The sequence below is a fragment of the Palaemon carinicauda genome, chromosome 11 (genome assembly GCF_036898095.1).
Source record: "Palaemon carinicauda isolate YSFRI2023 chromosome 11, ASM3689809v2, whole genome shotgun sequence".
NCBI lineage: Eukaryota > Metazoa > Arthropoda > Malacostraca > Decapoda > Palaemonidae > Palaemon > Palaemon carinicauda.
In genome coordinates, this window is record NC_090735.1 from 34,351,649 (window position 1) to 34,423,737 (window position 72,089).

General features: G+C 36.8%; 1 long non-coding RNA gene across 1 annotated transcript; it reads left to right on the plus strand.

Moving 5' to 3' along the window:
• Window positions 1-8,921: 8,921 nt before the first annotated feature.
• On the plus strand, window positions 8,922-39,703 carry LOC137649669 (uncharacterized). Its single transcript, XR_011045816.1, has 5 exons — window positions 8,922-9,042; window positions 34,814-34,928; window positions 36,428-36,730; window positions 38,471-38,553; window positions 38,775-39,703. It is a non-coding gene; the product is annotated as an uncharacterized lncRNA (long non-coding RNA).
• Window positions 39,704-72,089: the final 32,386 nt, after the last annotated feature.

The following is a 72,089-nucleotide window of genomic DNA, read 5'->3' on the forward strand; positions in this document are numbered from 1 at the left end:
CGAAGTTCATTTGGCACGGCATTTCTAAGGATGCTAAGGATTGGGTCCGTGCCTGTACTTCTTGCCAAACTTCCAAAGTACATCGACACACGGATTCAGGAGTGGGCACCTTTCCTCAACCTCAGCGTCGTTTCGCACACATTCACGTCGACGTTGTAGGCCCCCTACCCACATCGCAAGGACATCGTTACCTGTTTACCGTCATCGACCGCTCCACTCGTTGGCCTGAAGCCATTCCCATGAAAACTGCAACGTCCGCCTCATATACATCTGCCTTACTCTCTGGATGGATTTCAAGATTCGGTATCCCTGAGCATGTTACTTCTGACAGGGGAACCACTTTCACCTCTCAATTATGGACGTCATTAGCGAATCTCCTGGGCATCACCCTACATCAGACAACGGCCTACAACCTCGCTGGCAATGGAATGGTTGAACGTTTTCATCGCACCCTCAAAGCAGCTTTGATGTCCCGCTGCAAGGATTGCAACTGGTTTATTCAGCTTCCCTGGGTCCTCCTGGGACTAAGGACCACTCCTAAAGACGCCCTCGACGTCTTGGCAGCCGAAATGGTGTATGGCGACCCGTTGGTCGTTCCTGCCGAATTTTTTCCTTCTACAACCTCCTCCGACGATCTCCAGCGCATACGTCACGTCGTGGGAAAATTTACTCCGTGCCGCCAGACTTAAAAGCCCCCAGCGAACCATCACATACCAACGGACTTGCACTCTGCAACGCACGTCTTCCTGCGCAACGACACCAGCAAGCCACCACTAACGCCCCCTTACACGGGCCCTTTCCTTGTGATCCGACGCAGTCCGAAAGCATTCCTCCTAAACATTCGGGGCAAAGAAGACTGGGTCTCCATTGATCGTCAAACCTGCTTATCTTCTGCCAGATGACCCGCCTACAGTTCGCCTCTCTAGATCAGGGCGCCCTATTTAACATGTACAGTATGTCATTTTTAGGGGGGGAGCCATGTACCAACCGTGTTTCACACAATTGTACATAATTCCTTTTGTATATATTATGCTTGTATCTTCGCTCTTCCCTCGCACTAAAACGAACATGAAAATTCATGTCTGGTTTTTCCTCTGTGATATTGTCTGTCTTGTGAACTTGTCATGTCCTGTTGCCTTGAGGTTTTGTATATAAGGAGAGTGTTCCACAACAATTCAACTCAGTCGTTTCCAATCTGCCTTTGAGTTCACACCCTTACTCGGCGCCGTCACAGTAGCGTCCTCGCCTGGTGATTGCCACTCTTGAGTTCGAGGCCCGCTCAAACTCCTTAGTTCATTTGGTCACTGTAACCTCACCATCCTTGTGAGCTAAGGATGGGGCTTTTTGGAGAGCCTATAGGTGTATCTGCTGAGTCATCAGCAGCCATTGCCTAGCCCTCCTTGGTCCTAGTTTGGGTAGAGAGGGGCTTGGTCGCTGATCATATGTAATATGGTCAGTCGCTAGGGCATTGTCCTGCTTGACAGGGCAATGTCATTGTCACTTACCCCTGTCATTCATGAACAACCTTTAAACCTTTAATCTCCCTTCCCACGATTTAACACCCATGTCGTTTTTGGAGTTCCTTCACTCCAATTTCCGTCCCAAACTGCAATTTATGTAGCAGTTCTGTCTCGTTTTCTCTGTGATCAGCGAATGAAACGTGAATTTCGCCTCTTCCCTTACAATTTTCCGCGAAGTTTAATTTCGTTTTTAGATTGAACCTCTCCGAAATCGTTTTGCAGACTTTGACTCTCGGGATTGGGGGAACTCTGGGAAGTCGTTCACCCTAAGCAATGCCTCGGACTGATATGTCATTTCCCTTGGAATCTACATTAAATGCAATCATATATAGAGCAATTATTCCTTAACAGTTTGGTAAGTTTCTTCCCAAAAAAATAGTTTTCAATTGTTTCACAAGTAAAAACCCTTCTCTTTTCCCATAAATGAGGATAATTTATTTTTTTTTCTGCATCTGTGGTCATGAAATCAGTATGCTCATTAAGTTGGATTCTCTCTCTCTCTCTCTCTCTCTCTCTCTCTCTCTCTCTCTCTCAACAATTGATTTTTCAATTGATATTGTTTCGGATACTTCATTAACACTTCCTCAAAATAAATACTTTGGATCTTATACTGAATGTTAGTGTATATCAGGGACACACAATATAATATATATATATGTATATATATATATATATATATATATGTATATATATATATATGTATGTATATATATATATATATATATATATATTTGAAGAGTATCTTCATTGAGACTGTTTGATATTGTACAATAATCATTTAAACTCTTCTTTAAAAAAATAATGAAATAGACCTACTTGTTTTTTAAATCATTCCAGTTAATGTAATTGTGAAAAGCCTGAAAATTATGTACCATAGTTTTTTCTGTGTGTTACAATCTATTTAAAAAATGCCTTTTGATAAAGCTTAGTTAGACCAAACATATTTGATGGCAAATATTTTTTTCAGTCTAATTTGATACACCATCGATTGCATTGAATTTCATCTTTTAGAACCTTTATTTATACTATTTCTTATTTAAAAGATTTGGAGTTAATTTATGTAGGTATTTGGAGTTCAGAATTCCTTGGAATAGTGATTTTTTTATAATCAAATTTATGTTTAATGAAACAAACACGATCTTCAGAATAAGAAAGAGACTTTTAGCTTTGGTTATTCATACACAAAGTTTAGTATTCTTTCATATGCTACAAGATTATTGTAAACGATAAATAATATTCTTTCTACATGAAAAACCTTACCGATAGGGACACCTTCAATATTTTTCTTCCCCACCAGTATCCTTACATTAAGGGGTCGGTTGCCTGATGCGTGTCCTCTATCAAAGGTCTCCTCTTCCCCCAAACCTCTTCTCTCCACATCATCCTCCCCTCTATCTCCACATGTAATTCTTTGCCTCTCTCTCTCGATCTTCTCCCCCCAACAGGTTCTTCCCAAGCCCTCCTCACTCCCTCCCCACCATTTATCCTCAACACTTCCCCACACCATCTCAGCCGTGATACTCTTTATCACCTCTGTAATCTTCACTACGCCTGCCATTCTTATTTTCTCATTTTCCAATCTTTCAAGCAGATGTATTCCCACAATCCACCTCGGCAGTCTCATCTCTTCTATCAAGCTTTGGGATACCTTGAATACATAGTCTTAATAAAACTTTAGTACTAATCACGAAAGATGATCTGTACCATAATATTGAAAGTAATTAAGTAATTTTAACAAAATGAACTTTGACTTTCGTTTATTCCTTCTCGCTTGTCTCATCCATATATCACTAACTGCCCCTTTCTCTGAATTTGTTGGAGTGTCCTCATGCATCAACGTCCATAAAAGTCAAGGTGAAGCTATGCACTCCTCTGTCCAGCTCTGTCACCCCTGACAGAGCGATCAGCCAATCAAATAAATTCAACAGTGTAGCCCCGCCTTCTTTTCAAAATTTCCAATCGAGGTGAAGTTTATTTTTTTTTTTTTGAATCCCGGTATTCGTGAGGATTTCTATGAATGTTAAAGCCATAAAGTGGAGGAGATTCAGAAATATAAACAGTAAACTGTTTTTTTTTTATAATTTCATTATACTGATCAGTAAAATCCAATGAGGCAAGTTTAATGTCTGAGTATTCATTTGCATTTTCTGACGCAAAAGCCTCTTGTGGTAGAAGCAATAACATTGAGATGAATTCAAGATATATATAATCTTAATTCTAATAAGAATGAAAAGGAGGAAGAACAAATCATGAGGAAATTTCCATTTTTAATAGAAAAAGAAATGGCTTTCATTTTCAATAGAGAAAACGCCTTTGCAATTACAAAAGGCGCATATCCGCTGTGGCGTGATCTGGCAGAAGAGAAAATTGTGTAGGGGTTCTGTTGGCTTTTATAAAATGGCTCGACCAGCTTCCAGCTTCAAGCTTCAATTGTTGGTGCACTGAACGGCTTTGAATTTAGTTTTAAAAAGGAAATCACTTAACGAAGGTGAAAGGGCGCAGGAACTTCAAAAGGGATGTTTATATAAAAAAAAGGGAAAAAACGGGATTCATATCATAAGGGAAAAACTGTGAGATGAAGTAATGTGTAAGGGAAAGATATTTTGTGAATATGTGGAACAAAGGAAATTTACTTTTTTATCAAAGTAGAGTCTGAATATTTTTGTAAGACTAAAATACTTATCGACATACATTACTGTTCTTAATCATATGACTATGGGGTCAATAAACTATTGAAACGTGATTCGCTTGTTTGTGTGTACAACAGAATTTTCTATGAATAGATAGTTGGAGAACCTTTATTTACTAATGAGTCACACTCCGCTAAGGTGAATTATAATTGAAATTTTATTTAAAGTGGTGAAATAAATTAATTGACAGCTTGAAAATACAAATGAAAACAGTAATTAAAATGCTTTTATCACACCCAGTCCTTTCTCTATACTATGATGATGCAATTGGAAAACAATAAACGAAAATATTAATATATATTCTATTTTCAATTGAAGCGTGTACCACAGATTACAATATAACCAAAAGTAATTGGTCAGATAAAATGTACCATCGTCAGCATAAAAAGGAGCTCAGCTTTTAGACCATAGGATTACATCACAATCAAATACTGAAAGAAGAATAACTAGAAGATATTGGAGATCATAATAGAGGCATTCAGCTTTGTTGTTGTAGGACCAATTCAGATAATGGATGGCTCTCAGATGGAACTAATTGGAAGAATAATGGAGAAAGAGGATTAAGTGTCAATCTCTCATCGGGAAGGTTGAGGTCAGGGGAAAAATAGAATCATTGCTTTCTTCCTCCATTCTATGTGAGTATGTAATATATATATATATATATACATGCATATATATATATATATATATGTATGCATATATGTATACTATATATATATATGTGTGTGTATATATATATATATATATGTATATATATATATATATATATGTATATATGTATATATATATATATATATATGTATATATATATATATATATGTATATAAATATATATATATATATATATATAAATATATATATATATATATATATATATTTATATATTTATGTTTTATATATATATATATATATATGAGAGAGAGAGTGTGTGTGTGCGTGTGTGTGTGTGTGTGTGTGTGTGTGTTTGAAATGGTTTGTGAGGGGGAGGACCAACTTTGTAATGATAGAAAAATGTATGTTTCAGGGGATACAAAAGTAAAAAATAATTTCCAATGATTAACGGCATAATTAAGTGATCAGACACTTAACAATACAATCTGACGGGTACTGACTTCCATATGGTGCAATATATGGATTAATAATACTACTAATAACAAACAAAAACCATGCAATACGCAGACTATTACTTAAAACATTTTGTATATTGTTGACAATCAAATTGAAATCTTCCGTTTTTGACATACCTATTCACTTGCGTATATTTATTAGCATAAAGCAAACAAAAGTTTATATTTCTTTTTGAAAGCCTTAAAGCTTATAATCTCTGATATTTATGATAATCTTAATATGCAGTTATCTGTATAAATCAAAAATAGTAAATTTGTTAAGAGAAAATCTCACTAGATATTAATACACTGATTAGGGCTACTCGTGACGCCAATGTTAACATTCAGAAAGGCTTAGGCCATTCATGGTGTGAGGTTTATATGACACAGAAAATTAGTGAAAGTTTCATGGGTTTATGAATCCCTGACACAAAAGAGAAGCTTGACCGACTAGTGACAGAATTTGGAAGGGTGTGTGAGAGAAGGAAGTTGAGAGTTAATGTGGGTAAGAGTAAGGTTATGAGATGTACGAGAAGGGAAGGTGGTGCAAGGTTAAATGTCATGTTGAATGGAGAGTTACTTGAGGAGGTGGATCAGTTTAAGTACTTGGGGTCTGTTGTTGCAGCAAATGGTGGAGTGGAAGCAGATGTACGTCAGAGAGTGAATGAAGGTTGCAAAGTGTTGGGGGCAGTTAAGGGAGTAGTAAAAAATAGAGGGTTGGGCATGAATGTAAAGAGAGTTCTATATGAGAAAGTGATTGTACCAACTGTGATGTATGGATCGGAGTTGTGGGGAATGAAAGTGATGGAGAGACAGAAATTGAATGTGTTTGAGATGAAGTGTCTGAGGAGTATGGCTGGTGTATCTGGAGTAGATAGGGTTAGGAACGAAGTGGTGAGGGTGAGAACGGGTGTAAGAAATGAGTTAGCGGCTAGAGTGGATATGAATGTGTTGAGGTGGGTTGGCCATGTTGAGAGAATGGAAAATGGCTGTCTGCTAAAGAAGGTGATGAATGCAAGAGTTGATGGGAGAAGTACAAGAGGAAGGCCAAGGTTTGGGTGGATAGATGGTGTGAAGAAAGCTCTGGGTGATAGGAGGATAGATGTGAGAGAGGCAAGAGAGCGTGCTAGAAATAGGAATGAATGGCGAGCGATTGTGACGCAGTTCCGGTAGGCCCTGCTGCTTCCTCCGGTGCCTTAGATGACCGCGGAGGTAGCAGCAGTAGGGGACTCAGCAGTATGAAGCTTCATCTGTGGTGGAAATGTGGGAGGTTGGGCTGTGGCACCCTAGCAGTACCAGCTGAACTCGGCTGAGTCCCTGGTTAGGCTGGAGGAACGTAGAGAGTAAAGGTCCCCTTTTTTGTTTTGTTTCTTGTTGATGTCGGCTACCCCCCCAAAATTGGGGGAAGTGCCCTTGGTATATGTATGTATGGATGAATCCATGAGAGTCTTTCTTCTTTTGTTTTTCTTGATACTAGTGAATTGCACATTTTAGCCCTTATAATTATAATTATTTACCGGAGGAATGCATTATCAAAATTATCCATATATTTAAAACCTCATAGAGAGAGAGAGAGAGAGAGAGAGAGAGAGAGAGAGAGAATTTGGCAATGGAGACATCTCGGTGGCAGACAACCCACATCATCGTCCTTTTCATCGTCTACATTAATATTGTTATTATTATTATTATTATTATTATTATTATTATTATTATTATTATTTGGCCATGAAGTAGACATAATGGATTACGCCTCATGTACTGTTTACCTTGTCCGTGTTTTCACTACATAAAGCATGTACTGAGGCGACACGACATCATGTTAGTTTTTACTCCGATTGTTTGTGCAGAGAAGAAGGTTTATGAGACAGCAAAATCCCGTTTCTCTTGCCTGTGAATTAGGAGGGAAAGTTTCACTATCTTGCCCTCCCCCCCCCCTTTGGGGGGGGGGGGTTCAAATGCTTTTTATTTGTCTTGAGTATTATAAAGTAAAGGCATAATTCACTTTTTGTTCGGTCACAATTTTTTTTTTTTTTTTTTTTTTTTTTTTGGTGGTGCGGTTGCCCTTATTCATTATCTGGTTACCAATTACATTATTCTAAGATGTGTATATCTTTTTATCCTACTTGGTTATGAGAATTTCCAAAGAATCTTTGGAGGTATAATTTTAAATCATCATTTTCTTTGTTACATTTTTGTAAATTTTTGTATTTCTGAAAGGATATCCTTGTATATTACCAATCTTGCAGTCTATTGAATTTCGTATTCCTGATCTAGATGTTAATCTCTGGCACCGTCGTTATCTTAGTTCTTTATTCATGTTGCATAAGATTTTTCATAACTCTGGCCATCCTTTGCATTCAGACCTTCCCAGACAGTACCATCTTGCGCGTAATACTAGGTATGTAGTTAATTCCAACAGTCCTGCCTTCTCCATCACAAGAATCAATACTACACAGTAGGTATTTCAGAAGTTTTATTCCATCTTTGACTAAATTGTGGAATGATCTTCCTAATCCTAAAAACTATACCTTCAAATATTCTTTGGAAGTTCTAATAACTAAGTAGGATAAAAATATATACATATCTCTGAATAATTTGATTGATAACCAAGTAATGAATAAGGGCAACTATGCCACAAAAAAAAAAGAAAAAAAAAAGTGACCAACCAAACTTTTGTATGATTGACTTTTGTGTTTTGTATTTTAAAGTGAAGGATTATATCTCTTTTTGTTGGGTCAGGGTCACTATTTTTTTTTTTTTTTTTTTTTTTTTGTGGTATGGTTGCCCTTATTTAATACCTGAATATCAATCACATTATTCTGAGATGTATATATCTTTTATCCTACTTAGTTATGAGAGCTTCCAAATAATCTTTGGAGTTATAATTCTAAATCACTGTTTTCTTTGTGTCATTTGTCAGTAATCATTTACATATCTGGAAGGATTTCTTAGTATATTCTCGATCTGGCGGTCTATTATATCTTCATAGTAGATGATAATCTCTGGCACCGTCGTTCACTTAGTTTTTTATGCATATTGCATAAGATTTTTCATAACTCTGGCCATCCTTTGCATTCAGATCTTCCAGACAGTACCATTTTGCACGTAATAGTATGTATGCAGTTTATTCCAACAGTCCTGCCTTTTCCATCACAAGAATCAATACTACACATTAGGTATTCTAGAAATTTTATACCAGCTATGACTAAATTGTGGAATGGTCTTCCTAATCAGACAGTTGAATCGTTATAACTTCAGAAGTTCAAACTTGCAGCGAATGTTTAACCAAGGTTAAACCATAGTATATTTTAACCAGGGAATATATTAGAAAATTTTTGCCATAATTGAAATTTTCTAATAATTAACATAATGATGCTTTGATAATATACGAATCTTGTAGGTACGAATTACAGTATATCTGTGTAAAAAGTATTTGATGTGAAAACTTTCTGAAGTACCGAGATTCTAGAATTGACCATAGATGGCACCATATGTCTTCCAAGGATAACGAAAGTAGTAAATAAACTATTTTTTTTTTACTATTGTTTTTGTTTTCTTTTGTTACTTTTCAAATGAAATACTCATTCGTTATTTGACGAGCTGCCGTTAAACATGAGGATCGTTGTCCTATTCTTAAAGTGAAGTGTGTCTTGTGGATATTTGACATAGTGGAAACATTTTGTTTCAAGTATTGAAGCACTGAATTGGGCCTTCTAACTTGACTTGGTAAATTAAAGGGTTTGGTAAATATGCTATAATCTACATCGGTTATTATCTGCTACTTATATTTCCTCGCTTATATTGGATATTTAGACAGCGTTATTAATTTCTGATTATTTATAGTTGAATATTTGTTTTACAACATTTTTAAATCCGTTAGGGCAGCTTGAAATTTAACGGTACATTGGTGACTTTCAATTTGATAAATACCTTGAAGTGTTTAATACCGTCGAATTTTTTTTATTGAAGCTTTTTTGTTTTAAAATTAAATTTTCTCGTATACCAGTTATTTTAATGTTTTGAGAAATGTTATGGCCGCTCTTATCCTTACTGTACACCGACATCTTCATTAAAGCATCACAATAAGATTGATAGTTGTGTCATTTAGCCAAACTGAATAATGCCTAGATTAGTTTGAGAAAATTCTACTTGTGGCTGAGTTTTTGTAATTTTTCATGTTCTTATGTATTTGGGAGGTATTTTTCCAGGGCCATATAGATTATGTAAATGTTTTGTTAACATAAATTCTGCTAGGCTGTTGTACAATATTTTCATTCCACATAGTCTATCAATGTTTTTTTTACGATATCCACAAGACTATATATATTAAAACGTAGAATCCTGTATCCTATATGTAATATCAAGATACTTTTTGGGTATTTATTTCATATTTGGAAGCATTGGTTATCTTGGTTCGCATTTGACCAGTGAAATATTATGATGACTAATTAATTAATGAAAATATCTATTTTTATAACTAAATGGTTCTAAAAATGGGCATCGTTAGTATGTTCAGCTGGTCCTTTCTTGGACAGAAGTTGACACTTACAACATTTTCCTTTATTCTAAAAAGATTTCTAATTGCTGATCCCTTTATGTCTTGTGTTAAAAGTTTATAATACCACAAACACAGTCTGCATATGCGACAAAACTCTATTCTTAAATTGAGGTTTTACGTAATATTTTTTTAAATTAAGGTTCTTTATTAGTAGACCTGGGCTACCATCAAAGTCGCTGAATAAGGACCAATCAGCGCCTTTATTATCATGTGACGCCGTTTTTGACAACTCGCGTACTTTATTTATTAACCTTTTTATATAGTTATCTTAAGATCTTGTTTATGTAGGATGTTTGTGAGCCAGGGCTGCCAATATTTCTATTATATAGTCGACTTCCCCCTTTTTCTAACTCAAAGAAGTTACTGATAATATAATCGGAGTTGTCGCAAATTGTGTTAAAGAGCAGTAACTGATTAACCACATACAATGCAATATCTTTTTTTATAATCTAACCCCTAGATTGCAGTGCCCATATTTCAATCTAACCCCCTAGAATGCAATTTTCTTTTTTTCTAATCTAACCACCTAGAATGAAGTGTCCTTATTTTAATCTAACCCCCTAGAATGCATCGTCCATATTTTAAGGAGTTATGGGGACAGTATCGGTTTTTGGGTGCCACAAGATATTTCCCATTTCAGAGACTAAGAAGTGGCTCAGTTCTTATTGTTTTACTATTTTTTTTAGCTATATTAAATAGTACACTTAATTGCTTTTTATGCCACAATTGAGACCATTGAACTTGCAGTGGGTAACTACGGGCTTGTATCTTAACACAATAATGCAAGACACTTTTATTAGAATAAGGACACTGCGTTTTAGGGTTTTAGATTAAAATAAGGTCAATGCATTCTAGGGGGTTAGATTAAAATAAGCACGATGCATTCTGGTGAGTTAGATTAAAATAATTGCACTGCGTTCTAGAGAGTTAGATTAAGTAAGGACACTGCTTTTGAAGCGTGAGATACAATAAGGACACTGCTTTCGAAGGGTGAGATACAATAAGGACACTGCTTTCGAAGGGTGAGATAAAATAAGGACACTGCTTTCGAAGGGTGAGATACAATAAGGACACTGCATTTTAGAAGATTAGATTAAAATAAGGACACAACATTTTAGGTGGTTAGATTAAAGTAAGAGACTGCATTCTAGGGGTTAGATTGAAATACGGACACTGCATTTAAAGGGGTTAGATTAAAATAAGAGACTGCATTCTAGGGATTAGATTAAAATAAGGACACTGCATTTTAGGTGGTTAGATTAAAATAAGAGACTGCATTCTAAGGTGTTAGATTGAAAGGACACTGCATTCTAGGGGTTAGATTAGAATAAGGACACCGCATTTTAGGTGGTTAGATTGAAATAATGACACTGCATTCTAGGGGTTAGATTAAAATAAGGAAACTGCATTTTATGGGTTAGATTAAAATAATGACAATGCATTCTAGGGGTTAGTTAAAAATGACACTACATTCTAGGGGTTAGATTAAAATAAGGACACTTCATTCTAGGTGGTTAGATTGAAATAAGGACACTGCATTCTATGGGTTAGATTAAAATAAGGACACTGCATTCTAGGGGTTAGATAAAACTAAGGACACTGCCTTTTAGGGGTTAGATCAAAATAAGGACACTACATTCTAGGGCTTAGAAATAATTAAGGACACTGCATTTTAGGTGGTTAAATTAAAATAAAGACACTTCTAGGTGGAAAGATTAAAACTAAGACACTACATTCTACGTGGTTACATTAAAATAATGACAGTGCATTCTAGGGGGTTAGAATGAAATATGGACACTGCATTCTAGCTGGTTAGATTAAGATAAGGACACTGCATTCTCAGTGGTTAGATTAAGATAAGGACACTACATTCTCGGTGGTTAGATTGAAATAAGGACAGTGCATTCTAGGGGTATAGATTAAAATATGGACACTGAATTCTAGGTGGTTAGATTAAGATAAGGACACTGCATTCTCGGTGGTTAGATTAAGATAAGGACACTGCATTCTCGGTGATTTGATTAAAATATGGACAGTGCATTCCAGGGGGTTAGATTAAGATAAGGACACTACATTCTAGGTGGTTAGATTAAGATAAGGACATTACATTATCGGTGGTTAGATTGAAATAAGGACAGTACATTTTAGGGAGTTAGATTAAAATAAGAACCTGCAATCTAGGGGTTAGATTAAAAAAGGGACACTGCATTGTAATGGGATATATTAAAAAAGGGCACTGCATTGTAGGGGCTTAGATTAAAATAAGGACACTACATTATAGGGGGTTAGGGGAAAAAAGACAACATTCTAGGGGATTAGATTAAAGTAAAGACACTGAATTCTTGGGCGTCAAATTAAAACTAGCACACTGCATCCCAGGCGGTTAGATTAGAATAAGGACACTGCATTGTGGAGGGTTAGATTATGATGAGGACACTACTTTCTAGGGGGTTAGATTAAAAGGATACTGCATTTCATGGAGTTAGAGAAAAATAGACATCGCATTCTAGGGGGTCAGATTAAGGTAAGGACACCGCATTCTAGGTGGTTTGATTAAAGTAAGACACTGCAATCAAAGGGTTAAATTAAAAAAAAAGATATTCCATTGCAGGGGTTAGATTAAAAAAGGGACACTGCATTGTAGGGTTTTATATCAATAAGGGGCACTGCATTATAAGTGGTTAGATTGAAATAAAGACACTGCATTCTAGGTAGTAAGATTGAAGTAAGGATACTTCATTCTAGGTGATTAGATCTAAATAAGGACACTACATTCTAGGGGGTTAGATTGAAATAAGGACACTACATTCTATGGGGTTAGATTGAAATAAGGCCACTACATTCTAGGGGGTTAGATTGAAATAAGGCCACTGCATTCTAGGGGGTTAGATTGAAATAAGGACACTGCATTCTAGGGGGTTAGATTTAAATAAGGACACTGCCTTTTAGGGAGTTAGAATGAAATAAGGACAATGCCTTCTAGGTGGTTAGGAAAGAAATAATTGACACTGCATTCTAGGTAGTTAGGTTGAAAAAGGACACTGCATTTTAGGGGGTTAGATTGAAATTAAGACACTGGATTTTAGGTGGTGAGATTGAAATAAAGACACTGCATTCTGGGGGGTTAGATCAAAATAAGGACACTGCATTTTATGGATTAGAGTGAAATAAAACTACATTCTAGGAGTTATATTAACAAAGGAGACTGCATTCTAGGGGGTTAGATTGACATAAGGACACCGCATTTTATGGGATTAGATGAAAACAAGGACACTGCATTCTAGGTGTTAGATTAAAATAAAAAAAAACTGTATTTTAAGGGTTATATTACCAAAGGACACTGCATTCTAGGTGGTTAGATTAAAACAAGGACACTGCATTCTAGGGGGTTACTTTAAAATAGGGACACTGCATTCTACGGGTTATATTAAAATAAGGACACTGCATTCTAGGGGGTTACTTTAAAATAAGGACATTGCATTCTAGTGGGTTACTTTAAAATAAGGACACTGCATTCTATTGGTTATATTAAAATAAGGACACTGCATTCTACTGGTTATATTAAAATAAGGACACTGCATTCTAGGGGGTTACTTTAAAATAAGGACATTGCATTCTAGTGGGTTACTTTAAAATAAGGACACTGCATTCTAGGCGGTTAAATTAAAAGGACATTGCATTTTAGGGGGTTAGAATAAAAGGACACTGCATTCTTAGGGGTTAGATCAAAATGACCCTGCATTTTAGGGGGTTAGACTAGAATAAGGAAACACTATTTTAAGGGTGTTAGAATAAAAGGACACTGCATTCTCGGGGGTTGGATAAAAAAAAACTACACGGCATTCTTGGGGTTTAGATTACAATAAGGACACTACATTCTAGGTGGTTAGACTTGAATAAGGACACTACATTCTTGGGGGTTAGATCAAAAGGACACTGCATTCTAGGCAGTTAGATCAAAATAAGGACACTGCATTCTAAGGGCTTAGATTAAAATAAGGACACTGCATTCTAAGGGCTTGGATTAAAATAAGGACACCGCATTCTAATGGATTATTATAATAAGGACAATACATTCTAGGGGGTTAGATTAAAACAAGGTCACTGCATTTTAAGGGGATTAAGATTAAAATAAGGGCACTGCATTCTAAGGGGGTTGAAATAAAAGAAGGCCACTGTATTTTATGGGGTTAGATTAAAAGAAGGGCACTCTATTCCAGGAGGTTAGATTAAAAAGACACTGCATTCTAGGGGTGTTAGATGAAAAACAAGGGCACTCCATTCTACGGATAGATTTAAAGGATACTACATTCTAGGGGGGTTAGATTAAAATGAGGGCACTGCATTCTAGGGGATCGATTAAAAGGATACTGCATTTTATGGTTATAGATTAAAAGGACACTGCATTCTAGGGGGTTTGATTAAAATATGGACACTGCATTTTAGGGGGTTTGATTAGAAGGACACTGAATTTTAGGGAGTTGGATTAAAATAAGAACACAGCATTCTAGGGGGTTTAGATTAAAATGACACTGCAATCTACGGGGTTAGATTAAAAGAAGGGCGCTGTATTCTAGGAGGTTAGATTAAAAAAAAGACTGCATTAGAAGGGTGGGGGTAGATTAAAATAAGGGCACTGTATTCTAGGGAGATAGATTAAAAGAAGGATATTGAATTCTAGGGGGATAAATCAAGATGTGGACACTGCATTCTAGGGGGTTAGATTAAGATGTGGACACTGCATTCTAGGAGGTTAGATTAAAAGGACACTGCATTCTAGGGGTTTTGATTGAAAGGATAATGCATTATACTGGGTTAGATTACAATAATGACACAGCATTTCAGGGCGTTAGATTGAAAGAAGGGCACTTTATTCCAGGAGGTTAGATTAAAATAAGGACATTGTATTCTAGGGGATTAGATTAAAATAAGGATACGGGATTCTGGGGGTCAATTAAGGACGCTGCATTCTAGGGGGGTTAGATTAAAAGAAGGACACTGCATTCCAGTGGATTAGATTAAAATAAGGACACTGCATTCTAGGGGGCTAGATTAAAATGAGGACACTGCATTCCAAGGGGGTTAGATTAAAAGAAGGCCACTCTATTTTAAGGATTAGATTAAAATAAGGACACTGCATTCTAGGGGGATAGATTAAAATAAGGACACTGCTTTCTAGGGGGCTAGATTAAAATAAGGACACTGCATTCTAGGTGGTAGATTAAAATAAGGACACTGCATTCTAGGGGGCTATATTAAAATAAGAACACTGCGTTCTAGGGGGCTAGATTGAGATGACACTGCATTCTAGGAGGTTACATTAAAATAAGTGCACTACATTCTAGGGGGATAGATTAAAAAGGGACACTACATTCTAGGGGGTTAGATTTGGAAATAATATTAAAATAAAGACATTGCATTCTAAGGGGATAGATTAAAATATCGACGGTGGATTCTAGGGGGGTTATATTAAAGAGGACACTGCATTGTAGGAGGTTGGATTAGAGTAAGGAAACTGCATTTTAGGCGGGTTATATTAAAAGGACACTGTATTTTAGAGGGTGTGATTGAAATAAGGAGTGCATTTTATGTGTTAGATTAAAATGATACTGCATTTTAGGGGGGCTAGATTAAAATAAGGACACTGCATTCTAGGGAGAGAGATTAGAATAAGGATAGTGTATTCTAGGGGGTTAGATTAAAATAGGGACACTGCATTCTAGGGAGAGAGATTAAAATAAGGATAGTGCATTCTAGGGGTTCGATTAAAAGGTCACTGCATTATAGGGAGAGATATTGAAATAAGGATAGTGCATTCTAGGGGGTTAGATTAAAATAAGGACACTGCATTCTAGGGAGAGATTAAAATAAGGATAGTGCATTCAAGGGGGTTAGATTAAAATAAGGACACTGCATTCTAAGGGGTTAAGTTAAAATAAAAACAAAGCCTTCTAGAGGGGTTAGATTAAAATAAGGACACTGCAATCTACGGGGGTTAGATTAAAATAAGGACACTGCAATCCAAGGGGGTTATATTAAAATAAGGTCACTGTATTCTAAGGGCTAGATTAAAAGAAGGTAGCTGTATCCTAGGAGGTTAGATTAAAAGGAGACTGCATTCTAAGGAAGATAGATTGAAAGAGATACTGCATTCTAGAGGGCTAGATGAAAATAAGGACAGACACTGCATTCTAGGGGGCTAGATTATAATAAGGACACTTCATTTTAGGGGGCTATATTAAAATAAGGACACTGCGTTCTATGGGGTTAGATTAGAAAAAGGGCACTGCATTCCAGTGGATTAGACTAAAATAAGGAGACTACATTCTAGGGGGCTAGATTAAAATAAAGATACTGCATTCTCAGGGATTATACTAAAATAAGGGCACTGCATTTTAAGGGGATATATTAAAATAAGGAACTGCATTCTAGGGGGTTACATTAAAATAAGGGCACTGCCTTTGAAGGGGATAGATTAAAATAAAGACACTGCATTCTAGGGGGTCAAGTTAAAATAAGGATACTGCATTCTAAGGGGTTTAGATTAAAAATAAGGGCACTGCATTCTAGGGAGAGAGATTTTAGCGGGGTTAGATTAGAATAAGGACTGCATTTTAGGGGTTAAGATAAAATAAGAACACAGCATTCTAGGGGGTTTAGATTAAAATAAGGACACTGCTTTCTAAGTGGGGTAGATTGAACGAATGTCACTCTTTTTTTAGGGGGTTAGATTAAAATAAGGACACTGCGATCTATGTGGGTTAGATTAAAATAAGGCCACTGTATTTTAGGGGCTAGATTAAAAGAAGGTGCTGTATTCAAGGAGGTTAGATTAAAAAGAGACTGCATTCTAGGGGGGTAGATTGAAATAAGGGCACTGCATTCTAGGGAGATAGATTAAAAAAAGGATATTGCATTATTGGGGTCAAGTTAAAATAAGGACGCTGCATTCTAGGGGGTTTATATTAAAATAAGGACACTGCATTTTAGGGGGAGGGGTTAGATTAAAAGAAGGCCACTCTATTTTAAGGGGTTAGATAAAAAAAGGCACTGCATTCTAGTGGATTAGATTAAAATAAGGACTCTGCATTCTAGTGGGCTAGATTAAAATACACTGCATTCTAGGGGGCTAGATTGAAATAAGGGCACTGCATTGTAGGGGGATAGATTAAAATAGGGACACTGCATTTTAGGGGGATAGATTAAAATAAGGACACTGCTTTCTAGGGGGCTAGATTAAAATAAGGACACTGCATTCTAGGTGGTAGATTAAAATAAGGACACTGCATTCTAGGGGGCTATATTAAAATAAGAACACTGCGTTCTAGGGGGCTAGATTGAGATGACACTGCATTCTAGGGGGTTACATCAAAATAAGTGCACTACATTCTAGGGGGATAGATTAAAAAGGGACACTACATTCTAGGGGGTTAGATTTGGAAATAATATTAAAATAAAGACATTGCATTCTAAGGGGATAGATTAAAATATCGACGGTGGATTCTAGGGGGGTTATATTAAAGAGGACACTGCATTGTAGGAGGTTAGATTAGAGTAAGGAAACTGCATTTTAGGCGGGTTATATTAAAAGGACACTGTATTTTAGAGGGTGTGATTGAAATAAGGAGTGCATTTTATGTGTTAGATTAAAATGATACTGCATTTTAGGGGGGCTAGATTAAAATAAGGACACTGCATTCTAGGGAGAGAGATTAGAATAAGGATAGTGTATTCTAGGGGGTTAGATTAAAATAGGGACACTGCATTCTAGGGAGAGAGATTAAAATAAGGATAGTGCATTCTAGGGGTTCGATTAAAAGGTCACTGCATTATAGGGAGAGATATTGAAATAAGGATAGTGCATTCTAGGGGGTTAGATTAAAATAAGGACACTGCATTCTAGGGACAGATTAAAATAAGGATAGTGCATTCAAGGGGGTTAGATTAAAATAAGGACACTGCATTCTAAGGGGTTAAGTTAAAATAAAAACAAAGCCTTCTAGAGGGGTTAGATTAAAATAAGGACACTGCAATCTACGGGGGTTAGATTAAAATAAGGACACTGCAATCCAAGGGGGTTATATTAAAATAAGGTCACTGTATTCTAAGGGCTAGATTAAAAGAAGGTAGCTGTATCCTAGGAGGTTAGATTAAAAGGAGACTGCATTCTAAGGAAGATAGATTGAAAGAGATACTGCATTCTAGAGGGCTAGATAAAAATAAGGACAGACACTGCATTCTAGGGGGCTAGATTATAATAAGGACACTTCATTTTAGGGGGCTATATTAAAATAAGGACACTGCGTTCTATGGGGTTAGATTAGAAAAAGGGCACTGCATTCCAGTGGATTAGACTAAAATAAGGAGACTACATTCTAGGGGGCTAGATTAAAATAAAGATACTGCATTCTCAGGGATTATACTAAAATAAGGGCACTGCATTTTAAGGGGATATATTAAAATAAGGAACTGCATTCTAGGGGGTTACATTAAAATAAGGGCACTGCCTTTGAAGGGGATAGATTAAAATAAAGACACTGCATTCTAGGGGGTCAAGTTAAAATAAGGATACTGCATTCTAAGGGGTTTAGATTAAAAATAAGGGCACTGCATTCTAGGGAGAGAGATTTTAGCGGGGTTAGATTAGAATAAGGACTGCATTTTAGGGGTTAAGATAAAATAAGAACACAGCATTCTAGGGGGTTTAGATTAAAATAAGGACACTGCTTTCTAAGTGGGGTAGATTGAACGAATGTCACTCTTTTTTTTAGGGGGTTAGATTAAAATAAGGACACTGCAATCTATGTGGGTTAGATTAAAATAAGGCCACTGTATTTTAGGGGCTAGATTAAAAGAAGGTGCTGTATTCAAGGAGGTTAGATTAAAAAGAGACTGCATTCTAGGGGGGTAGATTGAAATAAGGGCACTGCATTCTAGGGAGATAGATTAAAAAAAGGATATTGCATTATTGGGGTCAAGTTAAAATAAGGACGCTGCATTCTAGGGGGTTTATATTAAAATAAGGACACTGCATTTTAGGGGGAGGGGTTAGATTAAAAGAAGGCCACTCTATTTTAAGGGGTTAGATAAAAAAAAAGGCACTGCATTCTAGTGGATTAGATTAAAATAAGGACTCTGCATTCTAGTGGGCTAGATTAAAATACACTGCATTCTAGGGGGCTAGATTGAAATAAGGTCACTGCATTGTAGGGGGATAGATTAAAATAGGGACACTGCATTTTAGGGGGATAGATTAAAATAAGGACACTGCTTTCTAGGGGGCTAGATTAAAATAAGGACACTGCATTCTAGGTGGTAGATTAAAATAAGGACACTGCATTCTAGGGGGCTATATTAAAATAAGAACACTGCGTTCTAGGGGGCTAGATTGAGATGACACTGCATTCTAGGGGGTTACATTAAAATAAGTGCACTACATTCTAGGGGGATAGATTAAAAAGGGACACTACATTCTAGGGGGTTAGATTTGGAAATAATATTAAAATAAAGACATTGCATTCTAAGGGGATAGATTAAAATATCGACGGTGGATTCTAGGGGGGTTATATTAAAGAGGACACTGCATTGTAGGAGGTTAGATTAGAGTAAGGAAACTGCATTTTAGGCGGGTTATATTAAAAGGACACTGTATTTTAGAGGGTGTGATTGAAATAAGGAGTGCATTTTATGTGTTAGATTAAAATGATACTGCATTTTAGGGGGGCTAGATTAAAATAAGGACACTGCATTCTAGGGAGAGAGATTAGAATAAGGATAGTGTATTCTAGGGGGTTAGATTAAAATAGGGACACTGCATTCTAGGGAGAGAGATTAAAATAAGGATAGTGCATTCTAGGGGTTCGATTAAAAGGTCACTGCATTATAGGGAGAGATATTGAAATAAGGATAGTGCATTCTAGGGGGTTAGATTAAAATAAGGACACTGCATTCTAGGGACAGATTAAAATAAGGATAGTGCATTCAAGGGGGTTAGATTAGAATAAGGACACTGCATTCTAAGGGGTTAAGTTAAAATAAAAACAAAGCCTTCTAGAGGGGTTAGATTAAAATAAGGACACTGCAATCTACGGGGGTTAGATTAAAATAAGGACACTGCAATCCAAGGGGGTTATATTAAAATAAGGTCACTGTATTCTAAGGGCTAGATTAAAAGAAGGTAGCTGTATCCTAGGAGGTTAGATTAAAAGGAGACTGCATTCTAAGGAAGATAGATTGAAAGAGATACTGCATTCTAGAGGGCTAGATAAAAATAAGGACAGACACTGCATTCTAGGGGGCTAGATTATAATAAGGACACTTCATTTTAGGGGGCTATATTAAAATAAGGACACTGCGTTCTATGGGGTTAGATTAGAAAAAGGGCACTGCATTCCAGTGGATTAGACTAAAATAAGGAGACTACATTCTAGGGGGCTAGATTAAAATAAAGATACTGCATTCTCAGGGATTATACTAAAATAAGGGCACTGCATTTTAAGGGGATATATTAAAATAAGGAACTGCATTCTAGGGGGTTACATTAAAATAAGGGCACTGCCTTTGAAGGGGATAGATTAAAATAAAGACACTGCATTCTAGGGGGTCAAGTTAAAATAAGGATACTGCATTCTAAGGGGTTTAGATTAAAAATAAGGGCACTGCATTCTAGGGAGAGAGATTTTAGCGGGGTTAGATTAGAATAAGGACTGCATTTCTGGGTCGATCTGTGGCGCCGGGTGAAAAGAGTCCTTCTTATATACCTTTTCTGATAAAACCTTCCAATTATACCAGAGAAAGATAAAAGCATGGAATGCTGAGGTTACAACCCTCGCGTGAGCACCTTTAGGGTGTCGTGTATAAAGCAAAGGCGCGTGAAATCCACTATTCACAGGTTGTCTTCCATTTAGTTAATTCCTTCGTCAAAGGGATGGGCCGATACAAAGGCCCTTGCCAACCACCAGCGCCACACCACCCACGTCACGACGCGAGCGCCATCTGAACAACATCCTTCTTTTTGGAATACTAAGTGTTGATTTGTTTTGTGGTGCTCTCGGTCTTTTTTATCAATCGTGGATTTATTTTGTCATGTCCGAAGCTCCATCTTCACACATTCCAATGTTAAGTACCATAGTTTGTTTTGACAGTATTTTATTGTACCGGGCTTTTGTTTTATATCCAGTATAGTCTGTTTTATTATTCCCGTCTGGCCTTTCATGGCGGCCATTGTTTGTTCACTTGTTGGGAATTCATCTTTGTCTGCCCGTTTAGTACTCTGTCACTTAGGTTCTTGGTTAAGTCCCTGGCCTTATGCCTTTAGAACCGTTATTATTTTTATTTTTATTTTTTTGTGTATTTATGCTCATGGTACTTTTTGCTAGTAAGTCCAGCCTACGAACGAGATAGCGATTTAGCTTTGTATTTGTTTAGTGCCCGCCCCTCCGAGGCGTTCGTCATTCGACTGTGCTATTTATTTAAAGTTTTAGCAGATGCTATTCTTCGATCGTAGTGTTATTTGGATGTACATTTTTATTTTATACGTTTATAATAGTGTTGTGTGATTTTTAGTCCTGTTCCCAAGAGAGCGAGAGATAGGGGTCCCCGTTTTCTGTTCGCAGTCACGAGTTACCCCTTTCTCTCGTTTTCTTTCTTTGCTCTGGTGGTTGAGCGGATTTCCCGTTTTCCGTTTTGTGCGTTCAACGGGTTCTCCCTCCCTCACCTCTCCCCCTCGGGGTGGATGATAACTTACGAGTTATTTATTTTTCGTGACTTTTCAATTGTTAGCGTTATTTTGGTCCATGTTCGTCCTCTCCCCGTTACGGCTCGGGAGTAGTTTATGAACGTTTTCCACTCCGCCTTGAGTTCTACTCCGGCTTGAGGGATTCTCAATGACTTTCGTTCTATTGTTATATTTATATATTGTTTACTACATGGGACGGGCTTCATATTGTTTAGATACGACCCTCCGGTGGCCCTTACTGCGGTCTCAGGCCACGGCCATATCCACAATAGCCATTGTTATTACAATTGTGTTTTTATTCACAATAATTATTCAGGACCTTTCTTCTCCCTCCGGCCTCACCGGAGGTTGTAAATACGCTTTGCTATGATCTAAGCCTTAGCCTTTAGCTGCGGCTTGGCTTTTATATCTTCACAATTGAATTATTAGCCACAATTGAATTATTCAGGGTATCTCATTATCCTCCGGCGTCACCGGAGGTCGCCCATACACTTCACACTTATATTTGCCTCGCCTTTGGCTAAGACGGCATTATTCAGGACATCTCATTACGCTCCGGCTTCACCGGAGGTCGCCCATACACTTAACACTTATATTTGCCTTGCCTTTAGCTAAGGCTGGTGTTTATATTTATTTTAAGGGCATGTCACTGCTTCCGCGAGGGTCGGCAGATTGCTTTAAGTTATTTATCCTTATGTCATTAACAGACATTAGGTAAATTACAAATATACAAACATTTGGATATTATAGTGCCAACAATGGTTTTGGCCGAATAGCGATTTAAACGTTTGCGATTTAGTCTGTTAGTCTGTTAGTTTGTACTCGCCCCAGGAAGGCTCGGTTTAGACTATATCCTTATTTATTGGTTACGTTGTCGTTATTCTTCGTTTTTGGTTATTACAATGACTAAAAATGAAAAAGAAAAAGGAAAAAAAAATAAAAATAAAATAAAAACAATCAGTTTTATTTTACTTTCCTTATATTATTGTGTGATGTTAGCTTTTATTATGTAACCTTGAGAGTGAGAACATAAGGTGCTCATTTATTAGCTCGAGTAAGGGAGGTGATTTTCCCGTTCTCCGTTTTTATACGTTCACGAGTTATTCAGGCCTCCTCTTATTATCAGAGTTGATGGTAGTACGTTTAATGTTATACACGTTTTATTGATGTGGTTACTGTTAATATAGCTAACACTATTAGTAGGAACGTTGGTGTATGAGTCATTAATTGGGTTCGATTTATACCGACACCCTTAGCTCCGCCTTGAGTTATGTTTAGCTCCGCCTTGAGTTATACGCCGCTATAATGGATACTCATTGGGTGAGAACTAGTCAGATATTTGGAGTGCAACGGTGAAATCCGGCACTCAGACTCCGGCTGAGACCTTTTTGCACACGAACCTTTGTCATGTTTGATCTCAATTACACCTTTCCGGCCCCTTTTTTCATCGAATCTCCGGCTATGCTGGAGATAACTCAAACATTCATTGAGGAGAATGTTATCGTACCGATGAGGATCACGTTTTCACGTTGCCGGACCTTTGTCGCTGGTTCTCCGGTACAAACTGAGATCAATCAGACGCTCAGAATCAGGGTATGAACCCTTTTTCATGAATTATCACAATATCGTCATTACGATTCTTTTTCATCGAATCTCCGGCTTAACCGGATATCGTACAGGCGATCAGCATTGAGGTTAATATTAGATTTCCTCTGGTTCACGTTGTCACTATGACGGACCTTTGTTTGTACCGGGGATGGTTACCGGAGATCCGGTACAGTCGGAGATCACTCAGACCACGGGAGGCCAATCTTTTGTTTTACCTGTAAAAAAAAAAAAAAAAAAAAAAAAAAAAAAAAAAAAAAAAAAAAAACTATTATTTATGAACGTAACTATGCCTATATTTATGCATGTATTTAATTCTAACTATGTATAAATATGGATAAATATCCATACAACATCGTGTTCAAATAGAATTAAATTAATTATGCCTATATTTATGCATGTATTTAATTCTAACTATGTATAAATATGGATAAATATCCATACAACATCGTGTTCAAATAGAATTAAATTAATTATGCCTATATTTATGCATGTATTTAATTCTAACTATGTATAAATATGGATAAATATCCATACAACATCGTGTTCAAATAGAATTAAATTAATTATGCCTATATTTATGCATATTCAATCCTAACTGTCTAAATATGGCTAAATATCCATACAACATAGTGTTCAAATAGAAATACATTAATTATACCTATATTTATGCATAGTCAATTCTAACTATGTCTAGATATGGATAAATATCCATACAACATAGTGTTCATATAGAAATAAATTTCCACCCAGTGGCGAATGCGCCAGCAGTGTCACATTTCATGAATACAAGTGTCGCACTATACCCCAGAAGATAATGCATTAAATAACTTGTCTTTAAAATGGCTTTTTAAGAGTATACAGCTGATCCCAGCCTGTGAATAGGATCGCTAACCAAAGATCAAGGAACATCCAGACTTATGTCCCCTTTGTGTTACAGAAGGTTCGCTTGCATGGTTCCCATCAGGATGATGATGATTCTCTCTGGCCTGCAAAGAGAGGCTCTCCACCCTTGGGTATCGAAGTTGGGAAGGAATGCTCCATTTAGAGGTCCCTATCTCCTCGGAGTGTCCTCTCTAAGGTTGGACAACGACCCCATGGACGGGCAGGTATGTGGGGATGAGTTTTGAGCCTTCAGCTTTGCAATTACCTACGTCACCGACCTAGGACCATTAAAGGATCCTAATGTTCATGTTACCCTGCATAAACGGTGACGGCTAAAAGCAACACATTCTAAGGAAATCCAAGGGGCTATGACGAGCTCTAAGGTAGGGTGGTGAGTCAGTGCCGTTCAGGAACTCGGATATAGGTGGTACCATAAATCTGGAGGGCATAGACGTCCTCCCTCTGGGGGACCTAGATTTTACTCCCAGGTACTAGAATTCCCATTCAACGGATTCGTTCGATTGAAAGAGATTGCCTTGGTTAGATTAGACAAGGTACCGAAGGTAACGGTATTATTTCCTAAAGGGCAGGCCCGATCTGTCTGGACCAGGATGTTGTCAGCCTGGGGGGTACGATAATTCCAGGCTCTGCCCTTCCAGTTCGACCTACACGTTTGTTGGTCTGATCGGGTCAGTTGTGGGAAGTACGTTCTGTCTGAGACCTCTATCAGACAGGAATTGATAGTCGGTTTCCCACTCGTCATCACAGCCTTCCTCTGGTTCGACGATTTTGTATCTGACCCCCCATCATCAGGTGGTCTACCTCACTGATTCCCCAGGTACACAGCCCAACTCCGTTGGGATGTTTTGCCTGCATGCAGCCCTAGATCCGAACCCTCAGGCTCCTTTCATGGACACCAGAGAGGAAGCTACAGGAGTAGAAGACAGTCCCGACATCAAGGCGGACCTAGGAAAAAGGGGGCTCGGAGAAGGGAAGGACCTAGATTCACTCCCTCACAACGCGGTGGTCCTGGTAGAGGGAAGACTTTACCACTTTCGTGACCATTGGACTCGGTCTGTGGGATCATAGCATAGTCTCTAACGGTTTGAGATGAAAATGGCCTCAAGGTCCTCCTCCTCCGCCAGTGACCTTCTCCCAGAAATACACTCCCGTCCTGAAAGAGTACACCACAGGGTTACTCAAGAAAAAGCAATCAAACGACTATCTCTTAGGTATGGACCTTACTTCCCCGTGGGACCGTCACCACCTCTGTCGATCTTACCGACCGCTATTAGATTGCGCCTATAGCTCGAAACTTCTCTTCTTATCTGGGTTTCCACCTAAGCAGGAAAGCCTTTGTGTTCAAGACATGCCCTTCGGCCTCAACATTGATCCCAGGATATTCACGAAATTGGGAGAGGCAGTGTTAGAACAACTCAGGAACCAAGAGATACAGATCATTGCTTATCTGGCCGGTTGGCTCATTTGGGCCCGGCCGGCCATAGAAGGTAACAGAGCTACGAAGGAATTTCTTCGATCGCTCGACAACCTGTGATTTCGGGTCAATCTCCATAAGTCTCGCCTGCGACCATCAGGCCACTTAGAATGGTTAGCCATTCAGTGGGACCTTTCGAAGCACACGTTGTCTCTCCCTTCCAAAAGTAAGAGGAATAGGTTCCAAGATCAAGAATTTCTCAAGCACAAACAGGTGTCCAAAGAGCCTAGAAAGTATCCTCGGCCTTTCCCAATTCACTTCAGTAATAGATCTCCTAATAAAAGCCAAACTCAAGACATCAATCGATTTTGGAGAAAGAGAGCTACAGTACCTATAAGAAGACAAGGTCTCGAAGATCCCCTCTGTCGGGAAAATGAGACTACGCCCATGGTCCGAACCGAAGAACCTCTCCAAAGCGGTTCCTCTACAATTCCCACCTCCACAAGTGACATTCCATTCAGCCGTGTCTCTAAGTGGATGGGGGGATTTCTCCGAACATCAGATGTTTCAGGTTCTTGGTCACTAGCCATGAAACAGTCCCATATCAATGTTCTCGAAGCCATGGCAGTGTTCTTGACCCTGAAGAGAGAGACTCCTCCGAGGTCGACCCACATCAGAGTAGTGTCAGACAGCACAGACGAGGTACACTACGGAAACAGGGGAGGATCCAAGTCACCCAACCTGAATCAGGTCCTGGTCACTTTCTTCGCCTGGGCAACAGAAAAGAACTGGTTCCTGTCAGCACCTCACCTAGCGGGAGGCCAGGGTGTGAGAACGGGCTCACTATCCAGGACGAGTTCCCTGGAGTCAGAATTTCACTCCGGTGGATACTCAGGTGCGTTCCAGGCATCCAGGTAGATCTATTCACATCTCAGATCAATCACAAACTTCCTTGTTATGTGACCCCAATCCTGGACCCTCGGGCTCATGCCATGGACGCATTACCCCGGGATTGGAACCATTAGAGGAAGATTTCCCTATCTCTCCCAGTGAATCTTCTAAAAACTTTAACACCGACTGCGCTCCTTCCGGGGCGCAGTGGTTTTAGTACCACCTCACTGCCCAAGAACAGTTGGTTTCCTCTCCTCCTCGAGTGGAAACTCCGTCCCATCCGGATTCCGTTCCTCAAACTGACCCGAGTATTCCAAACTCACTGTGTCGGATTACTCAAGGATGTCCAAAACCCTAGCTTTGTGGACTACAGGAAGTTGGCAGCTCGTAGAGACTCGAACATTGAACCGGAAAACGATTTCTTCATCGAATCAGTCAAAAGGGACTCGACAATTCGCCAATATGATTCGGCCGTTAACCCCCAAAATAGGTGGTCCCCTTGGAAAGTTATTCCTCTTCTCCAAGATACTTTTCTATGTCCGGTCACCACTCTCAGGGCCTTTTTAGCCACGACTGCTACCCGATCGTCTGGCCCCTTGTTTATCAGGGAACAAGGAGGTACCATTCCCATACGTGGTATTAGGCTATAGATCCTATACTTCGTTTGACAAGCCAATCCGGGATCATTTCCCCCAGAAGATGGACTTTGATGACCTTATAAAGTTCACGGGTTGGGAATCTCCTATGGTCTTCAAACGCCACTATCTAATGAACTTACAGGCTCTTAAATACCCAACAGTTGCAGCTGGGAGCCGTATCTCTCCCCAGTGATCTTTTGTTCTTCCTTTCATCCATCTCTTTTCTTCTCCCTCCTACCCGCCACTCGCATCACGACGCCGCTTCCTTGGTAGTTCGTTAGCCCTAAGTTTATTACATATTAGGTTATGTTTGTAACTATTATTGATTACCGTTGTTACAGGGTTGGGATATTCTTAGCCATGTCAGTTTTGTAGCATGTTTCCTCTGATACTCGGAGGCTTCCCTGTTATCATGTTTGTTTACCTTAATTATTTATGATTTTCTTTACATGGTGTTGTTTCTCTCCCCTCATTAAATTAGTTATTGTTGGGCTTGGAAGGCATTCTCTGGTACATTTTCACCCGGCGCCACAGATCGACCCAGAAAAGGGATTTTGACGAAGGAAAAATCTATTTCTGGGGAGAGACCTGTGGCGCCCGGTGAAACCCTTCCCCTTTATTTTACACAATCCCACCCTTTCCTTTCCAAGCCATCATGGCCAATACAGAAGGATGTTGTTCAGATGGCGCTCGCGTCGTGGCGTGGGTGGTGTGGCGCTGGTGGTTGGCAAGGGCCTTTGTATCGGCCCATCCCTTTGACGAAGGAATTAACTAAATGGAAGACAACCTGTGAATAGTGGATTTCACGCGCCTTTGCTTTATACACGACACCCTAAAGGTGCTCGCGCGAGGGTTGTAACCTCAGCATTCCATGCTTTTATCTTTCTCTGGTATAATTGGAAGGTTTTATCAGAAAAGGTATATAAGAAGGACTCTTTTCACCGGGCGCCACAGGTCTCTCCCCAGAAATAGATTTTTCCTTCGTCAAAATCCCTTTTTAGGGGTTAAGATAAAATAAGAACACAGCATTCTAGAGGGTTTAGATTAAAATAAGGACACTGCTTTCTAAGTGGGGTAGATTGAACGAATGTCACTCTTTTTTTAGGGGGTTAGATTAAAATAAGGACACTGCAATCTATGTGGGTTAGATTAAAATAAGGCCACTGTATTTTAGGGGCTAGATTAAAAGAGGGTGCTGTATTCAAGGAGGTTAGATTAAAAAGAGACTGCATTCTAGGGGGGTAGATTGAAATAAGGGCACTGCATTCTAGGGAGATAGATTAAAAAAAGGATACTGCATTCTAGTGGGCTAGATTAAAATAAGGACACTGCATTCTAAGGGGCTAGATTAAAATAAGGAGACTGCATTCTAAAAGGCTATATTAAAATAAGGACACTGCGTTCTAAGGGGTTAGCTTAAAATAAGGACACGGCATTTAAGGGGGTTAGATTGAAAAAAGGTCACTTTATTCTAGGAGGTGAGATTAAACTAAGGACATTGCATTTTAGGGGATTAGATTAAAAAAAGGATATTGCATTATTGGGGTCAAGTTAAAATAAGGACGCTGCATTTTAGGGGGTTTAGATTAAAATAAGGACATTGCATTTTAGGAGATTAGATTAAAATAAGGATATTGCATTATTGGGGTCAAGTTAAAATAAGGACGCTGCATTCTAGGGGGTTTATATTAAAATAAGGACACTGCATTTTAGGGGGAGGGGTTAGATTAAAAGAAGGCCACTCTATTTTAAGGGGTTAGATAAAAAAAAGGCACTGCATTCTAGTGGATTAGATTAAAATAAGGACTCTGCATTCTAGTGGGCTAGATTAAAATACACTGCATTCTAGGGGGCTAGATTGAAATAAGGGCACTGCATTGTAGGGGGATAGATTAAAATAGGGACACTGCATTCCAAGGGGCTAGATCAAAATAAGGGCACCGCATTTAAGGGGATAGATTAAAATACACTGCATTCTAGGGGGTCAAGTTAAAATAAGGACGCTGCATTCTAGGGGTTTAGATTAAAAAAATGACACTGCGTTTGGGGGGAGGGGTAAAATTTAAAGAAGGCCACTCTATTTTAGGGGTTAGATTAAAATAAGGACACTGCATTCTAGGGGGTTAGATTGATATATGGACACTGCATTCTAGGGAGATATCTTTAAATAAGAACACTGCTTTCAGGTGGGATAGATTAAAATAAGAACACTGCATTTTAGGGGCTAGATTAAAAGGTCACTGCATTTTAGGGGGCTATATTAAAATAAGGACAATGCATTTTAGGGGGCTAGATTAAGATAAGGACACTTAATTTTAGGGGTTATATTAAAATAAGAGTACTGCATTCTAAGGGGATAGACTAAAACAAGGGCACTGCATTCTAGGGGTTAAGATTTGGAAGTTAGAATAAAATAAGGACATTTTATTCTAGGGGACATATTAAAATATCGACCCTGCAGTCTAGGGGTGTTGTATTAAAGAAGACACTGCATTTTAAGGGGATAGATTAAAAGGGAACTGCATTCTAGGGGGATAGATTGAAAGGACATGGCATTCTAGGGAGATAAATTGAAAGGAGACTGCATAGTAGGTAGATAGATTAAAAGGACACTGCATACTAGGTAGATAGATTAAAAGAAGGACACTGCATACTAGGTGGATAGATTAAAAGAAGGACTCTGCATACTAGGTGGATAGATTAAAAGAAAGACACTGCATTCTAGGGGGCTAGATTAAAATGAGGAGACTGCATTCTAAAGGGCTATATTAAAATAAGGACACTGCGTTCTAAGGGGTTAGCTTAAAATAAGGACACGGCATTTAAGGGGGTTAGATTGAAAAAAGGTCACTTTATTCTAGGAGGTGAGATTAAACCAAGGACATTGCATTTTAGGGGATTAGATTAAAAAAAGGATATTGCATTATTGGGGTCAAGTTAAAATAAGGACGCTGCATTTTAGGGGGTTTAGATTAAAATAAGGACATTGCATTTTAGGAGATTAGATTAATATAAGGATATTGCATTATTGGGGTCAAGTTAAAATAAGGACGCTGCATTCTAGGGGGTTTATATTAAAATAAGGACACTGCATTTTAGGGGGAGGGGTTAGATTAAAAGAAGGCCACTCTATTTTAAGGGGTTAGATAAAAAAAAGGCACTGCATTCTAGTGGATTAGATTAAAATAAGGACTCTGCATTCTAGTGGGCTAGATTAAAATACACTGCATTCTAGGGGGCTAGATTGAAATAAGGGCACTGCATTGTAGGGGGATAGATTAAAATAGGGACACTGCATTCCAAGGGGCTAGATCAAAATAAGGGCACCGCATTTAAGGGGATAGATTAAAATACACTGCATTCTAGGGGGTCAAGTTAAAATAAGGACGCTGCATTCTAGGGGTTTAGATTAAAAAAATGACACTTCGTTTGGGGGGAGGGGTAAGATTTAAAGAAGGCCATTCTATTTTAGGGGTTAGATTAAAATAAGGACACTGCATTCTAGGGGGTTAGATTGATATATGGACACTGCATTCTAGAGAGATATCTTTAAATAAGAACACTGCTTTCATGTGGGATAGATTAAAATAAGAACACTGCATTTTAGGGGCTAGATTAAAAGGTCACTGCATTTTAGGGGGCTATATTAAAATAAGGACAATGCATTTTAGGGGGCTAGATTAAGATAAGGACACTTAATTTTAGTGGTTATATTAAAATAAGAGTACTGCATTCTAAGGGGATAGACTAAAACAAGGGCACTGCATTCTAGAGGTTAAGATTTGGAAGTTAGAATAAAATGAGGACATTTTATTCTAGGGGACATATTAAAATATCGACCCTGCAGTCTAGGGGTGTTGTATTAAAGAAGACACTGCATTTTAAGGGGATAGATTAAAAGGGGACTGCATTCTAGGGGGATAGATTGAAAGGACACGGCATTCTAGGGAGATAAATTGAAAGGAGACTGCATAGTAGGTAGATAGATTAAAAGGACACTGCATACTAGGTGGATAGATTAAAAGAAGGACACTGCATACTAGGTGGATAGATTAAAAGAAGGACTCTGCATACTAGGTGGATAGATTAAAAGAAGGACACTGCATACTAGGGGGATAGATTAAAAGGAGACTGCATACTAGGGGGATAAATTAAAAGGAGACTGCATTCTAGTGGGATAGATTACAAGGAGACTGCATTCTAGGGGGATATATTAAGATGACGCTGCATTTTAGGGGTATAGATTAAAAGGACACTGCATACTAGGTGGATAGATTAAAAGGAGACTGCATGCTAGGTGGATAGATTAAAAGGAGACTGCATGCTAGGTGGATAGATTAAAAGGAGACTGCATGCTAGGTGGATAGATTAAAAGGAGACTGCATGCTAGGTGGATAGATTAAAAGGAGACTGCATGCTAGGTGGATAGATTAAAAGGACACTGCATACTAGGTGGATAGATTAAAAGGATACTGCATACTAGGTGGATAGATTAAAAGGACACTTAATTCTAGGGCGATAGATTAAAAGAAGGGCACTGCATTCTAAGTGTTGTAGATAGAACGAATGGCACTCTTTTTTTAGGGGGTTAGATTAAAATAAGGACACTGCAATCTATGTGGGTTAGATCAAAATAAGGCCACTGTATTCTAGGGGCTAGATTAAAAGAGGGTGCTGTATTCAAGGAGGTTAGATTAAAAAGAGACTGCATTCTAGGGGGGCAGATTGAAATAAGGGCACTGCATTCTAGGGAGATAGATTAAAAAAAGGATACTGCATTCTAGTGGGCTTGATTAAAATAAGGACACTGCATTCTAGGGGGCTAGATTAAAATAAGGAGACTGCATTCTAAAGGGCTATATTAAAATAAGGACACTGCGTTCTAAGGGGTTAGCTTAAAATAAGGACACGGCATTTAAGGGGGTTAGATTGAAAGAAGGTCACTTTATTCTAAGAGGCGAGATTAAAATAAGGACATTGCATTTTAGGGGATTAAATTAAAATAAGGATATTGCATTATTGGGGTCAAGTTAAAATAAGGACGCTGCATTCTAGGGGGTTTAGATTAAAATAAGGACACTGCATTTTAGGGGGAGGGGTTAGATTAAATTAAGGCCACTCTATTTTAAGGGGTTAGATTAAAAAAAAGGCACTGCATTCCAGTGGATTAGATTAAAATAAGGACTCTGCATTCTAGTGGGCTAGATTAAAATACACTGCATTCTAGGAGGCTAGATTAAAATAAGGGCACTGCATTTTAGGGGTTTATATTAAAATAAGGGTACTGCATTCTAAGGGGATAGACTAAAAAAAGGGCCCTGCATTCTAGGGGTTAAGATTTGGAAGTTAGATTAAAATAAGGACATTTTATTCTAGGGGACATATTCAAATATGGACGCTGCATTCTAGGGGTGTTGTATTAAAGAAAACACTGCATTCTAGGGGTGTTGTATTAAAGAAGACACTGCATTTTAAGGGGATAGATTAAAAGGAGACTACATTCTAGGGGGATAGATTAAAAGGGGACTGCATTCTAGGGGGATAGATTAAAAGGGGACTGCATTCTAGGGGGATAGATTAAAAGGGGACTGCATTCTAGGGGGATAGATTAAAAGGGGACTGCATTCTAGGGGGATAGATTAAAAGGGGACTGCATTCTAGGGGGATAGATTAAAAGGGGACTGCATTTTAGGGGGATAGATTAAAAGGACTGCATTTTAGGGGGATAGATTAAAAGGACACGGCATTCTAGGGGGATAGATTAAAAGGAGACTGCATACTAGGTGGATAGATTAAAAGAAGGACACTGCATAGTAGGTGGATAGATTAAAAGAAGGACACTGCATACTAGGGGGATAGATTAAAAGGAGACTGCATTCTAGGGGGATAGATTAAAAGGAGACTGCATTCTAAGGGGATATATTAAGATGACGCTGCATTTTAGGGGTATAGATTAAAAGGAGACTGCATACTAGGTGGATAGATTAAAAGGAGACTGCATACTAGGTGGATAGATTAAAAGGAGACTGCATACTAGGTGGATAGATTAAAAGGAGACTGCATACTAGGTGGATAGATTAAAAGGAGACTGCATACTAGGTGGATAGATTAAAAGGAGACTGCATACTAGGTGGATAGATTAAAAGGAGACTGCATACTAGGTGGATAGATTAAAAGGAGACTGCATACTAGGTGGATAGATTAAAAGGAGACTGCATACTAGGTGGATAGATTAAAAGGAGACTGCATACTAGGTGGATAGATTAAAAGGAGACTGCATACTAGGTGGATAGATTAAAAGGAGACTGCATACTAGGTGGATAGATTAAAAGGCGACTGCATACTAGGTGGATAGATTAAAAGGAGACTGCATACTAGGTGGATAGATTAAAAGGAGACTGCATACTAGGTGGATAGATTAAAAGGAGACTGCATACTAGGTGGATAGATTAAAAGGAGACTGCATACTAGGTGGATAGATTAAAAGGAGACTGCATACTAGTTGGATAGATTAAAAGGACACTGCATACTAGTTGGATAGATTAAAAGGACACTGCATACTAGTTGGATAGATTAAAAGGACACTCCATACTAGGTGGATAGATTAAAAGGACACTGCATTTTAGGGCGATAGATTAAAAGAAGGGCACTGCATTCTAGTGAATTATGTTAAAATAAGAACATTGCATGCTATGGGTTAAAGACACGGCGTACTAAGTAAGGTTAGGCTGGGAACACCTTGTTAGGTCGTATCATAGTTTTTTTTTTTTCTTCGTCATTAAATTTTCAGTTCATAGTGCCTTTAGAACAACTAAGATCACACGGGAAACTGGTGTTTTAAGCTCGGGCACGCATTATCTTGTTTCTCTTTCTCTTGTTTTTCAAGTGTTTATAGTCTATATATGAAAGATCTAATTCAATATTGATACTGTTATTAAATTATTTTATTTTGACTTCATTCTTTCTCTGCATTTTATTTTATTTCCTTGTTTTTTCTCACTGGGCTATTTTTCCTTGTTGGAGCCCTTGGGTTTATAGCGTTTCCAACCAGGGGTGTAGCTTAGCTTGTAATAATAATAATAATAATAATAATAATATAATAATAATAATAATAATAATAATAATTCAATTCAATCATAATAATTCAATCATTAATTATTAATAATAATTATAATAAAAATAAGGTCTGATTATGTTGGAGGGGTAGTGGAAATTTTTTTCATTTGGCATACCTATGATGTTTGTAAAATAGGCAAAGTGTAAACTATTATATATGGTCACTGAGAGCAGATTGAGAGTATCAAGATCTCTCGGGTAATCAGGAATTAGTGTCGTATATCAGACAACAGCAACGAAGATTATATCAATCAAGTCGTGTCAGGTTCATTTAGGGAGGATTCCTTTGCACCAATCCCTCAAGTCTTATAGAATGTGGTAATCTAGTTTAGGTTATTTTAAGAAAAATGGGCGTAATTGGTTAATCAACCATTTAGGAGACATTTAACTAATGAACTTGCAAGGAGCTTGCTTCGAGTAATCTCGAAACAACCTTACGAAACTCTTACTACAGGTTTAAAGGGAAAATTTACCCGTATAATATCAAAATCTTCGAAAGATTTATGTATAAGCATAAAGGTGGGGATGTTTGCCAACTGGGATGGGAATGAAGGTGGTAACAAATGTTGTGGAATATCAACATCGATAGGTTATGTCGTATTATACGTTGCTTTACTGATATTGTTTTTCAGGTATAAAGATGTCAAGAATTGCAAAAGGCAGCCACATTCTAAAGTTAAACGGAAATGGGATTCTAAGAAAAATTATTTTAAGGTGAAAACCTGTTCGTATACACTTCGAGATTTGGTAAGTCAAGCGTTGAGAATGTATGAGGCGTCGTATGTATATGTGGAAGTGTTTATGATAACATTTACCATTTCTTATAGTTGGGAGTTAAATTGTAAAGTTACAATGACTCGGCCACGATTAGGCCTACTTTTTACAGAGAAGTTCTGTACAAACTCGGCTTCATTTAGAAATTTAACCAAAAAGTTTCAACAGCATTTTGAATATCATTTCCATGTATAAACTTCAAAAAGAATTATCCCGATGCTGTATTACATTAGCTTACGAATATATCTATCTATTGAATTTCAAATTTTAAAGTTTGCCGGAAGCTTAAGCAGAAAGACTTAATTTTTTATGTGAATTGTGGGCTTTGCTAGTTTCAATGTGATTCGTCGAGTTTAACAATCATTTTACTAATAAGTGACTTTACAACAACCGAGATCGCACTGGAAACTAGCATTTCATGCACTTAGGGTCCGATTAGGCTGGAAGGGCAGGAGATGTTTTCCAACTGGCATACCGATAGGTGGCAAATTATTATATACGGTCACTAAAAGCAGATAGAAAATATCGAGGAAAGTCTAAGTCTTCTAGGCAATTAAGAACCGGTATCTTAGATTAGGAAACAGCAAGGAAATTACAAGAAATTACATCTATAAATTCATATGTCAGGTTCCATTAGGGAGGATTCTTTAGCACTAATCCCTCAAATCTTATAGAATGTGGTGCTCTAGTTTAGAATACTGAAAGGAAAATGGATGTAATAAGTAAATCTACCACTTAAAAGATTTAATTAATGAATTTGCCATTAACTTGCTGGGTATGATCTCTGAACACTATTACTAAAGGTTCATTAGGGAAATTTACTTACAGAATCTCAACATCTCTTTATTATCCATAAGCATAAGATTAGTATCGTTTCAGAGTATCTAAAATTCAAATAAAATAGCTTACAAATTTTTTAAAATAAAGTATTTTGATTCGGACAAATTATGTAGTTAGGATGTTTTTTTTTCCTTACGTTGTAATTTATGAAAGTATATGAATCTTGTATCTTGTAGACTATTTTGTAATTTATGCTTATTTACCTTCACTGTAGGTGTAGAACTGTTTATTTCCATAATGACCGAATAATCGAGGAGTCTATAGCTTTCGTGAACATTCATAGAACATTCACTTTATTACTCATTTTTTGTCTGTATTTTTGTGCGTGTGTTTTGTGTATGTGCATGTGCATGTCCATATGAGTACTTATGTATGCATGTGTAGGTATATGTATTTGTGTAGGTTATTATATACCTGAGCATGTGTAAATGTATGTGTATAAATATTAGTTCGGTAGCTGTAAAAATATATATAATTACGGATTATTAACTGTAAGTTTGTTCCTCTTTTTTTTTTTTTTTTTTTTTTTTTCTCAACACAAGTAAATCCTTTTTATTGCTTGGCATTCCAGTTGCCTTTAAACACATTTATATAAAACAAAATATTCTTGAACAATGTATTAATTTTGTCAGGCTCTTCACTACTTAACCCTAGGATTATCAAGCGTTATCGGGCGAGAGTGACCTTGGAAAGAAATCCGGAGAGTTTGGTAGATGACGTAACACGGCAGTCTTCTCCGGAATTAATTAAATTTATTCCAGCCGTGAGACAATGGCTGGCACACATTAATTGAAGAACCGTGGCTCTGGACGTCACCTTGCATGCCATCTTCAGATGCTAATCAAGAGGTTGTATAATCTAATCGATTAATCAAAATCGCTGCTTCCTTCGCCACTGCGTTTAATATAGACCTTCAGCGCTGACTGTTAGTCGAGGTAAGGTTTGCAATCGGTACATGTATTATATTTGCTTTGTATAATTTTAGCTACAGTTAAGTTTGCCATAAGGAGTCTGTCTGCTAGTCTGTCTTTGTCTGTTTGTATGATATTTTTATTAGGCTTGGAAACATTGGTTTTTAATTCCTTATTACCGGTTTTAAGAAAACAATTTTAAAACTGGATACCATTACCTAGGGCAAGGGAATGGCGGTATATATTAAGACAAAGTACCCTGCTTCTCTTTACTCATGTGAATATGGATGTCATGAGACCAAAGAAATTCTATTACGCTCGGAAACTTTAGTTTTTCAGGTTCTTATTAAATGTTTTAAGAAACTAGTAATTTTAAAACTCGAAGCCATTCCTATGGCAAGGGGAATGGTGGTGTATATTAGGACAAGAGTAGCTTGTTTCTCTTAAGTCAAATGAATGTGGTTGTCATGAGATTAAAGTAATATAAGTATATTCTATTATGAACGGAAACTGGTTTCTGAGCTCCTTATTACAGGTGTTAAAAAACCAATAACTTTGAAACGGTACACCATTCCTAAGGGAGAGAGAAGGGCTGTGTATATTAAGACGGAGTACCCAGGTTCTCACGAGTCCTCCTATAAATGCGGATGTCCTGAGGTTCATGGTCATAAAAGTTTGTGTTGGCTTAAAACTTATCTTTATTTAATCTATTAGAATCCAGACTTGGATTATTTTAGCTCTGTCTTCTTACCAAGATATAAATTGATGAGAGGCCCCTCTTGTTTTTGCTGGCGATTCTAACGCTCACCACAGGGAGTGGTTAAATTCTGTATCTCATACCGATTGCCATGGCTTAAAACCTTTGGACTTTGGCCCTTAATCAGGCTGTGAGCAGCAAATGATAGTAAAACTACTTTGGGTTTGGTAACGGCGTGGACCTACTGTAGTATACACCGACCTGCAGTACTTGTAATATTTGATTTATTATTTATTTTTTTATTTTTTTATTTATTTATTTTTTTTTTTTTTTAGCGTAGGCACACTTAATTATTATTTTGAGTGTAGGCACACTTAATTATTATTTTGAGTGTAGGCACACTTAATTATTATTTTGAGTGTAGGCACACTTGATTATTATTTTGAGTGTAGGTACACTTGATTATTATTTTGAGTGTAAGTACACTTGATTATTATTTTGAGTGTAGGTACACTTGATTATTATTTTGAGTGTAGGTACACTTGATTATTATTTTGAGTGTAGGTACACTTGATTATTATTTTGAGTGTAGGTACACTTGATTATTATTTTGAGTGTAGGTACACTTGATTATTATTTTGAGTGTAGGTACACTTGATTATTATTTTGAGTGTAGGTACACTTGATTATTATTTTGAGTGTAGGTACACTTGATTATTATTTTGAGTGTAGGTACACTTGATTATTATTTTGAGCGTAGGTACACTTGATTATTATTTTGAGCGTAGGTACACTTGATTATTATTTTGAGCGTAGGTACACTTGATTATTATTTTGAGCGTAGGTACACTTGATTATTATTTTGAGCGTAGGTACACTTGATTATTATTTTGAGCGTAGGTACACTTGATTATTATTTTCAGTGTAGGTACACTTGATTATTATTTTGAGTGTAGGTACACTCGGCTAACTTAAATGTTGATAAGAATTATATAATGTTTCTTAAATTTACTGTAATCATAACATACTATACATAATAAATACTTCTTTTTCTTATTTCTAAACAGGTTTGTTATGGAAGAAACCACCAGAAAATTCATTCCAAGGAGGAATGCTGTGCTCCCGGTTTTAAGGCAGCAAAGGACAGAGGGTAACAGTATAAAATTTTACCATGTTACTTTTATAAGTTAAGTGTTCAATAGAATTACTGTCATTTCTTTGACCATTTCATTTCATTTTGGATATCATGTTAAAAATTTATATGGTACAAGTGCAGTATTATTTGTTATTTATCACGCATTGAGTTAGATTTTATATGAATTGTTACATTAAATCCCCTGTTCAAGTAATTGAGCTTTTTTCTCTCCCCAGGTGTACATTGATTGTGCAGTGACGCCACCAACCCCTTAATAAAACCTGGCTTCATTTATTAGAAACCAGTCTTACATTAGTAAGTCGACAACGCCCCTGCACTTCAACGTTACAACATGAATTTACTGCCTGTCTACTGGTTGCACAGCAAGAAGGCATTGACGACAAAGGAGCTCTTCTTGTGTTGGTTTCAATACTACTTCTTGCAGGATGTGAAGGACTATCTTGAAACTAATAGTATGGACTTTGTCTCCTCCCCCTTGACAATGATCCTGATTATCCATCCTCTGTCGGGATAACTATGTCCAATGTTCAAGTGATGTTCTTTCTTCTGAACAAAACTGCCCTCATCCAATCTATGGACCAGGAGGTAATCAAGAATTTCAAGGCTCGCTACAGCCGATGAGTGATGGCATGATTCCAAGAAGCCATCAATAACAACTCTGACCTGAACGTTATCCAGTTTTGGAAGGGATTCAAGATAGCAGACTGCCTGTTGATTGTCCAGGATTCCCGAGATCATGAATGCCTGCTGGAAACTCTTGTGGCAAGGGTGCATGAAGAACTTAGGCTGCTTCAGTCCTGACGAAGCCTTCCTAGACACGGTCGAGAGGATCGTGACTTTGATGAGGGGAGTCGAAGTCAAAGGCTTCACTGAAGTGGCTTTGGATAACATCTTTGTATTGCTAGATGGCCTTGACAAAGAGCCAACTGATGACGACCTGGTTGAATTACTCTATTCAGCAAGTAGGAAGAGGAGGAGGCTAATGAACCTGACAAGGTATCGTCATTGGAAAGTTGGCAAAGATGTCACGGTTGGTGGAAGAGTTGAAGTAAAGGGCATGCACTAGAGACCATTCATTGTTACGTATGCTTTAGTTCGTGCATTCCATAGGTAAGACTTTCTGTGGGTATAAGAAAACGTGAGGTTAAACAAGCACTTAAAGACATTCCTATATTTAACACAAGGTCAACTACGAATGGAAATGTTGTTGTAAACTTTGCAAACAATATGATCAGAGAAGAGGCGGCAAACGAAATTCAGACATTGGTGGCTGACACTGAAACGAGAAAAATCGGAAAACTAGAACCCAAAATAATGATATGCAATGTATACAATGATGAAGATAAATGTAGTAAATGTTTTGATTCAAATAAATTACTGCCTGGACCAAATCCAAAATATAGAAGATAAGTGTGGTCCTGAAGAAAAATGCCTCGGGGGAGCCATCCACCATGTGCTGAAATGTGATCCTGAAGTTCGGAGGGCTATTCATGATAATGGGGACAAAGTTTCGTTACGATGGGGTATCTATAACATACGTGATAAGTACCACGTGATCACCTGATACCACTGTCAGAGGTATGGACATTTCGAAAAAGATTGCAAGTCTAAGAATGAGGATAAAGTCTGCAAGAAATGTTCAGGGAGACATTCCACCAGGGAGTGTAATTTGCAAGTGTCAAAGTGCACAAAGTTAAACAGACCAAGTGACCACACAGTAAATTCTAGAGACTGCAATGCTTTTGAGTTGGAATTGAAAAGACTAGCGGAAAATACTGATCATGGTTACTAGGGATGTCATAAACTGTGACTCTGTAAATATACAATCTGTAAGTAATAAGACTGTTCAAATTCGAGAATTGATAAACGAGAAATATTTGGATATGCTACCATTATCTGAAACGTGGTTAAATAACTTTGACAAGGCAAAGACACTGAAATGACACCCCCCCCCCCCACATGCCTTCTTTCACATACCGAGAGGAGGGAGGTCTGGTGTGGGGTGTCTGGCTCTTTATTCATGAAAGTTGCTGAAATCTCAAGACGTTGAAAAGAATTAGTGTTTAAATACTCTGAATGAACAAGGTAAAACAACAGTGGAGGTCCCGTAGAGAGCAGGGTTCCCCTGCTGTATGGGACCGGAAAAGCAACCATCAAAGTAAGTAAAAGTAAGTAAGACATGCAGTTGGCGAAGAAGCTGCCTATAACAATTTTCCTCTCGAGAAATGGTTACCATCACCTCCGTCACCCGTCAAGCCTATGCCTTGGTCATACCACCACCTACTCCAACTCAGGAATTTCCTGATCCGGAAACCACTTCTCTGGCAACCCCTCTTCTTCAAATCATGATGGAGCTCGTTGATGATGTAGATGATCCTCCTCCCCTTGCAGAATGGTAAGATAGTTTTTTTTTTTTTTAATATCCCACCTGTACAATTCAGTTACTAGAGTTGTAAAGTACCTTTGTATTTACAGGAGTACAGTAAAGTACATACATACATGATCAGTATGTACCATACTTTTGTATTTAAAGGGGTACAGTACGTGCATATATGATCAGTATGTACCATACTTTTGTATTTTTGAATTTGCATTAATTTCACTAACTGTATCTGTTTTTCCCAGGAATGTTTGTACATGCATAATGTATATAGTTCATTATATTAAATTGGTAATTTAATGCCTAGATGTACAAAAGAAACTAGGATCCTTAGAGTTGCATCATGCTCATGACATACTATGTAGAACTTCATACAAAAATGGTTAGTGGTGTTTTTACAATGTACTGTTGACTTTTATTTTCAGTTAGTACAGTACATAGTGAATTACAGTATTATATTAACTACTGTACAGTACTGTACTATTGAGGGTAAATGCAAGAAAACCATACGCGACTTGTAATTTAGACTACAGTATGATGACTTGTCAAATGGTGCCAGTCGACCTGCCTAAAATGGCAAACACTTTAGTGTCACGTTCGCTAATTAAGCTGTACTGCAGTGATGACACTGTACATATATTACAGTGATAGTGGGGCAATGACTCATGATTTGTACCGTAGTCTTATTCTGTATATAGTATAAGAATTTACATGTACTGTAGGCTATTCGTATACCTAGGGAAATGTGGTGACTGTGAGTAGGCAATAGGCAGCTAGTTGTTAGGTTAAGAGTTAACCCACCAAGGGGAGCAAGTATTCGTGGTTTCTCACTTTTTGCTGGTGTGTTGCCTAACCCCTGCGAATAAGGTGGTCTGACTGTGTCATAATATCTCTGGTTCTAATTATCATAATCATTATTTGGTATTTAAATGTAGGTATTTTTAGGTCAAGGAATCCATGTGTGAACATTCTAGTCGCCCCTCACTGACCATTTTTAGGAAAATTGAAGTTTCATTTGAAAAAAAAATTAAATTTTTATGACTCTGTGACAATTCTATATGCCCTTTTTCCCCTTCATTCAAAGGAACGGAAAGTTTACCCTTAATATCAAATCATATCATTTAAATTATCTGATTCTACTTAAAAAAAAAATTCCAGGTGCTAGAAGTGGATTAACAGAGTGAAGTTTGTCAGACAGTGACAGGACGAAATTTACGTTGGGTGAATCCTCCAACAAATGGAGGAGGATTATAGTATTATATCAACATGCACAAGTACAGCGTGTGTAATTCATGTGCCCTAATAAAAAAATAAGTTTGGTGAAACTAAACTAATGTCTTCCAAAGAGGCAGAGGAAACATTTGCTTAACTTCAGGAAATAAAAATTAGGAGACTTGCCGAGCTGAATCAGTATAAAGATTAGTATGTATGTACAGTATATAACCATTTCCATTTAAGTTTATAATTTGTTTCATGTAATGAGTTACAGATCCTTCGGTTGTATCGATAAATAATGGGCAATGATAGTGCGTGCCAAATGCAGGTCCGCTGGCAGAGAGAACGTCCATGCTTGTTTTTTTTTTTTTTTCGAGGATTGAAGCTCGCCCAGCCAGCCATCCTTCCCATTTTTGTTTATGGTCTTCATAGATTTTCATTTTATAGATCAAAATAATCTTTAGCTTATATTTTGCTTCACCTCGACTAAGTGTTGTTTCAAAACGCCCTTTTGTTCCCATTATCGCTAAATCTAAAAATAATGAAATTATGAAGATACTAAGATTGCAAGGTGGGTTTTTTGAGTTTGATACACCGTAACATGAATGTTAAGAATGTACTCAGGTGAGTAGTTTTTAAGATATAAAGAAAATGATTGTCTTCGGTAAGAGCGACAAAAAAATGCAAGAAAGAAGAGATAGTGATAACTGTAATTCAGCCTAATAAGAATTTATTATAAAGAAGAAATTCACTGCAAGGACTGGTTGAGTGCCGACCATTTTGGCATGCTTTTTTTGTATTGAAAATGGTGAACATTGGCGGCAAGGTGGTTGCTGTCTTCCCCTCCCATCTGTAATTAAGGATGAGGACTTGGACCCCTAGATTATTTTAGATGGTTGTGCTTAGATCAGGATGCAGCCTTGTTTTTCCTTCGTTCCATGTTTTCCGTCATCGTCAAACTTCCGTGGTGGCATTGGTTTCTAATGAAATATATATGACATGTGTTTTTCCAACTGGTTTTGAATTGGATTATTGCAACTCAAAACAGAGCATAGTGTAATAAGCTTATTTTTCCCCACCTGAGAACCCATTGTTATATAAAAGGGAACAAAAGTAGATTGCATCAAATAATCGGAAATTCATAAAAAAAAGGGGCGAGAAAAATATATGGTTCATGCATTTGGCATGAAATCTCATAAGTATCAAAATATTGCCTCTTAAGTTCAACACTCCTTAGATTAACCACTTAAAATTGGCCAAACATTAAGCCAAAAAGTTTTATTTTTTTAGTTATTCTATTTGAACCATACATAATGTACTAACAAAGTCCTTTAATGTCCTATCAGAGTTAGTAGATGAAGGGTGCTAGGCTCCCTTTGACATTCTCTTCTTAGCAGTCTGTATTTCTTACTAAGTTTTAGCTTCATAGTTTATCACTGCTATTCGCCAGATATAAAGGGGCCCTCTCTGCTTCCAACAAAGTATCTGTATATGTTTGTAGTTTGGCACTTTTCCGGTGTGATCTTGTCGATACTTTTAGCATTTTTACTGAAAGTATTTTTAGGTAAAAGCACAATAGAATGCAACTAAAATCCTCTATCAAAAATGGTCCTTTTAAAAAGGTGATTTCCCAACACTATTAAAGGACAACCAATTAATATAAAACTAAAACCAAATTCCTACTTCAGCTGACCACTATATGAAAATTTGTTTCAAATAAAGACTTTCAAACATTTAATTTAGTGGGATGTAAATCAAAGGGATTGCAGGTTATATAAAAAAAAATGATTTAGGCTTCTCCTTAAATGTTTGTTCCCCTAGTTGATAGGTGAATAAAAAATTTAAAATTATACCGGTTGGATATTTTTATAGTATGAATATTTAGTACTATTTACTGCATAATAAATGCTTAAGGTAATCGGGATAGGTTTATGGTAAGTATGAGTAGGTTTTATACGGTAGGCCTATAGGTCTATATATCTATATTTTGGCTTAGTAAAAACAGCTTTTTTCATTCGTTCAGGGCGAACACCAGAAGGTGTTGAGGACCTTAAATTCGGTTTTCTGGTGAGGAAGAGACACAACCACATGTATTCCTGTTTTTGAGAAGCCATGAAGACACATTTTTAGTAATATATATGAATAATTATTTTTTTTTCTAACTTTGAAATCTGGTTTATTTTCATCCTCAGTACATTGCCATATTGGAAGAAATTAAAGGTATGTGGGCATTTCTTCACAGTTTGTTTTTTCTTTTCTAAAGAGGCGGGTAGAGGCCCAGGATTCCTTTGCACATAATGTTGACCCAGGGTTCTCCTAATTGGGTAGACAATGTGGATATATTAAAGGCATACTCGAAAACTACTCTCAAAGTATTAATTTTAATGTCAAAACATGATTATTTATAAATGAAAAAAAAAATTGCTTTTACCATTTTTACACGTGCTACTTAAGAAAAAAGAAAATATATTTGTGTCGACATCAATTTGCGGGTGACGCGGACTACCTCTGCCAGAAATATCGAGCAACGAAGCAAAAGTTTAGACACTTTAAGAGTATGGATGATTCAACACTTTCAAATTTCACTAAATGCAACCGTGTGTTGATTTGAAGACCGAATGATTAATGCTTCGAGAATCTTGAACGAAAGCTCGTTCTGCTGCATCTTCTTCAATTGCACAAAAAATTGGCTTATTGAGAAAATCTTTTCAGAGTTTCGGCGATCAGTTTGTCCAAGAGAAATTTTTTAATTCTTTAACTTCTAACTTGTTTTGAGCATTGATCCACTGTCTGGTCTTCAGCTATTAACTCTTAATCCTTATTTCTTGGAAGAAACTTGTCTATTAAATTACTTATTCCTTAATCTCTGGCATAGTCGTTCACGTAATATACACAAGATTTTTCATAATTCAGATTATCCTTTTGCCTTCATATCTTCCAAGACTGTACATCATATCCATACTAGGTGTGTAGGTGATTCTAATATTCATGCCTTCCCATCATAAGGCACAACGCGACACAGCATTTTAGTAGTTTTATTCCAGCTGTGACTAGATTATGAATTCTCTTCCTAATCTGGTGGTAGAATCGGTTGAGCTTCTAAGTCCTAACTTTTTGTAAAATATCTAATTTAACAGATTTACACAAGTCAAGTTGCATCTTTTATAAATGACCGATAAATCTTAATGTCACTGATCTTACTATTCATATTTTTTTTATTCATTACTTTAATATAGTTTATTCTGCTTCCTTATTTTTTCTTCATTATAGCATTCCTTATTGGAGCCCTTGTATTTGTAGCATTCTGCCTTTCAACCAGTGCTGTACCTTGGGTAGTATTAAAAATAATCATTATTATCATCATTATGATAACGAAGGTAATAGACAAGCATATCTGGATTTTTTTATTTAATTTTCAGGAGTACATTGAATATCAACGTTACACGTATTGCCCCACATTGTATTGTAAAAAGTATCTATGGATACCATAGATACTTTTCACAGTACAATACTGTTATAAAATCAATGGTTATTATGGCTCTTAGAAATTGTAGTTTTCCTTAGCTGTATACATTACCAAAGTGCAGCTTTTACTTTTTCTCTTCATATTTCTAGAGGGCAAGTAAAGGCTTCTCAATTTTTAGTTGGGAATGTGTACAAATATCTATATCAAAGTCAATCTGTAACTGTACGTACTGCATGTGAAGATTCGGAACTTGGAACTGTTGGAAGAGGAGTCGGAACTGCTGGAAGAAGATTAAGACATGGATGTTTCCTATCACAAATACTGTCCAACATCTATGCAGAAGCAATGATGAAAGTCACTTGAAGACCTAGAAGATGACATTAAGATGGTAGTCAAAATTGTGAAAACTAAAACTAGAGGTTCACCTATGACAAGGAAATTGTATGTAGCACAAGAGGATGACAAAAAAGATAGAGGACAGCAGAGAAGTATGGAATGAAAATTTATATATCTAAAGCCAAGGTAATGAGAATTGCTAAGAAGACAAGGACCTCCAATAAGCTTACAGATTGGAGATGCTGTGGAGTAAGTCAACCATTTGAAGTACTTAGAGTAGTATAACTCGAGAAAAAACTGCAGTAGAGAGATTAAGAGCAGAATAGGCCAAGGTAAGGTGAGATAGAGATAGAGAGAACTGAAGAAAAGATTTTTAAAAAGTTCCAAAAGAAATGTAGCATTGTACGGCTGTGAAACATGGACTATTAAAAGTAACAGACAAGAAAAATCTCTTAAGCATTTTAAATGCGGATATGGAGGAGGATGCTGAAAATAAGTTGGAGAAACCAGAAACTAAGTACTATGACTAGTTGAAGAGAGAACCATAATTACAGCAACAGATAGAAGGCAGAAAAACTGGATAGGATACATTTTGAGAGGAGAGGAGAGAGTCAAGTTACTGAAGGACATTATAAAAGGTAAATTTTAAAGACAAAGACCCAGAGGTAGGAAGAGGTGGTCATGGATAGGGAATTAATCCATGAAAGGATCTGCCTCAGGGTAGTAGTAGTAGTAGTAGTAGTAGTAGGGTACAAACACAAATTTTGTTACCAGAAAATTTTTTACTTCATTAAGTTTAAATATTCAGGAATTTGTGGGGATTTGTGTAGTTTTCCAGTCATTTTCTGAGCTATTGATATCTATATTGGTTCTTGGATATATTAAAGGTGTAAATAATTTGGATTTCAGCAATGCCTGTGTATCTTAATGAAATAGCATAGTATGTAGTATTTGTATTTTTTTTATTTATTAAAATATAAGGTTGTAGTAATGAGATAACGAGGATCCAAGGGAATTAAGCTTTGTACAATTAAAAACCACCTGAGCTCTAGAATTTTAAGCAAGTCTCCAGCTCCCATTGGACATCGTCATTCCTAATTAACTTTTTTTTTTTTTCTTTTTTTTTAATTGTAAGTTTGCTGTAAACCTTAAAGCAATGGAACTAAAAGGTTCTATCGTAGTCGTGTACTGTTCCTGCCGACAGATCATGTAATAATGAAGGTGCAAGTTTCTTTATATTTTTAGAATGCGTTTGAAATTAATTCTAAGCCTTCAATTACACCATTATTAGTTTAAAAAAAAAGTTGCCCGAGTCTGGTGGGTATTAATAGTAGGGTGCCAGCAATGGACTCTGGTTTTCTTCCTGGAATCAAGAACATTGGTTTTATTCCATTCTCTTGGTTTTCTTCCTAGAATCAAGAACATTGATTTTATTCCATTCTCTTAATTATTTTCCTCCAGTGAAAATTCTAAATTAGGTTAGAAATTTCCTTCTGAACGTACATTCCCACTCTATTGGGTAAACTTTTTTGTGGACCATATTTCCTCTTTCCAACTTCTCCAAAAGGTGAAAAGGGGATTCTTAGAAAAAGTTAAGGTTCCCAAGGTATGTCTGAATTTCATTTAAGAAATCTCGCTATAATCAGTGGACTGTTCAAATAATGGAGTATGGAATTGTGCTTTAGAAAAAGTCAAATGTAAGATTTTAATAGGTGGAGGAACAAGTGATACTTGCATGAGATTTTCATAGGCAGGTTTCCCCGAGTTGAAGAATCGCATGTGGAATTTTAGACCAGATTGTTTATAAATTTACTTTCATGAAATCTACTGTATCTTTCTTGTTTAATGCACAAAAAATCGAGATACTGAGGAGGGCTTAAAGATTTTGAGAGTCAAGTTTAACATGTAGAAATTTTTGAAATTTTCAATATTCTGCCATGTTGTGAATAGAATTCCATTAAATATTACCCTCCAGGAAATATCGTATCATTTTTATAGTATATAAAATTTTTAGGTAACCTCTGTCATCCCTTAAGTTACTTTTACAAATTATACATTTTTTGTATTCGGATCTTTCTAGACTAAAGCAACCGTTTGCTATAGTCTTACTATACAGCATCTATATTTTACTCCGTAAAGCAATTTTATGATTTTCGTCTTGCACATAGAAGCTTGGATGTATTGCCCATCCCACCTCCAGTCAACTAACCTAAATTCATAAATCAATTCATTCTTGTATCATATTCATTAACAAATTCAGTAATAGGCAGGTTTACTTCCAACATAATGTATTCTCTTTTGTGAAGCCGAATATTGCACAGTGTGATCTCTGAAGTTGTTGGTGTAGCTTTAGAAGCCCGATTTTTTTTTTCTTGGCAAGTTAACAAAGAAGTCTCTCATAGTTTGTTACTTTGGTACTTTAGCATGATCAGATTATATAATCTTTATATCATTCAACATCAATTTGTAGGTCACGTAGACTACCTCTTGTCAGAATTATCAAGCAAAGTACCAAAAGTCTAGACTTTAGAGAGTGCGGATGATTCCACGCCTTCAGGATTCAATGAATGGAACTTGGCGTGGATTTGAGCTCAACAATTGGTAATGATTTTAGAGTTTTGTTGAACTAAAAACGCACATTGAGAAGCACACAGTTTCTTCTTCAATTGCACTAAAATTTGGATTATTGATCAAGTCTGAGCTTTTCATCGATCCGTCTATCCCAACGAAGTATATTAATTCTTTCACTATTACCTTGTTTTGAGTATTCTTTTTAGTCTGGTCTTCAGCTAGTGGTTCTAACCTTAGTTTGTTGGATAAAACTTAGTCTTATGGAACTCTTTATTCTTAATTTGGATTTTAGTCTTGGGCACAGTCTTTCGGTTATTTATTTATGCCTGTAGCACAATATCATAATTCAGATTATCACTATAATTAAAATCTCCGAAGACTATTCTGTACTGAATACTAGGTGTACAGTTAATTCTCCACCATAAGGCACAATACTACATTGTATTCTTGAAGTTTTATTCCAGTTGTGACCTGATTGTATTTGGCATGGTCTTCCTAATCTGGCTGTAGAATCTGTTGACCTCCCGACTGGTCTCTTCTAATGTTGTTGCTACTCTTAGAATTTATACTGTATTTATTTATTCATTATTTCTATATAGTTATTCGCTAATTCCTTATCTTATTTCCTCAACAGTTTTTTTCCCTTCTGGTTCCAGTGGATTGTAGCATGCGTCCTCAACAACCAGGGTTATAGCTTGGCTGGTAATAATAACAAGTTTTATAATATGAAGATAAATCTTAAGCATGTTTGAATATTATTGAAAATCATTTTGTAGGAGTAAATTGCACTTTAATATTATAGGTATTGACCCATTGTGTATTGTAATATGTATCTACAGAGTAGGATTTACTGTATTTATAGGTTTAATAGCTATTACGATCTTTAGAAATCGTAAGGTATCTTTTTTTTTGCATTACCAGAAATGGTTAACCTTCCTTACTCTTATTCCTTACCAGAAATCGGTAGGTTTTCTTACATGTATTCCTTACCAGAAATCGTTAAGTTTCCTTACATGTATTCCTTACCAGAAATGGTTAACCTTCCTTACTCTTATTCCTTACCAGAAATCGGTAGGTTTTCTTACATGTATTCCTTACCATAAATCGGTAAGTTTCCTTACATGTATTCCTTACCAGAAATCGGTAAGTTTCCTTACATGTATTCCTTACCATAAATCGGTAAGTTTCCTTACTATTATTCATTACCAGATGTTGAGTTTCCTTACTTGTTTTCATTACCAGATGTTGGGTTTCCTTACTTGTTTTCATTACCAGATGTTGAGTTTCCTTACTTGTTTTCATTACCAGATGTTGAGTTTCCTTACTTGTTTTCATTACCAGATGTTGAGTTTCCTTACTTGTTTTCATTACCAGATGTTGAGTTTCCTTACCTTTTTCATTGTCAGAAATCGTCGAGTTTCCTTACTTTTTTCATTGCAAGAAGTAGTTGAGTTTTCTTATTGCTTTCATTGCCAGAAATCGTTGAGTTTCTTTACTTGTTTTCATTGCCAGAAATCGTTGAGATTCTTTACTTGTTTTCATTGCCAGAAATCGTTGAGATTCTTTACTTGTTTTCATTACCAGAAATCGTTGAGTTTCTTTACTTGTTTTCATTGCCAGAAATCGTTGAGTTTCTTTACTTGTTTTCATTGCCAGAAATCGTTGAGTTTCTTTACTTGTTTTCATTGCCAGAAATCGTTGAGTTTCTTTACTTGTTTTCATTGCCAGAAATCGTTGAGTTTCTTTACTTGTTTTCATTGCCAGAAATCGTTGAGTTTCTTTACTTGTTTTCATTGCCAGAAATCGTTGCGTTTCTTTACTTATTTTCATTGCCAGAAATCGTTGCGTTTCTTTACTTGTTTTCATTGCCAGAAATCGTTGAGTTTCCTTACTTAGTTTTCATTACCAGAAACCGTTGAGTTTCCTTACTTGCTTTCATTACCATAAATCGTAAGCATCCTTACTAGTTTTCATTACAAGAAATTGTAAGTTTACTTACTAGTTTTCATTACTAGAAATCATAAGTTTCCTTACTAGTTTTCATTACCAGAAATCGTAAGTTTTCTTGCTTACCAGAAATCGTAAATTTCCTTACTTAATTTTCCTCATAAAAATTCGTAAGTTTCCTTACTTAATTTTCATTACCCGAAATCATAAGTTTCCTCACTAGTTTTCATTACAAGAAATTGTAAGTTTCCTTACTTAGTTTTCATTATTAGAGTTCGTAAGTTTCCTTACTAGTTTTCATTATTAGAAATTGTAAGTTTCCTTACTTAGTTTTCATTACTAGAAATTGTAAGTTTCCTTACTTAGCATTCATTACTGACGTTTCCTTACTTAGCATTCATTACTGACGTTTCCTTACTTAGCATTCATTACTGACGTTTCCTTACTTAGTTTTCATTACTGACGTTTCCTTACTTGGCTTTCATTACTAGAAATCGTGATTTTCCTTACTTAGTTTTCATTACAAGAAATCGTGAGTTTCCTTACTTAGTTTTCATTACAAGAAATCGTGAGTTTCCTTACTTAGTTATCATTACGAGAAATCGTAAGTTTCCTTACTTAGTTTTTATTACGAGAAATCGTAAGTTTCCTTACTTAATTTTCATAACGAGAAATCGTACGTCTCTTTACTAGTTTTCATTACTAGAAATCGTAAGTTTCCTTACTTAGTTTTCATTACGAGAAATCGAATGTTTCCTTACTTAGTTTTCATTACGAGAAATCGTAAGTTTCGTTACTTGGGTTTCATTACGAGGAATCGTAAGTTTCCTTACTAGTTTTCATTACCAAAGTGTAACTTTTTCTTATCCTCTTCATATTTCTATAGCTCAAGCGATGTCTAATATTTTTTAGGTGGCAATATGTACACAATGAAATTTAAAATTTTCTGGGTACTAATTATCAGTATAATTTTAATCATTCTGGAATTTTTGAGGATTAATGTAGATTTCAGGCATTTTCCGAGATAATGACATCTATCTTGGTTGCATAGATATATTGAGGGTGTAAATAATTTCAGATTTCATTAATCTATGAAGTGCTTTTAAAAACAGTCTTGGTATGTAGTATATTTAATTTTTTAATAGTTTGTTACTTTGTTGTCGACAAATCATGCGTTTGAAGTAAATTTTGATACTATAAACACTTCATTATTAATTCGAACAACAAAGTTGCATAAGCCTGGTGGGTTTGTTAGCTGGATGACAACTATGTGTTAATTATCTTTTTAGAATCAAGAATATGGACTTTATTCCATTCTCTTTCAATTGTTTCTTTTAGTGAAAACTCTAGGTTTGTAGTTTCTTTATCTTGACCTTATATTTCAAACTCTACTGTTTAAACTTTTTGTAGATTGAATTTCTTCTTTCCAATTTGTTTCCCAGCGGAGAAAGGGAATTATTTGATAAATTGAATTCCTAAATTCCCTTAAAGAAATCTAGCTATAATTAGTGTATTGTGCAAATAACAGGGAATTAAATTGTAAATTGTAACTTTAGTAAAACTCTCAAGTAAACTAAGGTGTGATTTTTAGCACGCCAAGGACTAAGTGTGATCCCTACCTGGAAATTTAATTAAGAAAGTTTTCACAAGTTAAAGAATCATAGATGAAATTTAGACGTAATATAGATTTTGAATTCACTTTTATGAAACTTATCGACTCTCTCTTCATTATAGCACCAACATCGATATACCGAGGAAGGCTTTAAGACTTTGAGTTCCGTCTAACATAAAGAAATTTCCAATATTCTCCCATGTTATGAAAAGGGTTCCATTTAAATGTTACCTTCTAGAAACTTCGGGTCATCATTTTTATAGCATATTAGATTTTTCAGTAACTTCAGTTTTTCCTTCCGCTCTTTTTACATGTTTTATACGATTTTTCATAATTATAAACCACCTTTGTATTCAGATATTCCTGGACAACATCATATTTTTGCAGTCCTAGGTGAATTCCACTTGGTCTTTTAGGATTTTCCTATGTTGCTCATAGGCGCTTGTCTGTATTGCACACTACAGCCATTGGCGTCCCAAATTCAGAATCCATATAATAGGATAACAATGCTCGAGTGCCAGTCGACTAGCCGAAATAAACAAATTTAATCCTATTCATTCACAAATCAAATAATTAAATACATCACTAGGCATGGAATTATTTCATAACAGTCTGTGGAATATTGAGCTTTACGAAATTAAAGATTATTGTGATCTCAATCAATTAAAATAGTAGAGTTGGTGTAACTTCGGAAGATTTTTTTTCTCTAATTAATCTCTGTTCCGCATGATCCTATTATGTTATCTCTATATCAGTTGACATCAATTTGCAGGTTACGTAAACTACCGCTAGTTATAAGTATTGAGAAAAGAACCAAAGGTTTAGACTCTTAAGAGTGTAAATGGTTCAACAACCGAATTCACTAAATGCAATTTGGCGTGGACTTGATGAAAAAATAAGGAATACTTCAAGAATTTTGTTGAATAAAAGCGCACATTGGGAAGCATAATTTTTTTTTTTTCAATTGCACATATAATTGGATAATTGATAAAATCTGATATTTTCGTCGGTCAGTCTATCCTAAAGAATTTCTATAATATTTTCACTTCTTCCTTGCTTTTGAGTATTTTTGTACTGTCTGGTCTTCAGCTGGTGACTAACCTTAATTTGTGGATTGAAACTTGCAGTCTGCTAAATTCATTATCCTTAATCTGAATTTCAATCACTGGCACAGTCATTCAGTTATCTATTTATGCATGTTGCACAATATTTCATAATTCAAATCATCCTTTTAAATAAAATCTTCCAAGACTACTATTCTGCATGTAATACTAGGCATACAGTTTATTCTTCACCATAAGGCAGTGACTATATTGTGTGTGCCATAACCTTCCTAATCTGGCTGTGCAGTAGGTTGACCTTCCGATGTTCAGAATTTGTAGAAAAAAAAAAAAGCGCAGAAGTCTAGTTCTATAGATTATATACGACTGATCTATTTCAACGTTGTCACCGATCTTAAAACCTTCAGGTACATATATTTTTTTTTTCATTTATTGTAGGCCTATATATAGTTTATTCGTCAATTCCTTATTCACTTAACTCTGACTGCTTTCCCTGTTGTATCCCTTGTATATTGAGTTTGTAGCCTTGTGCCTTCCTTACCATGGTTACAGCTTGGCTAGTAATAATAATTATATTTTTTATGATTTGAAGATAAAAGTTAAATATATTTGAATTTTAATGAAAATTATTTTTAGGGAGTATATTGCAAATTATTATTTATATATATTGGCACATTTTGTACTGTAATGTCTATCTACAGTTCTTTCTTTTATTGTATCAAAGCTTTTCCAGCTATGCACGGTCGCCATTTCTTGAAAGCAGTTTCCAATTTCTTTCATCTCCGATGTCCTCCAATGCGAGATCCTTCCCCTCCATGTCTGTTGTTACTGTCCATCCACCTTCTCTTTGGTCTCGCCCTCCTTTTCCTACCTGGCACATCCATCGCCAACATACCCCTGGTCTCTCCTCATTGCATGCTCAAACCAGTGGAGTCTCATTTCTTGGATTTTCTTTGACACCTCTGTAACCTTATTTGGTTCCCGTAGCAAATCATTCCTAACCCTATCCAGTCTCTGGATCTCGGCCATCCATCTTGGTATGCTCATCTCTGCCATATCCATTTTCTTAAAGGTCTTTTCATGGTGGCCCAGGTCTCTGCACTATATGTTATGACAGGTCTCCCAATAGTTTTATGTAACTTTCCCTTCAACTTTATTTTTATCCTTCGATCACACAATACTCCTGACACTCTTTTCCACTTATTCCACCCTGCTTTAATTCTACTGTTTACTAACATTCGGGTCTCTGTTGTTTCCTCAACATATGACCATGGGTACTTTAATTTTTTGTCTTTCTTATTATTTCTCCCAGCAAATGTATGTCACCCGATTGATTCTACGGGGTGTAACGCTCACACTTTGTTTTTGTTCTACTGATCTTTGGCCCTCTGCTCCCCAATTCCTCTCTCCATCTCTCCAGCTTACCCTCCATTCCTTCTCTAGTTTAATCACATAGAACTATATCATCTGCAAAAAGCATTTTCCATGATAATTGTTCCTTCACTCTTTCAGTAATTACATTCTTTACTACATATACCCCAACCCCTGCTTCAAACATCTCGGTCAGACCAACACTCGTTCTTATTTGTGTGCCTGTTCCTTCCTACGTTCATTCTTATTTGTGTGCGTGCTCCTTCATACCTACTTCTGATCCGTCTAACATAGTTCTTTGGTGTTCCCCTCTGTTTCGGACATCTCCATATCTCCTGCCGTGGAACTCTTATCGTAAGCTTTCTCTGAGTCAATAAATTCTATATGTAATTTCTTTGGGCCGCCTTTATTTTTTCCATCAGCTGCCTTGGTGCAAACATTGCTTCTACCTGGCATAAATCCAAATTGCTCCTCCAATCTCGGTCTCTTCCGTTATCCTATGCTCTATAATCCTTTCCCAGAGCTTCACAGTATGTGGAAGGAGTTTGATTGTACTATAATTATTGAAATTTTGTATATAAAGTTATTCTTTGAATGTAGATATTAAAAAGCTAATCCTCCACATTCTGGGCATCTTTTCATTCTGAAGTATTTTTTTTATCAGATCCACAGCATATAAACTACCCACAGCATATAAACTCCAAATTCCCCCAATCATGTACAGTATAGTATTTTATAAATTCAAAAGCTATAACGATCTTTGGAAATCGTTAGTTTCCTTATCATACTTTTTCTTTACCATAAGTGTGTAACTTTCTCTTGTTCTCTTCATAATTTTATAGAATGAGATGAGAGATGTTTAATTTCTAATTGGCAATATGTATACATACTGAAATTTTGTTCACAGAAAATTTTGAATTTCATTAAAGTTAAATGTTCTGAAATTGTGAAAATTAATGTAGTTATATGTCATTTTCAGAGACAATGACATTTTGGTTGCGTAGATATATTAAGGGTGTAAATTATTTCAGGTTTCAATAATGTTTATGAATCTTGTCTCAAATTCTATCTTATTACGTAGTACTTTTGTATTTTTAGTAGTGTATGTTACCTTAGACAATTTCAATCATAGTTAATCGTAATGACCTACGAGGATCTAATGGAATTGAGATTTTTATAACTAAAAGCATTCTGAGGCTCCAGAATTCTAGGCTGTATCCAGATCCCATGGGAGTACCGGAATTCTTGACATGGGTAATGAAAGTTGTTTGGTTCTACATCTTCTAACAACCTGTCGTAATCCTTGGAAAGCCTTGTTATTTAAAGTTTCTATTATACTCATCTACTTTTCGTGTCGACAAATCTTGATAAAGGAGAGCTAAATTTTTTATTTTTTTATTTTTAGGATGCTTTTGAAATCAATGGCGAGCCTGTAAACACACAACTATTAATTTAAACAAGAAAATTGTCAGAGACTGGTCGGATTGGTACTGGGATCCCAACGATATGCCCCTTTTTCTCCCTAGAATCCACAACATGGAATTTATTCCATTCTTTCACAATTAATTCCTCATGCTTAAAATTTCTATGTTAGTAATTGCTTTATTTTCTTCTTGCATTTCAGACTCTACTGTTTAAACTCTCTGTAGTCTGTATTTCCTCTTTCCAACTTGCTTCCAAATGGTGACAATGTGATTCTTTGAAAAAGTAAGTTCCCAATTGATGACTGAATAGGTTGATAGAAATATAGCTATAATTAGTAAATTATGATTTTTAGTAGGTCAAGGACTAAGCGTGTCCCCTACTTGGAATTTTCATTGACAGAAGTTTTCACAAGTTACAGCATCGCATTTGAAATTCTAGACTTTATTATTGATTTTAAATTCACTTATATGATATTTATCAGGATTCATTATTGCACAAATATTTCATATACCGAGGAAGACTTAAGATTTTGAGTCCCGTTTAACATGTAAAAATTTTCAATTTTCTGCCTTGTTGGAAATACTGCCTTGCTATGAATAGTTAAATGTTACCTTATGGAAAACATTGTATCTGAATTTTTATACCATGTAGGATTTTTCAGTAGCTGAAGTCCTTTCATTACCTCTTATTGCATGTTGTTCAAGAATTTTCATAGAGCATATATGCTTACAGTACTAGATATTTTCCACTTGTCTTACTGTACAACATCTAGATTTTACTTAATTATGAAATTTTGAGATTCTCCTCTGTTACACATTGATACTTGAATGGGTGCCCAACTCCCAACTCCAGCCTTTGTCGATCTAGAGTATCGAGACGGCAGTGCTCGAGCCCTAGTCCACTAGCCTAGACTCATAAATTCAACTCCTTCATTAATTCTGTTCATTCGCAAATCAAATTGATTTATATTTCAATAGCACGTATGCGCTTATTCCTAACAGCCTGGTATTTTATTTTGTCATATCTCCATAGTTACTATGTGTTTACATTTACTTTATCATAATTAGATGGTGTACCTTCAGAAGCTCATTTTCTTTCTAATCTCTGTTCAACGGATTGACAATAGTAGACAATAATAGTCTGGTACGTACTTTTAACTGATTCTAGTATATTAATTACCTTTACGTCGATTAACATTAATTTGCAGGTGACGGTTTACTCCTTGAAGTATCAAGGAAAGAACCAAAGGTTTTAGACTTGTAAGTATGGATGATTCAACAACCTTTAGCTTTCACTAGATGCAACTAGGCATGGATCTGAGGGAATGGATTTGAGGATAAAAAGTTGTAATGCTTCAAGAATTATGTTGAACAAACATGCACACAGAGAAACGCACTATTCCTTCTTCAATTGCATAATTTAATAATTAATTAAGACTATTTTTTGTCTACCAGTCTATCCCTTAAGTAATGTTAGTACTTTCACTAATACCTTTTGAATTTATTTCTACTGTCTGCTTTTCAGCTGATGACTCAATAGCCTTAATTTGTTGAATAAAACTTGGTCTACTAAGTACCTTAGTCTTATTCGGATTTTAATTTTCTAGCACAGTCGTTCAGTTATTTATTTAAGCTTGTTGCTCAATATTTCATAATTCAGATCATCCTTGAAATTCAAATCCTCGAGATTACTATTCTTTACGTATTACTAAGTATACAGTTAATTCTCTCCATCATGGGGCACAAATGCTTCTCTTGTATTCTAGAAGTTTTATTCCAGTTGTGATCAGATTGTGTTTGCCATGATCTTGCCAGCTGCCAAAGTTCAAACTTATTTCAATCTATTCCACAGATTTTTTTTTTTTGTCTCGTTCCATGGATTATATAAGACTAACTTATTTTGACGCTGTTAATGATCATGTATATCATCTCATTTGTTTATTTATTACTTAAATAGTTTATTTTCTAGTTCCTTATTACGTCTCCTCACTAGGCTTCTTTCATTGTTGGAGGCCGTGGGCTTGTAACATTCTGCGTTTCCAACCGGGGTTGTAGCTTGGCTTGTAATAATAATTCTTTTTGTGATGCTAAGATAAAAGGTAAGCATATATTGAATTATGAGAGGATATCATACATAACATAAAGGCATTGCCCCATATTGTACTGTGATATGTATCAATACTATGTTACAAGATGAATAGCTATTATGGGCTTTAGAAATTCTGTGATCTTAGCTGTTTTCATTACCAAAGGGTAACTTGCGCTTTATATCCTCATTTTTCTTTAGGAAGTAATGTCTACCCAATCTTTGGTTAGAAATTTGTACAAATAATGCAGTTTTGTTCCCAAATCTTAATCATTTCATCTAGGCTTCGTTCTAGAATTTATGAAGATTAATGTATTCTCTGGTCATTTTCTGAGCTGTTGGCATCTATCTTGGTTGCATAGAGATAATAGGATATAAATCATTTCAGATTTCAACAATATCTATAGTGTTAAAAAATCAAGCTTAGTATATAATAATTTAGTGTATTGTACACACTAAAAAAATTTTCTAGTATGGGCAGTAGGGATTTAATGAAATTAAACTTTTTATAACCAAACGAATCATGAGGCTCTAGAATTCTAAACACTATCCAGCGCCAATCAGAACACAGACAATCCTAATTGACGCGAGTAAACAAACATTTCTGGACAAACATTTCATAAGTCTATTGATAACCTTGAAAGTCCATGGAATTAGAGGGTTCCGTTAAACTTTCTTGCACTTTTCTTGTCGACAACATGGTAATAATGAGGGAGGAAGTTATTTTGTTGTAAAAGCTTTTCAAATAAATGTCGACCCTGTAAATCCACTATTATTAGTTTGTACAACAGAAAATTGTCCGAGTCTGGTGGGATACCAGCAATATGTTCTATCTTCCTAGAATCTTACTATTTTTTTGTGTGAAAATGTGTAGGGTTGAAATTTCTTAATTTTGATATTATTTTTCAGACTCTTCTGGTTAACTCTTTGTAGACATTTCATCTTTCCAACTTGTTCCCAAATGGTGAAAACGGTATTCTTTGAAAAAGTAAGTTTCCAAGGTATGTCTGAATTCCCTGTAAAAAAAAAATCTAGCTATACCTAGTGCAGTGTGCAAATAATGGGTTTCAAATGTTTTAATTAAAACTCAAAAATATGAATTTTAGTAGGTCAATGACTAAGTGTGTACTTTACTTAGATTTTGCATTGATAGTTTCCTTCAGTTAAAGAATCATATTTGAAATTCTAGACATGATTATAGATTTAAAATTTACTTCAATGAAATTTATCTGATCTCTCTCCTCTTTATTGTATGAAAATTAATATATTGAGAAACGCTTTTAAGATTTAGGAGTAGAGAGAGTTCCGTCTAACATTTATGAATTTTCAATATTTTTGCTGCAAAAATGGTCAGCCCATTAGCTCATCTTGTATGTTTTTCATAACTATAAAATTCTTTGTATTTACATCCTAGTAAGGCGTGGAATCTACTAGCAGTACTAGGTATTTTCCACTGGCTTGCCTTACTGTACAACATCACTATTTTACTTAATTATACAATAAGCACTTTGATGGATTCTCCATTTCAGTCATTGCCAAGTCAATCCACTGTATATTGAAATGGCAATGCCCGAGCACCAGTCGAATAGCCTAAATTCTTAAATCTAAACCAGGCATTAATCCCATTCATTAATTCTCTTTATTTACCAATCAAATTAAAAAAAATAATTAAATTAATTACAATGCTGAATTATTTACAATAGCCATGCTTTTTCTTACGTGAAGCTCAGAATATTGCACAAGGTTAACTCAATTAGATAATAGAGTTGGTGAAGCTTCAGAACCTATTTTTTCTCTAATCCGTTCAGCATGTTGACATAAGTAGTTACTTACGCAACCAAACATGATCTTAGTATATTACCCAACTATTTTAATGGTAACACCTAGTGTCAGGTGGATACGTCGAGGTCTTGACAGTTAATAGTAATGTGCTGGATTCTTGTTATAAAAATAAATGACAACTGTTAATCACTATCAGCGTTGACCAATGACTCTTTAATAGATTTGTGTATCTTTAAACTATTATTTGGCGAGTTACTTGGCGAGTTACTTGTTACTTTATAAAGAAATAAGAAATTTTACTATGCAACTATTGTCTGTGATTATTTTGAGTACTAATATAGCTTGGTTAATTAAACTGTTATAGAGGCGTAATGCATTTATAGTAATAATGCCAAAAAATTCTGCCGTACCTGGTGATTTGATTACATTAATAAATTAGAATATATTTTTTTTATGAACAGTTTGATAAATTAACAGGCATTGTCCACTTATAAGTTTAAAAAATGCTGTGGTTGTGGTAAAAGATAGATTGAGTTAACCTAAGAGAATATGACTTTTTCTTATTAGGAATTTTACATAAATCTATTTAACCTTGACTTTTTTCACAGTCGGCGTTAAATGGCGTTTGATTTTGGATGCCAAAGAACAACTCTTAAATCAAACTTTTTGAGAATTTTATGAATTTTATTTTAACATAATGGTTTTAATATTTTTGACAATAGATTAATTCACAACATTATCCACCCACAGAGATATTTTCGAAATACAGTATTCGAATTATCAGTTATGTTTTTTAGTTTAAAAAGCTAAAAAATAATTGTTCTAGTTGTAGGCTCATTGTACAATGTTGCAGAGATTCAAGGTGGCTGACGTTCCACAGTATTGCAGAGGTGCGAGGTGACTGACGTTGCTCAATGTTGCAAAGATACAAGGTTTGGATGTTGCCGATTACAATTGGCTGATATTGCAAATGCAAAATGGCTGACATTGCAAGAGGGCTGACGTTAATGCAGAATGCTGCAAGATGGTCGATGTTGACTAAATGCTGCAAGATGGCTGACATTGCAGAAATGCTGCAAGATGGCTGACATTGCAGAAATGCTGCAAGATGGCTGACATTGCAGAAATGCTGCAAAATGGCTAATGTTGCAAGTTGCAGATGCAAGATGGCTAATGTTGTGAGTTGCAAATGCAAGATGACTGATATTGCGAGTTGCAGATGCAAGATGGCTGATGCAGAATGTTGCAAATGCAAGTTGGCTATGGTTGCAGATGCAAGATGGCTAAAGTTGCAGAAATAAATTGCACATGCAAGATGACTGATGTTGCAAATTTTGCAAGATGACTGACATAGCAATGCAGAATGTTACGGAGAGTATGTTGAAAGGAGCTGATGTTGCAAGATGCTGATGTTACACTTTCAAGATGCTGCCAGATAAGATGTCGATGTTGCAGAATGTTACAAGATGCTGATGTTGCAATTCAATACGCTGTAAGATAAGATGCAGATGTTGGAGAATGTTACAAGATGCTGTTGTAGCAGAATGTTGCAAGATACTGATGTTGCAAGGTGATGATGTTGCAGAATTTTGCAAGATGATGTTGCCGAATGTTGCAAAATGCGTTTGTTGCAAAAAGGTGCAAGATGCTGATCTTGCATAATGTTACAAGATGTTGATGTTGCAAGAGGTTGCAGAATGTTGTTTGATGCTGATGTTGCAGAATGTTGCAAGATGATGTTGCAAGATGCCGATGTTGCAGAATGGTGCAAGGATGTTGCAGTATGTTGCAAGATGCTGATGTTGCATAATGTTACAAGATGCTGTTGTAGCAGAATGTTGCAAGATACTGATGTTGCAGAATTTTGCAAGATGATGTTGCCGAATGTTGCAAGATGTGTATGTTGCAAGATGCAGATGTTTAAGAATTGTGCAAGATGCCAATGTTGCAAGATGCTGATATTGCAGAATGTTGCAAAATTATGTTGCTGAATGTTGAAAGACGATAATGTTGCAAAAAGGTGCAAGATGCTGATGTTGCATAATGTTGCAAGATGTTGATGTTGCAAGAGGTTGCAGAATGTTGTCTGATGCTGATGTTGCAAGATGATGTTGCGAGATGCCGATGTTGCAGAATGGTGCAAGGATGTTGCAGTATGTTGCAAGATGCTGATGATGCAGAATGTTGCAAGATGATGTTTCAGAATGGTGCAAGATGTTGATTATGCAGTTTGTTGCTAATGTTACAAGATGTTGCAAGATGCTGATTTTACAAGATGTTGCAGAATGTTACAAGATGCAGTTGTTGCAGAATGTAGCAAGATGACTATGTTGCAGTGTTGCAAAATGACTATGTTGCAGAATGTTGCAAGATGCATATGTTGCAGGATACCGATATTTCAGAATGGTGCAATATGCTGATGTTGCAGAATGTTGCAAGATGTTAATGTTGCAGAATGTTGCAAGAACCCGATGTTACAGTGTTGCAAGAACAATGTTGCAAGAACTGTTGCAAAATGTTGCAAGAACGTAATGTTGCAGAATGTTGCAAGATGATTTTACAACATGCTATTGTTGCAAGATGTTACACGATGCTGATGTTGCAGAATGTTGCAAGATGCCGATGTTGCTAAATGCCGATGTTGAAGAATGGTGCAAGATACTGATTATGCAGTTTGTTGGAAGATACTGATGTTACAAGATGTTGCTAGATGCTGATGCTGCAGAATGTTGCAATATGCTGATGTTGCAAGATGCTGATGTTGCAAGATGCTGATGTTGCAGGAGTCAAAATGCCGATTTTGCAGGATAGTCAAGATGCCGATGTTGCAGAATGTTGCAAGATGACAATGTTGCAGTGTTGCAAGATGACTGTTTCAAGATGCTTATGTTGCAGGATACAGATATTTCAGAATGATGCAATATGCTGATGTTGCAGAATGTTGCAAGATGCTGATGTTGCAGAATGTTGCAAAATGCTGATGTTGCAGAATGCTGCAAGAACACAATGTTGCATAATGTTGCAAGAACTATGTAAAATGCCGATGTTGAAGAATGGTGCAAGATGCTGATTATGCAGTTTGTTGGAAGATATGTTAAAAGATGTTGCTAGATGTTGATTTTATAAGAGGTTGCAGAATGTTGCAAGATGGTGATGTTGCAGAATGTTACAAGATGGTGATGTTGCAAGATGGTGATGTTGCAGAATGTTGCAAGATGCTGATGTTCCAAGATGCAGATGTTTCAGAATGGTGCAAGATGCCAATGTTGCAGGATGATGCTGATGTTGCAGGATGCTGATGTTGCAAGAAGCTGTTACAAGATGTTGATGTTGCTTAATGTTGCATGATGCTGATGTTGCAGAATGTTGCAAGATGGCAATGTTGCAGAATGTTACAAGATGCTGATGTTGCAGGATTTTGTTGTTGAAGAATGTTGCAAGAACCCGATGCTGCAGAAAGTTGCAAAATGCTGATGTTGCAGAATGTTGCAACATGCCGATGATTCAGAATGTTGCAAGATGCCGATGTTGCTAAATGCTGATGTTGAAGAATGGTGCAAGATACTGATTATGCAGTTTGTTGGAAGATACTGATGTTACAAGATGTTGCTAGATGCTGATGCTGCAGAATGTTGCAATATGCTGATGTTGCAAGATGCTGATGTTGCAGGATAGTCAAAATGCCGATTTCGCAGGATAGTCAAGATGCCGATGTTGCAGAATGTTGCAAGATGACAATGTTGCAGTGTTGCAAGATGACTGTTTCAAGATGCTTATGTTGCAGGATACAGATATTTCAGAATGATGCAATATGCTGATGTTGCAAGATGCTGATGTTGCAGAATGTTGCAAAATGCTGATGTTGCAGAATGCTGCAAGAACACAATGTTACATAATGTTGCAAGAACTATGTTGCAGAATGTTGCAAGAACTGTTGCAGAATGTTGCAAGAAAGTAATGTTGCAGAATATTGCAAGATTTTACAATTTGCTGATGTTGCAAAATGCCGATGTTGAAGAATGGTGCAAGATGCTGATTATGCAGTTTGTTGGAAGATACTGATGTTAAAAGATGTTGCTAGATGTGGATTTTATAAGAGGTTGCAGAATGTTGCAAGATGGTGATGTTGCAGAATGTTGCAAGATGGTGATGTTGCAAGATGCTGATGTTGCAGGATAGTCAAACTGCCGATTTTGCAGGATAGTCAAGATGTCGATGTTGCAGAATGTTGCAAGATGACAATGTTGCAGTGTTGCAAGATGACTGTTTCAAGATGCTTATGTTGCAGGATACAGATATTTCAGAATGATGCAATATGCTGATGTTGCAGAATGTTGCAAGATGCTGACGCAGAATGTTGCAAAATGCTGATGTTGCAGAATGCTGCAAGAACAATGTTACATAATGTTGCAAGAACTATGTTGCAGAATGTTGCAAGAACGTAATGTTGCAGAATGTTGCAATATGATTTTACAATTTGCTGATGTTGCAAAATGCCGATGTTGAAGAATGGTGCAAGATGCTGATTATGCAGTTTGTTGGAAGATACTGATGTTAAAAGATGTTGCTAGATGTTGATTTTATAAGAAGTTGCAGAATGTTGCAAGATGGTTGTTGCAGAATGTTACAAGATGGTGATGTTGCAAAATGTTGCAAGATGCTGATGTTGCAGAATGTTGCAAGATGCTGATGTTGCAGAATTTTGCAAGATGCTGATGTTCCAAGATGCAGATGTTTCAGAATGGTGCAAGATGCCAATGTTGCAAGATGCTGATGTTGCAGAATGTTGCAAGAACTCAATGTTGCAGAATGTTGCAAGAAGCTGTTTCAAGATGCAGATGTTGCAGGATGTCGCAATATGCTGATGTTGCGGAATGTTAAAAGATGCTGATGTTACAGAATGTTGCAAGATGCCAATGCTGCAACATGCCGATGTTTCAGAATGTTGCAAGATGCCAATGTTTTGGAAGGTTGCAAGATGCCGATGCTGCATAATGTTGCAAGATGCTGATGTTGCAGAATGTTGCAAGAATCCAGTGTTAAAAGATGGTGGTGTTGCAGAATATTGCAAGATGATGATGTTGCAGAATGTTGCAAGATGGTGATGTTGCAGAATGTTGCATGATGGTGATGTTGCAGAATGTTGCAAGCTCATGTTGCAAGATGGTGATTTTGCAAGATGGTGATGTTGCAAGATGTTACAGAATGTTGCAATATGCTGATGTTACGGAATGTTGCAAGATGCTGATTTTTCAAGATGTTGCAGAATGTTACAAGATGCTGATGTTGCAGAATGTTGCAAGATGCTGCAGAATATTGCAAGATGACAATGTTGCAGAATGTTACAAGATTTTTATGTTGCAGAATGTTGCAAGAAGCTGTTACAAGATGCTGATGTTGCAGAATGTTGCAAGATGCTGATGTTGCAGGATGCTGATGTTGCAAGAAGCTGTTACAAGATGTTGCTGTTGCAGAATGTTGCATGATGCTGATGTTGCAGAATGTTGCAAGATGGCAGTGTTGCAGAATGTTAAAAGATGCTGATGTTGCAGGATTTTGTTGTTGTAGAATGTTGCAAGAACCCAATGCTGCAGAAAGTTGCAAAATGCCGATGTTGCAGAATGTTGCAACATGCCGATGATTCAGAATGTTGCAAGATGCCGATGTTGCTAAATGCCGATGTTGAAGAATGGTGCAAGATACTGATTATGCAGTTTGTTGGAAGATACTGATGTTAAAAGATGTTGCTAGATGCTGATACTGCAAAATGTTGCAATATGCTGATGTTGCAAGATGCTGATGTTGCAGGATAGTCAAAATGCCGATTTTGCAGGATAGTCAAGATGCCGATGTTGCAGAATGTTGCAAGATGACAATGTTGCAGTGTTGCAAGATGACTGTTTCAAGATGCTTATGTTGCAGGATACAGATATTTCAGAATGATGCAATATGCTGATGTTGCAGAATGTTGCAAGATGCTGATGTTGCAGAATGCTGCAAGAACACAATGTTACATAATGTTGCAAGAACTATGTTGCAGAATGTTGCAAGAACGTAATGTTGCAGAATGTTGCAAGATGATTTTACAATTTGCTGATGTTGCAAAATGCCGATGTTGAAGAATGGTGCAAGATGCTGATTATGCAGTTTGTTGGAAGATACTGATGTTAAAAGATGTTGCTAGATGTTGATTTTATAAGAGGTTGCAGAATGTTGCAAGATGGTGATGTTGCAAAATGTTGCAAGATGGTGATGTTGCAAAATGTTGCAAGATGCTGATGTTGCAGAATGTTGCAAGATGCTGATGTTGCAGAATTTTGCAAGATGCTGTTGTTCCAAGATGCAGATGTTTCAGAATGGTGCAAGATGCCAATGTTGCAGGATGATGCTGATGTTGCAAGAAGCTGTTACAAGATGTTGATGTTGCAGAATGTTGCAGAATGTTGCAAGATGGCAATGTTGCAGAATGTTACAAGATGCTGATGTTGCAGGATTTTGTTGTTGAATAATGTTGCAAGAACCCGGTGCTGCAGAAAGTTGCAAAATGCTGATGTTGCAGAATGTTGCAACATGCCGATGATTCAGAATGTTGCAAGATGCCGATGTTGCTAAATGCCGATGTTGAAGAATGGTGCAAGATACTGATTATGCAGTTTGTTGGAAGATACTGATGTTACAAGATGTTGCTGCAGAATGTTGCAATATGCTGATGTTGCAAGATGCTGATGTTGCAAGATAGTCAAAATGCCGATTTTGCAGGATAGTCAAGATGCCGATGTTGCAGAATGTTGCAAGATGACAATGTTGCAGTGTTGCAAGATGACTGTTTCAAGATGCTTATGTTGCAGGATACAGATATTTCAGAATGATGCGATATGCTGATGTTGCAGAATGTTGCAAGATGCTGATGTTGCAGAATGCTGCAAGAACACAATGTTACATAATGTTGCAAGAACTATGTTGCAGAATGTTGCAAGAACGTAATGTTGCAGAATGTTGCAAGATGATTTTACAATTTGCTGATGTTGCAAAATGCAGATGTTGAAGAATGGTGCAAGATGCTGATTATGCAGTTTGTTGGAAGATACTGATGTTAAAAGATGTTGCTAGATGTTGATTTTATAAGAAGTTGCAGAATGTTGCAAGATGGTTGTTGCAGAATGTTACAAGATGATGTTGCAAAATGTTGCAAGATGCTGATGTTGCAGAATGTTGCAAGATGCTGATGTTGCAGAATTTTGCAAGATGCTGATGTTCCAAGATGCAGATGTTTCAGAATGGTGCAAGATGCCAATGTTGCAAGATGCTGATGTTGCAGAATGTTGCAAGAACTCAATGTTGCAGAATGTTGCAAGAAGCTGTTTCAAGATGCAGATGTTGCAGGATGTCGCAATATGCTGATGTTGCGGAATGTTAAAAGATGCTGATGTTACAGAATGTTGCAAGATGCCAATGCTGCAACATGCCGATGTTTCAGAATGTTGCAAGATGCCAATGTTTTGGAAGGTTGCAAGATGCCGATGCTGCATAATGTTGCAAGATGCTGATGTTGCAGAATGTTGCAAGAATCCAGTGTTAAAAGATGGTGGTGTTGCAGAATATTGCAAGATGATGATGTTGCAGAATGTTGCAGAATGTTGCAAGATGGTGATGTTGCAGAATGTTGCATGATGGTGATGTTGCAGAATGTTGCAAGCTCATGTTGCAAGATGGTGATTTTGCAAGATGGTGATGTTGCAAGATGTTACAGAATGTTGCAATATGCTGATGTTACGGAATGTTGCAAGATGCTGATTTTACAAGATGTTGCAGAATGTTACAAGATGCTGATGTTGCAGAATGTTGCAAGATGCTGCAGAATATTGCAAGATGACAATGTTGCAGAATGTTACAAGATTTTTATGTTGCAGAATGTTGCAAGAAGCTGTTACAAGATGCTGATGTTGCAGAATGTTGCAAGATGCTGATGTTGCAGGATGCTGATGTTGCAAGAAGCTGTTACAAGATGTTGCTGTTGCAGAATGTTGCATGATGCTGATGTTGCAGAATGTTGCAAGATGGCAGTGTTGCAGAATGTTAAAAGATGCTGATGTTGCAGGATTTTGTTGTTGTAGAATGTTGCAAGAACCCAATGCTGCAGAAAGTTGCAAAATGCCGATGTTGCAGAATGTTGCAACATGCCGATGATTCAGAATGTTGCAAGATGCCGATGTTGCTAAATGCCGATGTTGAAGAATGGTGCAAGATACTGATTATGCAGTTTGTTGGAAGATACTGATGTTAAAAGATGTTGCTAGATGCTGATACTGCAAAATGTTGCAATATGCTGATGTTGCAAGATGCTGATGTTGCAGGATAGTCAAAATGCCGATTTTGCAGGATAGTCAAGATGCCGATGTTGCAGAATGTTGCAAGATGACAATGTTGCAGTGTTGCAAGATGACTGTTTCAAGATGCTTATGTTGCAGGATACAGATATTTCAGAATGATGCAATATGCTGATGTTGCAGAATGTTGCAAGATGCTGATGTTGCAGAATGCTGCAAGAACACAATGTTACATAATGTTGCAAGAACTATGTTGCAGAATGTTGCAAGAACGTAATGTTGCAGAATGTTGCAAGATGATTTTACAATTTGCTGATGTTGCAAAATGCCGATGTTGAAGAATGGTGCAAGATGCTGATTATGCAGTTTGTTGGAAGATACTGATGTTAAAAGATGTTGCTAGATGTTGATTTTATAAGAGGTTGCAGAATGTTGCAAGATGGTGATGTTGCAAAATGTTGCAAGATGGTGATGTTGCAAAATGTTGCAAGATGCTGATGTTGCAGAATGTTGCAAGATGCTGATGTTGCAGAATTTTGCAAGATGCTGTTGTTCCAAGATGCAGATGTTTCAGAATGGTGCAAGATGCCAATGTTGCAGGATGATGCTGATGTTGCAAGAAGCTGTTACAAGATGTTGATGTTGCAGAATGTTGCAGAATGTTGCAAGATGGCAATGTTGCAGAATGTTACAAGATGCTGATGTTGCAGGATTTTGTTGTTGAATAATGTTGCAAGAACCCGGTGCTGCAGAAAGTTGCAAAATGCTGATGTTGCAGAATGTTGCAACATGCCGATGATTCAGAATGTTGCAAGATGCCGATGTTGCTAAATGCCGATGTTGAAGAATGGTGCAAGATACTGATTATGCAGTTTGTTGGAAGATACTGATGTTACAAGATGTTGCTGCAGAATGTTGCAATATGCTGATGTTGCAAGATGCTGATGTTGCAAGATAGTCAAAATGCCGATTTTGCAGGATAGTCAAGATGCCGATGTTGCAGAATGTTGCAAGATGACAATGTTGCAGTGTTGCAAGATGACTGTTTCAAGATGCTTATGTTGCAGGATACAGATATTTCAGAATGATGCGATATGCTGATGTTGCAGAATGTTGCAAGATGCTGATGTTGCAGAATGCTGCAAGAACACAATGTTACATAATGTTGCAAGAACTATGTTGCAGAATGTTGCAAGAACGTAATGTTGCAGAATGTTGCAAGATGATTTTACAATTTGCTGATGTTGCAAAATGCAGATGTTGAAGAATGGTGCAAGATGCTGATTATGCAGTTTGTTGGAAGATACTGATGTTAAAAGATGTTGCTAGATGTTGATTTTATAAGAGGTTGCAGAATGTTGCAAGATGGTGATGTTGCAAAATGTTGCAAGATGCTGATGTTGCAGAATGTTGCAAGATGCTGATGTTGCAGAATTTTGCAAGAACTCAATGTTGCAGAATGTTGCAAGAAGCTGTTTCAAGATGCTGATGTTGCAGGATGTCGCAATATGGTGATGTTGCGGAATGTTAAAAGATGCTGAGGTTGCAGAATGTTGCAAGATGCCAATGCTGCAACATGCCGATGTTTCAGAATGTTGCAAGATGCCGATGTTTTGGAAGGTTGCAAGATGCCGATGCTGCATAATGTTGCAAGATGCTGATGTTGCAGAATGTTGCAAGAATCCAGTGTTAAAAGATGGTGGTGTTGCAGAATGTTGCAAGATGATGTTGCAGAATGTAGCAAGATGGTGATGTTGCAGAATGTTGCATGATGGTGATGTTGCAGAATGTTGCAAGCTCATGTTGCAAGATGGTGATTTTGCAAGATGGTGATGTTGCAAGATGTTACAGAAAGTTGCAATATGCTGATGTTGCGGAATGTTGCAAGATGCTGATTTTACAAGATGTTGCAGAATGTTACAAGATGCTGTTGTTGCAGAATGTTGCAAGATGCTGCAGAATATTGCAAGATGACACTGTTGCAGAATGTTACAAGATGTTTATGTTGCAGAATGTTGCAAGAAGCTGTTACAAGAAGCTGATGTTGCAGAATGTTGCAAGATGCTGATGTTGCAAGAAGCTGTTACAAGATGTTGATGTTGCAGAATGTTGCATGATGCTGATGTTGCAGAATGTTGCAAGATGGCAATGTTGCAGAATGTTACAAGATGGTGATGTTGCAGGATTTTGTTGTTGAAAAATGTTGCAAGAACCCGATGCTGCAAAAAGTTGCAAAATGCTGATGTTGCAGAATGTTGCAACATGCCGATGATTCAGAATGTTGCAAGATGCCGATGTTGCAGAAGGTTCAAGAATCCGATGTTGCCGAATGTTCAAGAATCCGATGTTGCAGAATGTTGCAAGAATCCGGTGTTACAAGATGCTGATGTTGCAGGATGTTGCAAGATGCTGATGTTGCAGGATGCTGATGTTGCAAGATAGTGATGTTGCAAGATAGTGATGTTGCAGAATGTTGCAGGATGCTGATGTTGCAGAATGTTGCAAGATGGCAATGTTGCAGAATGTTACAAGATGCTGATGTTGCAGGATTTTGATGTTGAAGAATGTTGAGAGAACCCGATGCTGCAGAATGTTGCAAGATGCTGATGTTGCAGAATGTTGCAACATGCCGACGATTAAGAATGTTGCAACATGCCGACGATTCAGAATGTTGCAACATGCCGATGATTCAGAATGTTGCAAGATGCCGATGTTGCAGAATGTTCAAGAATCCGATGCTGAAGAATGTTGCAAGAATCCTGTGTTACAAGATGCTGATGTTGCAGGATGTTGCAAGATGCTGATGTTGCAGAATTTTGCAAGATGTTACAGAATGTTGCAATATGCTGATGTTGTGGAATGTTGCAAGATGCTTATTTTACAAGATGTTGCAGAATGTTACAAGATGCTGTTGTTGCAGAATGTTGCAAGATGCTGCAGAATATTGCAAGATGACACTTGCAGAATGTTACAAGATGTTTATGTTGCAGAATGTTGCAAGAAGCTGTTACAAGATGCTGATGTTGCAGAATGTTGCAAGATGCTGATGTTGCAAGAAGCTGTTACAAGATGTTGATGTTGCAGGATGTTGCATGATGCTGATGTTGCAGGATTTTGATGTTGAAGAATGTTGCAAGAACCCAATGCTGTAGAATGTTGCAAGATGCTGATGTTGCAGAATGTTGCAACATGCCGATGATTCAGAATGTTGCAATATTCTGATGATTCAGAATGTTGCATGATGCCGATGTTTCAGAATGTTCAAGAATCCGATGTTGCAGAATGTTGCAAGAATCCGGTGTTAAAAGATGCTGATGTTGCAGAATTTTGCAAGATGTTACAGAATGTTGCAAGATGCTGAATTTTGCAAGATGGTGATGTTGCAGAATGTTGCATGATGCTGTTGTTGCAGGATGCTGATGTTGCAGAATGTTGCAAGATGGCAATGTTGCGGAATGTTAAAAGATGCTGATGTTGCAGGATTTTGATGTTGTAGAATGTTGCAAGAACCCTATGCTGCAATGTTGCAAGATGTTGATGTTGCAGAATGTTGCAACATGCCGATGATTCAGAATGTTGCAACATGCCGATGATTCAGAATGTTGCAAGATGCCGATGTTGCAGAATGTTCAAGAATCCGATGTTGCAGAATGTTGCAAGAATCCGGTGTTACAAGATGCTGATGTTGCAGGATGTTGCAAGATGCTGATGTTACAAAATATTGCAAGATGTTGATGTTGCAGAATGTTGCAAGATGCCGATGCTGCAGAATGTTACAAGATGCCAATGTTGCAGAATGTTGCAAGATGCTGATGTTGCAAGATAGTCAAGATGCCGATTTTGCAGGATAGTCAAGATGCCGATGTAGCAGAATGGTGCAAGATGCCGATGTAGCAGAATGGTGCATGATGCCAATGTTGCAGAATGTTGCAAGATTCTGATTTTACAAGAT